Here is a 61,077-nt window from a genome sequence, read left to right on the forward strand (position 1 = left end):
TAAAAACCAAATTCTTACATTAGTCATTGAGATAATAAGGTTAAATATTTTAATACTTGAAATTTTAGTCTTTCAAGACACATGCCGTTAATACAAAGTAATAAAATACTGAAATGTATACTTGATTACATAGTAAAAATAATGTCATACATGGTATGATCTATGTTTTTATTTTATTTTTGTTCCTATAATTGTCACTCATTAGGCATTTTAATCACTAGTTCTAAAATACTTTTATCTAATTATTGTTCTTCTTCTTCTTCATTCTCCGTCGCAACAAATTACCATCATCAGCCATTATTTGTATACTTTGTCATCGTTATTTGGCATTTCTCCAACCTATCGCCCTCTCTCCATCCAATCATTTCATGCCTTCCCTTAATTTGTCCTCATTTTATTATTGCAATTTTATTTTATTGTTATTTTATTTTATTTTTTAAAATAAAAATTTGGTGCAGGAGACATCACTCAAGCAAGACTAGTTATTTTGAACCATGTATTTTAGGACATTCTCGCTCAAGTGAGATGAGTCTCGCTCAAGCAAGAATAAATAGAATTACCCCAACTATCATCTAGCCCATGTGAGATGTAACACCTTAAATTTAATTTCAATTTAATAATAATTTCACAAATTAGAATAACCAATTTTCATAAAATACTTCGAAATAAGGAAAGGGTTACAAATTAATATCAAATGACTGCTATAAGACTAGTTCAGTTACAACAATTTCAAAATAAAATCTAAGTCCTATAGCAGTCCATCCATCCCTTTACTGAGTCTGGTGCTGATCGTCTTGGTTACCTGAAAAATGAATGTAAGGGTGAGTACCCTACACTACCCAAAAACACACAATTAACGTAGAGTCTCACCTTCAGAACATTTCCAACATATTAAACAAACACAATCACAAACAACATTTCACATCCATAAGTACAATTCATAAACCTATGCATATGCACACCAGTCACACTCACTGTGGCACTGTGATCACAAATTTACACCATGAATGGTCGTCAATTACCTCTGCCCACAGATACCACGTGGGTAGTCACGGGTCACTCAACAAAGGTAATGGTTAGAGGTCTAGTCAGGAAGAGAATGTGTGGCCTGTGGTATACCCGTTTCATAGTCGGTGTCATCACCACTTCCTCTTCCCCAAGGTATTTCTACTGTCTTTATCTCCCACACCCCTAGTGTATCACTGAACCATTTATAGCACATTACAACGGCGCTACACGCCCCATTCACATACATTTTATTCACACATGCATATTCATGCTTGCACATGGCACACAACCTATATTCAATTCACATTACACGGCACATAGCCCACATTTTATCCATAATATAAGGCACATAGCCTTTATTTATTCACACTATCATTAATTCACCAATCAATGACATTTTATCACACACAAACACTCTCACGAGGCCTAACCATTTCAGTACACATCACATTGCATATCAATTTCTATCAAACACATAATTCTTACTCTCTATTTCAGCCACATTGTATTATTCATTGAAATACACAAGAATTACAATACATTGAGGTAGGGTAGAGTTCCCCGTTACCTCGGATTGACGTCCCACACGCTAAATTCACCAAGAAGTGTTCCCCTTCACAGATTTCGTCCTAAACACATGGAGAAATTCCATGAGAACCCAAGGAAACTCAGAAACAGAGAAAAGAGGATGAGAAACAAAATCTTAACCATTAAAACTCACCTCCAAGCGTTTTCCACATAGATTTAACCTTCAATCAAGCTCCCAAACGGCTTTGGAGGCAATTAATCGGTGGAATAGGGCTTTGGGTATGAGAGTATCCAAGGAATTTCGAAGGGAGAGGAAAAAATAACCCTCCCCAAACCCTAACTCCCTTTAAATCTTTTTCTGGTCGCGACACTCTCGCTACAGAACTTCGCTGCAGTGACACACCCTCACGCTGCAGCGAAAATCTCAGACGAAATTGTACTCTAATTTCTGCAGAATTTCACTACAGCGAGACCCTTTCGTTACAACGAGACTACACTAAAAAATGCACTCCAAACTGTCACTCTTTCGCTACAGCGAGACGTCTCTCGCTACAGCGAAAAGGTGACAGTTTCAGTCCTTCCTCTTAGGGCCCTCTCGCTACAGCGAGAATCCTCTCGCTGCAGTGAGAACAACCCTGTATCACGCTTGCACTTAGGCACTTAGCCTATTTCAGCCCAACCAATCATGCATACACACACATATATATATACACACATCCACAACATACATATATGTACATACATTCATACTCATTTCACACAAAACACCATCATCACGCATCTAATGCAAATTTTCAACATCTATTTACGCTTATACTCACATATATATGCCTTTAGATTTTATATAAATAACAATAATTAATATTATTAAATTCGGGGCATTACATGAGAGAGGGCACAGGAAAATGAGGAGCTCTCTTGATGTGTTCCTTAATGGCAAATTGGGAATAATTGAACCTTTAGGGTTTGGACCTTGGGAAAATTTAAAATTCTGGAAGAATTGGAGAAGAATTATTCATGGTAATTGAGTCTTTAATTGATTGGGATTAATTTGAAAAGAAAAAAAAAATGCAAAATTCAGTTATCAAAAGGAAAAATTTGAGTTTCCTTATTAGGGTGAACGAAAATGGAAAGAAAATGATGTGGTAATGATAATTAAGGAAATGAAATGCATAATTTGTAAAAATTAGAAAGTTTAGGTTTCCTTTCCAGTTGAAATTCAAATTTGGAAAAAAAAGGGAATTAGAGTTCAATCATGTGGTAATTGGGGAAATTGGGAATGGAATGAAAGAATCACTCTTTCACTAGGTTAGGCATGCACACAAAGGGGATGAATATCCTTTGATAAACCTAGGTTCTTGAATCACTCAAAAAATCTAGAAAATCACTCTTTAAGTTTGCAAAGGCTGAATTTTTATTCAAATTGATCATCCATACAACTTTGTGCCAACCACTCTTAAGCAATGAGTTAGTGGCTGAAATTATTACAACAATAATGTTCATTCAAAGTCCCATTAAGCTCCACTCATCAAGCTTCACTTAATGACCATTTTGTAACTAAACTAGGCAACTAAAAGCACCACTCTCTCTCTCAATAATTCAACCAATGAACGGATGGTCCACCTAGGCATTATTCAACTCATAATTAATTAAAATAATAACCCTCAATGGCTATTTTTGGCACTCCTAGTTGTTGGACATTTTCTAAACACTAGCAAGTGCACTAGGAATTGCAGCAAGTAATAAGTAAATTTTAGATCCAAGTATCGTCTCCATAGGGAATTTGATTCAATTACCACTTCACAATTAAATCACTCGTTGAGCCAAATCGAGATTCAAGTTTTGAGCATGAAAGATAAAAGTAAAGAATTAAGCAATTAACAATTCATAGAAAAACAGAGTAAAATTTGGAAAGTATATAGTGTAAAGTAGGAATGATTTCACTTCCTTGAATAGCAATCTGTTAGGTTCAAACTCAATTTCATTGAATAATTGAAGATCAATTTCACTAAGTTAGTCAAATCCCAATCCCTTGGTAATATGACCTTAATGTTCATTTAAATTCCCTAATTCCTTAGGTGAAGTTCAAATTCTCATTACATTAGGTTCAAGAAATTATCAGACCACAAGATTAATCATGCTTATCCCTAAGTCAATCACAATCTTGACATTCAACTCAGATAAGAGAAGTAACATAATTTCCATTAATGAATTTCCTCTAAGTTTAATTCAATGAGTGATCAATTCAAAGAAAACATTAAGAAAGGAGTTAAATGTTCAATTAATCCAACAAAATATAGAGTTTAAACCCTAACTAATTACAATCAATTCAGATCTATCACTCCTACAAGGAGATTTAGCAATGCATTACAGAAAACTGAGAAAAAGAAATAGCAGATGAAGAAAAAATTATCCAAGAATCCATACCAATTTCAATTCCCAAGCAAGATTCCTCTCTCCTTGAAGCTCGAAATTTGCCCCCAATCCTCTCTCTCTCTCTCTCTCTCTTTCTCTAAGCACTAAAAATAAAATGTAAAAATATGAGAAAAATGGTTTTTTATTCTGCGTCTTGGGATCTATTTATAGAAATTATGCAATTGCCATAGTGATCACTACGAAAAACTATAGTGATCACGCGCAGCATCATTAGCAACTTCCCTTCCTGTAGTGATCACTATGAATTACCATAGTGATCACACTCAACACCAATAACTCCTTTCTTTGAATTTTTCTACTGAAGTGATTACTATGAAGAATGATAATGTTTACGCGCATGCCTAACAACACCTGCACCAAAATTAATTTCTGAAGTGATTACTATGAGTTGGAATAGTGATCACTATGCCTCTGGGCATCTCCAAAGCTCCATGTAGTAATTACTATGAGTTGCAATAGTGATCACTATGCCTTATGCTCCAAATTTTTACTGAAAGAGTGTTCACTATGCTTTCCAAAAGTGATTACTATGATATCCAACTTCTCCAAAGAAGCTCTAATTGTGTCCAATGATTGGGACTTTCCTACAAAAGCCACAAATATGAATTATCAACTGAAATCAACTAAAATTCACAAAATTTATTGGCTTTTCCATTTAATTCAATATTAAACTATTTACAAATATTTTTGGACCTTTTTATCTATTTTTCCACTGATTCTTTATTTAATTATTAATTAAAATAAGGACAAAATTTGGATTCATCACCACCCCAAACTTAAAATCTTGATTGTCCTCAAGCAACCTAAATTTTGATCCATTAGTGGTTCACCCAGCCTAGAAAATTTCCTAATTCAGGTGAAAGCAACTTTCTTTCTTCTCTTCTTTCAACACAACTCTTATACATTAATCATAGTGGCAACTTGCATGATAAAAGAATAGTTTCAGACTCATACAACTCTGGACCTGCGCATGTAATGTTTCATATGAATAAAAATTGAAAGATGTTACCAAAGCTCTTATGGAAGTGTTTCTCTCTCTCTCTCTCTCAACAGTATATGGAGTTTGTGTTTACACTCAAAAATCAATAACTTGCACCACCCTACCATATGCTTGCCCATAATCTCAACCTCCTCTGCACTTGTACAGATAATCATATATCAAAAGGGCTTTCACAGGTTAAATTGAGGCTAAGGTTAGGTGTGGATCACAATCAATTGAAGAAACAAATAAGTTCATTCTAAGGGGACAAAATTAATTGAGTGGATGAGCTTTAAAACTTAGTTTCTTTTTTTATTTGATATCATTATTGCTTTCCCGCTTTTAGGACAAGTTTTCCCTTTGTACCCCAAACTTGAACTTTGATTCATTTCTTGCATGATTCTCTTTCATTTTTCCATTTCTTTATTTTTCTTACATGCAGCTTTTTGCTATTTTTCTTTTGAATCTTTGAATTATTTGCTGATTTTCTTTTTCACACAAAATTTTATTACAACATTTTGCATTCTCCATTTTTCTTTCTTTTTTTTGAAATTCAGCTTTGTTGTTCCCTACCCCCAAACTTTAAACTTTGCTTGTCCTCAAGCAATTTAATATTTGGAATCACCCTAAACTTAAGCTTTATACCTATCCTCAATGAAACTGAATTAATTTCTATAACCTTAGCTAGGTATTATGGTTTTTCACTGAGGCTTGTAATGTGGCTATCCCGAAAGAAAGGGTATTTAGGCTCAAAAGGGTTAACTAGGATAGTGTTCTGATAGGCTTTTTAAGGCTAGCTAGCCACAATTGCAACATTGCCTCCATCATGTATATAGCGCTAGACCTTAGCATATTCAAGCAAGATAAAAGGCAAGTTTTAGAGTGCGGAACAAGCTATGATTAAGCACACAAGAAAGAATTTATTTCATGTACGACTCAAATCTCGCTTTTGGGAATTCATGATAACGTTATCCAATCAATTCCACATTTCACAAAACAAACATGCAAGCACAAAATGAATGAGAGGTAAATTTTAATATGCAAGTTTGACCTGTGCCAAGTGCAATCAGCTATATTATTTATAGACTATATCCTGGATATTACAGAATTACATGAAACTCAATTTTTCTTTTGTCCTATACCCAATTTAGCAAATTCAATCTAGTCATATTAAGCAAAAGGGATATTAAAGAATTTCACTCCCCTGTTGTGGTGGTTGCTCATAGACCAAGATTCATGTGCCCCACTTTTTGAATTTAAAGGAGTGAATCTGCATCAAGATAAAAATTCCAAGATAATTCAGTTAAACATCGAATTCTTAAACCTTGCTTATAGCCCAAATACACAAATGTTTGCAAAATATAACCAAATATACTCCTAACTAGAAAGCAAGGAAACTATTCTAAAAAAAAAAAAAAAGTGGCTTGTAAGCAGTGAAGTCCAATCTACTCCTCTTCTTCATCGTTGCTCTCATCTCCTCCGCTGTTTTCTTGTGAAGTTGATTCAGAACTTTCTTCCTCAATAAGTGCTTTAAAAGTTGGGAGAGGGCGCCTAATTATAGTCTCTAGCTCAACAACCATTTTACCTAAAGTGCTTGAAAATAATTGCTGGACTGGAATGCCTTCCATTTGTCCAATGTTCATTAGACCATTCTTCACATAGTCAAAAATAGCAATATTGGTTGCCTGCATGGCATCTTGCCTCTCCACTACTAGTTTCAACTGATCTTTGACACTTGTAGGTGGTGGCCTCCTAGATGAGGATGGTCGAGCAGATGAAGAGGTAGCAGCGCTAGCAACAACTCTTTTTGCAGAATAAAAGTCCTTTACCATAGTAGTCGTGATGTTGGGTGCTGCTCCCTTGGGTTCACGGAATTGCTCCATTGAAACCCCATCTTCTTCACATAGCAAGGCAACCAATGAAGGGTATGCCAATGAATCTCTCTTCTTGTGGAGGATTTCTCTTATTGCATTGTTAATTACTGCCCCTACATTAATTTGCATATCTGTCATAATGGCAAAAATTAATTCAACCATTTTTTGTGGCAAGTGTTGAACTGTGCTTCACTGGCATGAAAGAGCTAAGTACAAAATGTGCCCAAACTTTTGCTTCCGATACCAAGTCCTTCCTTGAAGTGCTTTGGCTTCTGCAATGTAGATTCTCCCCATTCAGTTTCAAGTACGCATAGTTTATGAACAATTACCTTCTTATCCTTTTTAGCATACTCACAATAGGTGCTAAAGTCCAGCTTGTTTGGGTCCAGTTTATATGCTATTTTTAGCACCCTATTTATGGCCTCTGCAGAAAAATCTACCAACACTCCTCTTAACATGGAGTGGTTTGTGGGAAGAGTATCATTCTTCACTCTAATGCTATTTGCATAAAATTCCCTTGTGAGGTCTGTGAACCCATACCAAGCTGTCTTGCAGAATGTCTCCCAGTCTCTGCTTCGGATGACATCATGGAATTGTTGGTACATGTATTCTTGAATCTCAATCGCCCTATCAGCTATGACCTTCCTCTTCCATAGGTTGGCCCAGTAGTAGTTCTCATTGGCGATTGCTCTGACTCTTGCATCATTTGCAGGATGAGGTCTTGCAATAGAAGGAGATGCTCTAGCTGTCCTTCCTCTCTTTGACTTTGGTGTGGATCTAGATGTTCCTCACATGTTTGTGTTTCCTGCAGCAGAATGCCTACATTCATTATGTACAATTACATCAACATTCGGTATTTTGCAATGACAGCAGCACACATTTTCTATTTATGTTCAGAATGACAGCACTAGATATCCACTAAGGCGTTTAACATGTTAGTGAAGATTGGTCGTTCAAAATCAGGAATTTACTCCTTTTATGCATCAGCATGTATGTACAGAATAATCGCATTCAATCTAAGTTCAATGTAGACCATGACACAATTTAGACAGCAGTTTCAGTGCACCTATCAATAGAAAATGAATGCAAAATTAAATCATGTCCTACCAGCAATGCATTTTTGACAAAACAACGTATTTTATTCCAATGAAATTCACTTCATGTTTCAACAACCATGTGTCAAACTCAGTACCAAATTCATGCATATTTAACTCCAATCAAATTCCAACCAATTTCACTTTATTGGTATGTAAAATAGAGCAAATATTTAAGCATGTTGTTCAGATTCTAGTCACCCATTCTATGCAGTTTTCTGATTCACCATAACGATTATATCAAAATTCCAAGACAAAGTTCCCAATGTAATGTTCATTACTGCAAGATTTGCATAAAAATTTTGGAAGAAGTAATGTTGGGTGACTCAATTTCATGAAATTTTAGTTTTTCCACAGCAATTAAATCACGAACCCTAAATCCCCAAATTGGAAATGAGAGCAAATTGTACCTGAAGAGACTTTTGAAAGCAATTTGATTTACCCTAGGTTCTCCAAAGTTATTTCTGCAGTGCAGTGATTCCAAATGGTTATGTAGCAAAAGTGATCACTATTGACCGCAATAGTGCTCACTATGGGCGATTGGGGCTGTTTATAAAGGGCGTGAGCACTTTTGAAGTCGCAGAGTGCTCACTATGATGTGTGGGTGAGGGTTATGGTGTGCGTGTTTACTATGAAATGGTGAAAAGGGTTCACCTTTTACATTTTAATTGAGTGGGTGCTGATGTAGTCCACATTTACTCTAGGCGTGTTTACTATGGAAAGGAATAGTAATCACTTTAGGTGCCCCTAAAAGTTATTCACTATGCGCGTGATCACTATTGGAAGCAATAATGATTACTTCAGTGGGGTTTTATATATAATAGACCTGTGCGTAAACATTTTTGGAGCGTATCGTAATCCCTGCAGAACTTCGCAAAAGCTATTGACTCTGTGTGTGATCACTATGCTCAAGCATAGTGATCACTACAGAGTGCCAAATCAGAATATGCTTCTAAAGTGATTACTTTTAAAAACAAAGGTGATTACTATGTGCTGCCTTACAGTTTTTCTTCTCCAAAGTGATCACTATGCTCCTCAAGAGTGATTACTTCAGAATGTGAGGTTTGGAATAAGTACAAAAGTGATTGCTATTGTTATGTAAAAGTGATTACTGCAGAGTATAAGGCTCATAACTGGCAAAATAGTGATCACTATGATAAAATGAAGTGATCACTACAGTCACCCACTCTGTTATTTTCCCTTTATAGTAAACACTTTCCACTACAATAGTGTTCACTATACCATCAGGTTGCAGAAAACTTACCCTTGATTCATTTTTACATGTTGTACTTGGAATTCAACCTCTTTTTCTACAATTTCTTCTCCTTTTAACAGTACCAGCTGTTGAACTTTGCCTTGATCCGTCTAAACCATTGATTGATCTTTTATCCAGCTTGAAACATAATGAATTTCCCTTGTTAATTCCATTTGTGCAGAATAGAAAAGTCTTCCCAAAACTCAGAATTTATAGACATAACAGATATTGCAAAGATGAATTAAACTGTGCAATAATGCAAATTTCTATCTAAAACTCAAATTTAGTAAAACATTAACAAAATTTAAATCATGAACAGATTATGCAGAATTTAAAATACTCTATAAAAACTCATAATATTTAAGCTATCAACACAGAAAAACCTGCAATAACTTGTACAGAATTAAAATTGAATACTATTGACAAAATTCTTAAAGTGATGAGAGAGAATTAGACAGAAATTAGATCATTCCGTGAGTTGTCTCTCACGCAGCGCTCTTTTAACGTTACTAGCTTGACGTTTCATATTGCTCACTCAAGAGCAACTAACTTCACGCACACTTTGGCTTTCTCTACTTGACCTCCAAGATAGACCTTCAGTCTTTTTGCCCATTTACCTTAAATTATCTGCCATCTTTGGGATCTGGTATCAGTATAGCACCAAAGGGGGATACCTCCTTCACCACGAAAGGTCCAAACCACTTAGATTTTAATTTCCCTGAAAACATCCTCAATCTTGAATTGAAAAGTAAAACAGATTGTCCAGGTTCAAGATCCCTTTTCAAAATAAATCTGTCATGTAATTTCTTGGTCCTTTCCTTATATAATTTGGCATTTTCATAAGCATTGAGTCTGAACTCCTCCAACTCATGCAGCTACAGCAGTCGTTTTTCTCTTACACTAGTTTGGTCAAAGTTCAGCCATTTCACAGCCCAATAAGCTTTATGTTCAAGTTCCACCAGTAAGTGGCAAGTCTTTCCATACACCAACTGATAAGGAGACATGTTAATTGGTGTTTTGAATGCAGTCCCATATGCCCACAAAGCATCATTCACTTTCTTAAACTAGTCCTTCCTTGAAGTGCTTACCACATTCTCTAGAATCTTCTTTATTTCCCTGTTGGAAATCTCTACTTGGCCACTTGTTTGAAGGTGGTAAAGTGTTGCTATTCTGTGCTTGACTCCATACTTTTCTAGGACTGATTCAAGGTATTTGTTGCAGAAATGGCTTCCTCCATCACTTATCAAAATTCTGGGCACTCTAAACCTTGAAAAGATGTTCTTTTTGATAAAAGAAACAATAGTTCTTGCATCATTTGATCTGGTAGGCACTGCTTCCACCCATTTGGACACATAGTCCAATACTAATAACATATATTCATTCGAAAATGAGCTAGGGAAGGGACCCATGAAGTCTATTCCCCACATGTCAAATAGCTCTACCTCAAGTATGTTGTGTAGTGGCATCTCATGTTTCCTAGAAATATTGCCCACTCTCTGGCATCGATCACATCTCTCCACATAGTTCTTGGCATCCCTAAACAATGTTGGCCAGAAAAGGCCAGATTGCAGTACTTTGGCTGTTGTCCTTGAGCTTCTATGGTGTCCTCCATAATCTGAACTATGACAGTGCCACAAAACATCTTCTTGCTCTTCCTCTAGTATGCACCTTCTCAACAGCCCATCTACTCCAATTTTGAACAACAATGGATCTTCTCACACATAGTATTTGCTGTCATGAAATTTTTTTTTCTTTGTTGCCAACTCATCCAACTTGGAACATGATGTGTAGCCTTAAAGTTGGTCATGTCAGCGAACCATGGCTGTGACTCAATCTTGAATAAGTTCTCATCTGGGAACTCTTCTTTTATTTGCTCTACCTCAAATGGTATAGTCTCAAGTGGTAGTCTCGACAAGTGGTCAGCCACTCCATTCTCCTTCCCTTTCTTCTTGTCTTTGATCTCCAACTCTAATTCTTGAAGGAGTAAAATCCGCCTTAATAATTTGGGTTTAGCATCCTGTTTTGACAAAAGATACTTAAGAACAGCATGGTCAGTGTAACTATAACCTTGGATCCTATCAAATAAGACCGAAACTTGTCAAAAGCAAATATTATGGCTAGGAGTTCTTTTTCAGTAGTAGTGTAGTTAATTTATGCAGTGTTAAGAACTCTACTCGCATAATGAATAACATGCAGTTTCTTGTCTTTTCTTTGGCCTAAAACTACTCCTATAGCTACATCGCTAGAATCGTACATCAACTCAAAAGGCAATTCCTAATCAGGTTTGACAAATACAGGTGTAGAAATTAATTTCTTTTTTAAAGTGTTAAAAGATACTAAACACTTATCATTAAAAGAAAAATCTACATCCTTACTCAACAAATCACTCAACGGCTTTGCAATTTGGGAAAAATCTTTAATGAACCTGCGATAAAAACCAGCGTGTCCTAGGAAACTTCTTACTCCTCTTACATTCACAGGTGGTGGCAGCTTCTCTATCACTTTGACCTTTGCAGGGTCCACTTCTATTCCTCTTGCTGAAACTTATGTCCTAAGACAATTCCTTCTTGTACCATAAAATGACACTTTTCCCAGTTAAGAACAAGGTTTGAGTCTTGGCAACGCTGCAAAACAAGAGATAAATTAGTGAGACACTGATTAAAAGAATTACCAAATGCAGAAAAATCATCCATAAACACTTCTATAATTCTTTCAATCATATAAAAAAAATGGACAACATACACATTTAAAATGTAGCCGGAGTGTTGCACAGTCCGAATGGCATCCTACAGTATGCGAAAACTCCAAAGGGACAAGTGAATATTGTCTTTTCTTAGTCCTGTGAGTCGACTACAATCTAGTTGTAAGCAGAGTATCCATCTAGAAAATAGTAGTAGTCTTACCCAACTAATCTCTCCAACATTTGGTCAGCAAACAGAAGAGGAAAGTGATCCTTTCTTGATGCATCATTCAGTTTTCTATAATCGATGTACATTTGCCATCCAGTTACTGTCCTAGTAGGTATTAACTCATTTTTCTCATTCGGCACCACAATTATACCTATAGGCACTACATGAATCATATTGACCCATTGGCTATCCAAAATAGGATAAATAATCTTTGCATCTAGCAATTTCATATCTTTTTACCTCACTACCTCTTGCATAGTTGGATTAAGCCTTCTTTGAGGTTGGACAACCGATTTTCAATTCTCTTCAAACAAAATTCTATGCATGCAAAAGGATGGATCTATACCTTTCAAATTGGAAATATGTCATCCCAGTGCAAATTTGGTCTTTCTTCAAATTGCCATTTATTATTACCGGTTTGTTATACCCTTCATCAAGAAATGCATACCTTAAGTGAGAGGGTAATTGCTTGAGTTTCACTTTGGGCTCTTCTTTCTTCTCCTCTTCTTGATGTAATTCTTCTTTGAGTTGGTTCACTGCATTATTGACACATGGGAGAGTCTAGTTGCAATATGCATTCTTTCATTACTTTATCTTACTCCTCATTAATACAGCATTTTGCTGCAGCTATTGTGCCTTCCAAGACTGCACTTTCATCATGTTTCTCTAAGAATGATGGTATCACAGCATCTAATACATCAATCCTCATGCAGCTCATATCATCACTTGGGTGTTTAATGGCTTTAAATACATTGAAAATGACTTTTTCCTCTTGGACTCTTGGCATCAATTCGCCTTTCTACACATCAATCAAGACTCTCCCTGTGGCTAAAAATGGCCTCCCTAAAATAAGAGGATATCCGCATTTACCTCCATGTCAAGTATCACAAAATCTGCAAAGAAAATGAATTTGTCTACCTTGACTAACAAGTCTTCCACTACTCCATAGGGATATGTATATGATTTATCCGCTAGTTGTAATGTTATCCCCGTTGGCTTCACCTCTTCAATTTCCAACTTCTTCATGATAGCTAAGGGCATTAGATTTATGCTGGCCCCCAAATCACACAAGGCTCTTCCTACCGTGCAATTCTCAATAAAGCAAGGTATGCTGAATGATCCTGAATCCTTCAACTTTTGATGCAGTTTTCTCTATAAAATTGCACTGCACTCCTTAATGAGTGGTACTAATTTCTCCATATCCAGCTTCCTCTTCTTAAACAAGAGCTCTTTCATAAATTTTGCTTAAGAGAGCATTTGTTCTAATGCCTCTGCAAACGAAATATTGATTTGGAGCCTCTTGAACATATCTAGGAATCTTTCAAACTGCCTTTCTTGTCTAGGATCCTGCACTCTCTTTGAAAATGGTAACTTCTTGAATTGCTCTTCATTAATAGGCTTGCAGGCCTTTTCAAACTTCTGCTTCTTGCCCCTCTTTTCTTGTTTATTAGTGTAGTTTTCTCCCTCATCTCCCCTCTTCAACATGGTATATTTTCCACTTTCACAGTCTTCTTGTTTCAGCTCATTCCTCATTAGAATGGGTGACATCATCCTTCTTTCTTAGGCTAGAAACCACTACTACACTTCTTATGGTTATGTCTTGGCATTGCTTCTTTGGATTCACTATTGTATTGCTAGGAAACCTCCCTTCATCTCTATTAGCAAGTTGCCAACTGACCAATTTGAGTTTCTAACTTCTTCATAGAGCTTTCTTAATTTTTAAAGCTCGTTTGTGTCACCTTTATAGTCTGCAGTAATGTGTCTTCCATTTCATTCATTTTCTCACTCAAGGGTCTTGAATACCCTTGATTTTTCTGACGTTGTGCAGAAGAACTCCCTTGGAAATATTGTTGCTGAACTTGAGGAACTGCACTTGAAAAAAATGCAATACTTGCATTCCCTCTTACACTAGAATTTTGTGGATTCCACTTGTAGAACTGTTGTCCTCTATTATTAATAGGCTGAAAACAAGGCAGAAATAGTTGTTGTGGCCTTTGGTAATTTCCCATACAATTGACTTGATCGGATTGTTCTACAACTATGGGATCACAGGCCCCATTCACATGATTGCCACCACAAAAATCACAACTCAATTATGTGTTAGAGCAACACCAATCTGCAGGTTGCTTATTTGTTGAGTCAGGGCAGTAATCTGTTCAGAGAATTGTTGATTCTGCAATTGGTTTTGAGCAAGCAAGGATTCTATGGATTTGATCTCATACTCTCCTCTCCTTGAAGCCTGTCTTTCATTCAAATTTTGATACATTGATGAAGCCGTCATCTTTATAATTTACTGGGCTTCTTCCAAGGTTTTTGCACTCAATGAACCTCCCGTCGCTGCATCTATCATGGTTTTAGTTGCTGCAGTCATTCCATTATAAAACGTTTCAAGCTACATCTACTCCGGTATGCAGTGATAGGGACACTTCCTTAATAATTCCTTGTATCTTTCCTATGCTTCATATAATGACTCTTCATCTTGCTGAATAAAAGATGTAATTTTTTCTCTTATTTTCGCAGCTTTTGAAGGGGAAAATATTTTGTTAGGAACTTGTTCACCAAATCAGCCCATGTTGAAATGCTACCTTGTGGTTGAGCTTGGAGCCAGCACTTGGCTTTATCTCTCAATGAAAATGGAAATAATCTGAGTCTAACTGCATCCTCACTCACCCCATTAATTCTGATTGTGTCACAAAATTGCAAGAAATTTAAAATGTGCAGATTTGGATCATCTGCATGGCCTCCCGCAAATTGGTCCTGCTATACTAAATTTAAGAGTGCAAGTTTTATCTCAAAGTGATTAGCCTGGATTGTAGGTCTCAAAATAGAAGAGTTGAACTCTTGTAAATTGGGAAATGCATAGTCTCCTAGTGTTCTCAATCTTGGTTGCTCTGCCATCTTTGTTTGTCTTGGAATTTGACTAGTTTGAGGTGAAGGTGTAAAACTATCTTGCTCCTCTCTTTCAATTTGTTCAATTTTTGCTTCACTTCTCAACCTCCTTAGAGTTTGGTCAATGTCATGATCAAATACCAAAGTGGATTTGTTTTTGTTTTTTCCTCGCATATTCAAATCAAAATTAACGAAGTTAAACTAAAAATCAATATTAAGGGATGAAAAACAAAGATTATGTAGAAAAAATATCAGCAAAAACCTGTGAAATTCAAGTATAAACAATTGCAGAATTATGCAGAAATTTTCTCCACTATTATTCTAAACTTATCTATTTAAAGGCAAAATAGAGTAACTTGAATGTAATACTAAGTTGCAGAGAAAAATTTAGAAAACAAGAACTCAATCTAGCAATTTTCCTGCTACTAATGATATTGAAACACAATTCCTCGGCAATAGTGCCAAAAACTTGTTGGACATTTTCTAAACACTAGCAAGTGCACTAGGAATTGCAGCAAGTAATAAGTAAATTTTAGATCCAAGTATCGTCTCCACGGGGAATTTAATTCAATTACCACTTCACAATTAAATCACTCGTTGAGCCAAATCGAGATTCAAGTTTTGAGCATGCAAGATAAAAGCAAAGAATTAAGCAATTAATAATTCATAGAAAAATAGAGTAAAATTTGGAAAGTATATGGTGTAAAGTAGGAATGATTTCACTTCGTTGAATAGCAATCCGTTAGGTTCAAACTCAATTTCATTGAATAATTAAAGATCAATTTCGCTAAGTTAGTCAAATCCCAATCCCTTGGTATTATGACCTTAATCTTCATTTAAATTCCCTAATTCCTTAGGTGAAGTTCAAATTCCCATTACATTAGGTTCAAGAAATTATCAGACCACAAGATTAATCATGCTTATCCCTAATTCAATCACATAATTTCTAGTAATGAATTTCCTCTAAGTTCAATTCAATGAGTGATCAATTCAAAGAAAATATAAGAAAACGAGTTGAATGTTCAATTAATCCAACGAAATACAAAGTTTAAACCCTAACTAATTACAATCAATTCGAATCCATCACTCCTACAAGGGGATTTAGCAATGCATTACAGAAAATTGAGAAAAAGAAAGAGTAGATGAAGAAGAAATTATCCAAGAATCCATACCAATTTCAATTCCCAAGCAAGATTCCTCTCTCCTTGAAGCTCGAAATTTGCCCTCAATCTCCTCTCTCTCTTTCTCTTTCTCTTTCTCTAAGCACTAAAAATAAAAATGTAAAAATATGAGAAATTTTTTTTTATTCCGCATCTTGGGATCTATTTATAGAAATTATGCAATTGCCATAGTGATCACTATGAAAAATCATAGTGATCACGCGCAGTGTCAGTAGCAACTTCCCTTCCTGTAGTGATCACTATGAATTACCATAGTGATCACGCGCAACACCAACAATTTCTCTCTTTGAATTTTTCTACTGAAGTGATTACTATGAAGAATGATAGTGTTTACGTGCATGCCTAACAGCATCTGCACCAAAATTAACTTCTGAATTGATCACTATGAGTTGAAATAGTGATCACTATGCCCCTGGGCATCTCCAAAGCTCCCTTTAGTAATCACTATGAGTTGTAATAGTGATCATTATGCCTCATGCTCCAAATTTTTGCTGAAAGAGTGTTCACTATGCTTTCCAAAAGTGATTACTATGATATCCAACTTCTCCAAACAAGTTCCAATTGTGCCCAATGATTGGGACTTTCCTACAAAAGCCACAAATATGAATTATCAACTGAAATAAACTAAAATTCACAAAATTTATTGACTTTTCTATTTAATTCAATATTAAACTATTTACAAATATTTTTAGACGTTTTTATCTATTTTTTCACTGATTCTTTATTTAATTATTAACTAAAATAAGGACAAAATATGGATTCATCACTAGTTCAGCCACAAACTTAAAGGAATTGGACCACTTAACATATTAGCCCATTATTACGAAAAAAAATCAAGTTCCAAAACAAAAACATGTGCACGCCAAAAATAAGTATTGGGCCTTCGTTGCATACTTTAAGCCATCACTCTTCTAACCCTTGAATACAATTCACCATTTTGAGCCTCTCTTGATTCATGTTGGGCTCCTCTCCAAATAATGTGATCATGACTTGTTGAAGGGCCTCCTTAATCTTTTTGGTTTTTGCTCTTGTTATTAGGCTTCCAAGTCCTTGAAATGTATTGGGCTCACTGGACTCCTTGTCCTTTGACGCTTGTTCATGATCTCGCAAGGCTTGGTCTCCATCATCTCTAGACCAAAGCGAGAAGGCATCTCGCTCAAGTGAGATTATAAAAAATGATGAAGAAATTTTCTGTCTAACATTCTCGCTCAGGCGAGAATGGTCTCTCTTAAGTGAGAATGTATTCGTTCAAGCAAAAAGTTGAGAGTGAAAATAGTCTATAAATCGCTCCAGTGATTTAAAACTTAGAACATAAGGCTAGTAACCTTTCTAATATCACTCTCTATTCTTTCACTCCCTCCCCAACTAGAAAACCTCATTACTCTCTAAATCTCCCTCAAATCCAAGCTTGAACATCTTTCCTCACTTGATTCCAAGTAAGTTCTTATAGCTTAATCTTCCAATTTTACTTATTTTTCATCATTTTAGTCTTTCAGACAATATCTTTCGTAAAAAATGTTGTACCTTTTCGCTCTGGATCTCAAGAAGAAGAACTCGATTTTGTAGACCTTATCTCTCATCTCTTGTTTTGAGAGATCTATTTTCAAGTAAGAGGAGTTGATCCCAAACCCTAAATTCTAATCATGTGTTTTAGATTGAAAAACTCAAAATACCCTATTTTGAATAGTAAATTTTGTTAGAAATTTCCTTTTTAAATCATATGAAATTTTAAATAAAACTCAAGAACCATTACATCAGATTATCGAACAGAAATAGGGGAGTTTTAGGAATACGTGGATCCATTGACATTGATCAGAGGTTGCAGTAGAATACTTTTTTAGTTTTGGTGCAACCAAAATTAATGGATTCCTTAATAGGACTTGATATTTCTCTTGTAATGGGAAGACAGAGAAATGTTTCTTATTTTGGCTTATTGGGGACCATGACCAACCTTATAATTTAAAACCTATTAGGGTTTCCATTAACCCGTAACGAACTAAATTCAGTCTCCACTTATTGAGCCCATATTCCTTTAGTTATATTAATTATTATTTTTTTAATTAGTAGTCTAAAGGTTCACTAAAATTAACTCACTTTTATTGAGCCTAACAGAATGTAAATAGCTAATATAAATGCTATAAATAATAGGTATTACCCATATTAACTATTAGAAATAAATTTTTTAACAGATCTATAATATCTTCTTAAAATCATAATGTCAAGAATGGATTATTTGGATACGAAAACCTATGGTTTAGTTTAAGATTCACCTAAAACATAATTTTATAGTAAAGGTTGTGAGTAAAACAATGTTTTAAGGAGTTTTTTTTTTATGATTTTGTTATTAATTATCATATATGTGACCTATTAATTTTGAACAATGTATGTATTGGAAAATGAAAATAGGAAATGCTAAACTCTAGGATAGGTGATTTTTATAAAGATCGAGAGAGTATGATCTCTTGCAATATAACTGTAGTATGTAATTAATTTTAATGTATTTGTAAATTATACGATTAGATTGAGTCAGAAGGTATTTGACTTTCGATATATTGAATTGATTTGTATAATATGATATTTTAAATTACTGAGAAAGCATGAAATTGATTGCATGAGAAAGGAAATTATAAAAATAAAAAATTGTGTGCTTGGTTATGTATGTGGAATTATGATACATGTGTTAGAATACAGTGATTGTGTGAGTATAATATATGTATTATATCACATTGATTGGTGTGATTATTTTATATATATATATATATATATATATATATATATATATGTATATATATTGTAATACATTAACATGTGCAATTATAACACATATGTCATGACATATTGATTGGTGTGATTATAATACACATATTACGACATACTGATCAATATGAAAATGTATGCTATGAAAGAGTGACGAATATATGTGGAATAAAAGAATTCAGTACAAATTGCCATTATTAAGTTCCTATATAGATAGTTACAGAAATACATTGGAGATATAGAGTTCAGAAATAGTTTGAAACATCTGTGAAAAATTAGGGTGGTGAGTATTGTTCGCGTATGTGTACATGATATAAGCGAAAGCATCACAAGTTTCATGCTTATTTCCTGACTATACCTTTGCTATGGAGCCGTAAAACACACATATTGTATCCGTCTGTGGTGGTTGATCGACGACTATTCATACAAGTGCAAGTCTTTCATGACTAGGAAAAACATGTTGACAATGATGTAGGGGCCCATGAGTACCGTAAGTACCGATATATGATGGATCTATTGGATTTTACAATGATTAAAATGGCATAAATACAAAGATTGTATAATTAGATTTGATTAAGTGTGAAATGTTGTGCCTTAATGACTTTTGGATGAAATTTTATATAAATGAGTTACTATTATTTTAATGCATGCTTGTGTTTAATTAATGTTTTCTATATTATTAGGTTGTCACATAAAATAAGGGTTTAGTGGGGCAGATAATACTTACTCTTACAATTATTTTCAAGAAGTGAAAATGAAGAAATAAAAGAAATTGATCCGATCATATTCTCAATTATGTTGTAAGGAAGAGTTGCTCTGTTAGAATTTAAATTATTCTAAAGATTATAATAATTTTAATTAAGTTTTCATTTAATTTTGATAATGATATGTAAATATTTTAATGTTGATTTTAGAATGTATATATTTTGGTAAACTTTGTTGTAATTAGTTAATTATTTTAATTGTAATTTACATCTGACATTAGTTAAAAGTTTAAATTGTTGTAAAGAGATTTTTGTTTATATAAAAAAATTGTATTATATATATGTATGTAGTATGAAGTAAGTTAATTGTTTAAAAATGTAATTTCAATCTTTACTTTGATCAAACATTTGTATTGAAAAAATCAACATTTATATCTCATATGAATGAAACATATGCACAAAGTTTCAAAATTTTGCTAACTTTTATTAGTTCAAATTTATGTGTAAATTTTTCCAAATTTTTCATATCTTTTACCTAAAGGAAAAATATTTAAGTAAGAAAGAATGTCACACCTAATACCACCATCGCAAACCTAAGTTCCATAAAATGCATTACTTATGACTGTCATTGGAATTTCTGCTATTAGAAATCAAAAGAACCACTTATCTCTTCAATCATTTACTTCTATTAAATTGGTTTGAACTTAGATCCAAGTGAATCAAATTAAGTATGGAAAAAATAGAATTTGGAATAGTCCTTGAAAACGAATTTATAGTCAACGAGAATTTTTTGAGTGAAATTAAGCCCTTGATGTAAGAGGGTATGTCGCCTTTTAGTCTATGGAAAGAAAAGTTTAAGATTTTGAGGCTATCAAGCATGACAATGGAAGTGAGTATTATCCCTTGAGTTTGTAATTGAAAAAATCAATGTGAGTAATGTTCGGAGGGCAAGTGTATCTGTCAAGAAGTAATAAAGGGTTCTAAAATAAGTTTCTGAAATATTGTCTCACAAAGATTAATTTTAATTATTAAGAATTTCTTAATTCAATTATTTGAGCCTAAAAGATGTGAAATTAAGTAAGAACCATAATTTAATTATAAAATTAATTATGAATAAAAGCATATAACACAACACACGTCTTTGTTGAACTTATAAGAGAGGAACTTAGGGCATATGAGTTTTCTCATTCAATCCTTTATGTTATTTTTTCATTTAACTCTAAATTTAATTTTCTTGTTATTACCAATCATTCATACAAATACTATTTACACCCAATGATCATGCAATACTAATATTATTTTCTCTAAATTAATATCTCAAATGATCATGTAAGACATCAATTAAAAAAAGTATAAAGTACCTATGAACTTGTTAATGTAATAAGATTGGAAGATAAAGATTAATTTGGTCTACCTAATCCTTTGTCTCATTTTATCCTATAGATCTATTAATTAATCGAGGTACGGTCGCTTGACGATATAATTAATTATGATTATAATTATGTGCAATAGGATAAAAGCTAATTAAGAATAGAAACCAAATATAGATTTAAATTTTAAAATTTCATAAATTCATGAACAATAGTTCCTATAACCTTAGCTATGGACTTAGTTACTTATGTTAAAGATAAGAACTAGAACAATCATAAATAAAGCCATAGAGAAAAGTAAACTAGAAAGATATGATTGTTTGATCTTCAAGTACGGTCGCTCGAAGCTCCAAGTCTCACAAAAAATATGCCAACGATCCGTGCAAAAAAGACGAAATGAAAGGTGTATCGAAGAGTAAGAGACAAGATGTAGAATAAGATGTCCGAGATCTCTCTTTAATAGAGTTTGAAAACTCTAAAAGTTTTTCATTAATTGGGTTTCCCACAAATTAGCACAGTCGTGCAAGGCCGTAAGCATGGTTGTACATGGGCTCAAAGTACTCCTGTGTTTAATGATAGGGTTTGGGCTTGTTGACTGCTGCAAAGCTCTATTTTGCAACCAATTTGGGCCCAAAATAATTTTTAAACCTAGTTGTGACATCTTTATGTTAAACTACACAATATACAAATAAATCAGGATAAAACTCAAATAATATAAAGATTAAACATTAATATATGAGTTGTAAAAAAGAGCTTAATTATAAACTTATCAAATAAAGTTGAAATATATGTGTCTTGAAAGAGAAGTAATATGATTGATGTGAAAAATGGTCAAAATTGCGTGTTAGATAGCAACGGTGAAGTTATCAACAAAAAATGAAAATAATAGTTGATAATGGTAATTTACAACAAAAGAAAATAAAGAAGAAGTGAAATGAATAAATAAAAACTAAAATATTTAACAAATAACAATTTTAGAGAATAAAATAATATATATATATATATATATTATTATACCAGACATATTTTTATCGTATAATTAATTATACATGTTTCATAATAGGATAACTTTAGTTAATCACAAATATATGATAGTCGTAATGATAATTTTATACGTATCTTGTATGTATTTCACAATCGTTTTACATAATATGTTAACATTATGTTAGTTAGTATGTTTCAATAGCAGATAACTCAAAAGATTGAAATGATAGATGAAGAGAAGAAATATTTTTTAAACTTTAAGAGCGCTGGTATATCATATTTAATAATATCAATGAAAGCCAACCAATTTTTAAAGTACCTACTTTCGTGTCCAAATTGCAAGAAACATAGGGGGAAAACTACTCCATTATTTAATAAATAAATAAATAAATATCTAGTTACATATGAAAGAAATGGTAAAAACATTTATAGCTAACACGTGTTCAACTGCCCCACCGACTATAACGGTCACGGAAGATACCCTCACCGAACTTGGACAAGCACATTTCTTCCGTCAATGGGCGGTGATATTTTTGCCTTAAAAAATTAAACAATATTGTTATTTTTTATGACCCAATTTAAGTAATTAATAATAGTTAGCTTTTATTAAAACAATTATTTATTATATTTTTTTATTTTGAATATAATGAATGTTATTTTAATACAGATTTATTATTTTAAATTCTTAATCTTAATCCCAAAATTAGAATTAACAAAATTGTTAAAATTATTCAGATATCACCTATTTCTGGTGGTTAGATAGACTCTCTTCAGTTTTCATCCTTCACAAATATAAAGTGTAGGAAAATCAATATTCTTTTCAAGCAACCTTCCTAATAAAAATCTGTTTAGGTAATGAGAGTGTCTCCACGGCCACGAAATAGAATATAAGACCATTTAATTAGACTGTCGTTAGCTCATTTCTGAACGTTGATTGAGACATGGGGCATACATGGGACCAAGGAGCACATGGAGTGCAATGATACTGGGAAGGATGAATATAAAAATCTTGAAGGAAAGTAAAATTGATCAATCAATTTTTCATTAATAAATTACATTATTATTGTACCTTAAAAAAAACTGCGTTTAATAGTTATAATGCTCAATATCTCATAGTCATGAGACACCTAAGAAGCAAGAAATCTTATTTTGTTTATTTCAAATGCTGACCCTATTACTTTACAAAAATGGAATAGTAATATTCATTGAACTTGCTCCACAAATTCATTTCAAGCAGCATATACCACAACCAATAATCTAATACGAGGCAAATCCAAATGAATGCATTGGTACTCTTTCAATGAATTGGCCAACAAAAAAGATGGTAAGGACGCAAGACATCAATAGCATGACCCAACGGCATTAAAAGAATTACTATTGCTATCATAGTAAAAGTACTTGAATAGTAACAATAATATAATTAAAGGATAAACTACAACAAACCACAACACTTTAGCCTTGGATTTATGCAGAACGTTACTTGCTAGTTTGCTAGTGCATCCTCCGAACACAAGGGCAATTTGTAGGTGTGATGTGTTTGTCTACTGAGGAGGTTGTCCGTATTTTGTGTAAATAAATAAATTGTAACAAAACAAAATATGAATTTTTTACGAAAATAATATACAATAAAAATACTGAAATGGACTTCTGCTACAAATATTTACCAAATTAAACTTTTTTATTATATCATTGTTCACTCTGATGGTGCCATTAATTAATGTCTTAATAAATGAGTTACGTTTATCTCACCATCAGTTAAATTAGTACATCTAAAGAGAAAAGTGACTTTATAAAGATTGAAGAAAGTCATATACACTAAACGACGAAAATGAAAGAGTGAAAACGATATATTTTTGCTACCCAATTAGACTTGATCCGAGAATTAGTAACTACACATATGTTCAGTTAAACGATGATGAAAATGTCAAAGCACTCTTCAACATCCATGATTCTAATAAACTTTTATAAGGTATAGAACTATATGTTACATTTGCCATAAACATAAATCATGTTACATTTTTCAGGATACAAATTCTCTATCTCAATGCAGTAAAAAGGTTCAATTTGGTAAATATTTGTAGCAAAGTCCATTTCACTGTTTTTATTTTTTTTTTTTATATTATTTCCTTAAAAATTTCAACAAAACGCTCCTCGTACTCGTTTTCGTGATATTTAGCATTATTATTGTTACATGTGTTACAGATAGATTTGCTACATCAAAAAATGTTGCCGTTATAGGGGTTGGTCCAAGTTTTATATAAAAAGCCAACGGCTACAATACCTGAATGGTTGGGAAGTAACAACTTGATTGGATCAGAGAAGATCGGCGAAAACATCGCCACTTGCCGGAATTAGTTGAATGAATCCCTTCCATTTAAGCTTTCTCCCCTCTCACATTCCTCCTTGATTCTTTCCTTTGGTAAGAATCCACTCTCGTTCGCTACCATTCCTTTACGCTTCTTTCGAGAGATTCATTCATTCATCACCCATCACCTCAGTTTCTCACACATTTTGTCCTTTCGTTTTGCATGGCATACACCACCAAAAATTCATTTATGGGTAAATCAAATTTTCCGTAAAAATTTAATTTTTTTTCTCTTTTTCTTTTATATTTTTTGAACTTTGTAGTTGGGGCGCTTCGATCGCTTCGATCGAAAGGCCTTCTCCTTCGTTGATGGGTTCCTTCCGTTAATTACATTGTGATAACTCAAGTTTCTCTGCTAAGAGGACTAAAACATGAGTTTATAATAAAAAAGAAAGAAAGATTGTTGAATTTAGAAAGATGTCGGTTTGTGATGTTGCTCTGAGACCGATTTGCAAGGAATTGGTGCATTGGCAAGGAAGCTGCACTGGCGAATCCATCGTGATATATCTCACAGTGGAGGGTGCTGTGACACCAATGCGGGTTTTGGAGTCTGATTCCGTTGCTTCAGTGAAAATGAGGATTCAGACACGCAAAGGGGTTGCAGGGAAGAAGCACAAGCTGGTTTCTAATGGCAGAGAGCTTGCTCGCAACGATGCACTCATCAAGGAGTATGATGTCACTGCAGGGAATGTTCTTCACTTGGTTCTTCGTCTTTCTGACATGATCTTCATTGTTTTGAGAACCACCTGTGGCAAGGAGTTTGAGTTACAAATTGATAGGCATAGAAACGTGGGGTATCTTAAGCAACGCATTAAGAAGAAAGGGAAAGGTTTTATTGATCTCGAGGATCGAGAGCTATTCTGTGGTGGGGAAGAGCTTGATGATCATAGGCTCTTCCGTGATATATGCAAGAGTGATGATGATGTGATTCACTTGATAGTTCAAAAGTCAGCAAAAGTTAAGGCCAAACCAGTTCACCAAGGTTTGGAGCTTTTTGTTGTGGCAGATTCTCAAGGTGTGGGAGAGAATCAGATACCACCTGGAGTAGATTTCTGGTTGGAACCAGTTTTTGTGAATCCTACGATCAAGTTTTTTCCTTTCCTTTGGGACATGATCGACTCCACATTCGATGGCTTGAAAAATGGAAATCACCCTATCAGGTCTTCTGAGGGCACAGGTGGGACTTACTTCATGCAAGACTCAAAAGGTGTGGACTATGTTTCAGTGTTTAAACCCATTGATGAGGAACCTATGGCAGTGAACAACCCGCGAGGCCTAACGAGTTCATCTGATGGTGAAGGTTTGAAAAGAGGGACAAGGGTGGGAGAAGGAGCTTTGAGAGAAGTTGCAGCCTATATATTGGATCATCCAAGGGCTGGACCACGTTTGGTATCAGGTGAAGCAATAGGCTTTTCTGGTGTTCCCCCTACTGTTATGGTGCAGTGCTTACACCAAGCCTTTAATAACCCAATTGGGTTTGGTTGCTCTTCTAAGATGGGGTCATTGCAAATGTTCATGGACAATGATGGTAATTGTGAGGAAATTGGACCACGGGCTTTTTCAGTGGAAGAAGTACATAAGATAACCGTGCTTGATATAAGAATGGCCAATGCAGACAGGCATGCTGGGAATATTCTGTTCAGAAAAGAGGCAAATGGCCACACTATGCTCATTCCTATTGATCATGGCTACTGTCTACCAGAAAAAGTAAGCATTATTCTCCATTCTTGTCTCAACCTCATAATTTTCATTTCCCCTTGTGCTTCTTGTATATACATATGCGCTTTGTGTCAAGTATTTGTTTTATATATTTTTGAGATTCTTATAAATCATTTTGTTTTATATATTATTTGCATATCTGATTAGTTCATAAAAAAATTGGATCAACTTGTGTTGCAACACAATTTTTTCTATGCAAGTAATGTTTGTGGAATAATTGACATGCTGAATTCCTTAGGTCATAGGAACTTGGGTATCGCATTGATACATAGAATCCTTGGTTATGTTTCTTTTATAATTACTATTATTGTTGTTATTGTTGAATGCATGGCCTCAATCTTTACTCTTTCTACAGTTTGAGGATTGCACATTTGATTGGCTTTACTGGCCCCAAGCACGTGAACCATACTCTCCAGGTACAGTTGAATATATTAAATCTCTTGATGCTGAAAAAGATATAGAACTTTTAAAACATTATGGGTGGGATGTTCCACTTGAGTGTGGACGAACTCTCCGAATCTCCACAATGTTATTAAAGAAAGGGGTTGAGAGAGGTCTCACACCCTATGCCATTGGAAGCATTTTGTGTAGGGAAAAAGTGAACAAGGAATCAATGTTGGAGGAGATTGTTTATGAAGCGCAAGAATCAGGGTTAGCTGGTACAGGGGAATCTGTTTTTCTTGAATCTGTCTCCCAGATTATGGATTCCCGCCTTGATAAGCTTTCAAAATGATTCTTTCAGATACATAAGTATATAATAATATATATATATTTGCGTTTGTATTGAGTGAATACTGTGGTCCATGTTTTGGATGGGACTACACATGAGGATGGCTAAGGGTGTGGTGGACACATAGGTCTAAAGCTCTGGTTCATCTCTCTCAAAACACTTACGTGAACTGTTTTTCAGGATTGTATTGTCATGTTGAGAGAAGTTAAAGGGTCTGAATAAGATGTATTGTACTGAGATTTTGTGTATTCTAGGTTTGTGTGATGAGGGGGCTAACACAGGAGTTGAATGTCTGGTGTACATAATTGTAACATGTTTAGATGCTTCATGAATTCGACATGCATCCTATGTAAGCAGCTGTACACACAGTATATAATATGAATTTTCCTTGTAATTTTTTTTATTGAATTCCTGAGATTTACATGAAAGAACTAAATCTGAACCACTAATCCAGATTTCTGGAAGGGTAAAGATGAAAAATTGTCTATCCAGATCGAACTTCTCCTGCTCTTATGGTTTCATCATGATCCAAACATTCTGTCATTGCCTTTGTTGTGGGCATATATGTGTTTTCAGGTTCCCACCCAGTCTTTTTTTTAACCCGTTTTCTGAAATAAACTAGAAGAAATCCATACACCTTTTTTCAGCCACTCTAATTTTGAAAACTAATTTTTAGTTGCAATTATCAGAATTAATTTTCTAAATCAGAAAAACAAAAATACATAATTGTGACTTAAAATTAAACCAAATTTTATTAAAAACACTTGTCAATTTGACTCAAATCAAATATAAAAGTCAAATGGGCCAATCCAACAAACTAGATTTGTATCAAGTCAACAATGATCGATCATTCAGATCCATCCTTATAACTTACAAGAGAGCGAGGTTTTTACCCCAGTTCTTACAGCAATGATCTTTACAACAAGGGGTCAAATCAACCTCGCCTCACGCCAAAAAAGAAAATCATCATTGCTATCTTCGGAGAAGCAAACAAAAAAACAAGTGACAGGAGGGGACCCAACCCAAATTGAATCCCAAATTTGCGTGTGAAAATTATATCTACACAACCATCACGAACATTAGTTATATTAACCCTTATTTTTTTTCTTCTAAAACTACGTATTCACCATCAGTGTTTTAAACAAATTCAACTAAACATGTACAAAATAAAGTAACATTACATTGTATCGAATCATCATAAGATTAAATATTTCAGAAAGGAATTAAAATTTCACTGCGCAGTGGAAGACAAAAGATTGCAGACAAAAAGAATTATTTTGAAGGGAAGAAAACAAGAACCTATGGTCCTACTTCACACTCTGCAAATCTCATTATTTTCTTTCAACGTTAAACACACACTCACATGCCTCAACATAGCAAACATTGATTCCTCTGCAATCTTTGGATCCATGACGAAGACACAGAACCGCACCAACATAGCCTCATGTTTCGTTGCCACCATCTTTCTCATTTTCCTTCTCATTCTCCTCTTCCTCCTTTACTTCACGCTGTTCAAGCCCCACGACCCCAAAATCGCCGTCAGCGCCGTCCAAATCCCTTCCTTCTCAGTCACTAACGGCACCGTCAACTTCACTTTCTCCCAATACGCCTCCGTTCGGAACCCTAACCGCGGCACCTTCTCCCACTACGACAGTTCGCTCCAGCTTCTCTACTATGGCAGACAGGTCGGCTTCGTGTTCATTCCCGCCGGCAAGATCTTCGCCGGCAGAACTCAGTACATGGCCGCCACGTTCACCGTGCAGTCGTTCCCGTTGGCCTCTATTAATGGGCCCAGTAAGGTTGGGCACACGATGGAGATCGAGTCCAGAATAGCAATGGCGGGGCGCGTGAGGGTGTTGCACCTCTTCAGTCATCACGTGGAGGCCAAAGCTGAATGCAGGGTCGCCATCGCTGTCGCCGATGGATCCGTTTTGGGCTTTCATTGCTAATTCTTTAAACCCTTTCATTTAGTAGCAGTAACTATTATCTCTCTAAATTATGAAAATAGTAATTATTAATTTTGTCTTCGTTTCTTGTTATTTTATTCCACCTTGAAAAAAAAATGTCATGATTTTTAACTTTTTAAAAAGTTAATTTAACGACAAAATAATAGAAAAAACCTAATACAAGGACATTTAGCATCAATTTAAAAATTCTTTAATATTTACTTTTACTGTAATTTTTAGTTCACAGCTTCACGGGCAGTAGCCTATTTTTATTTGATCCATAAGTTTTTAAAGAACACATTTTTAATTATTGTCGCTAAATTGGTTTTTAGGTGATGATGTGACAGAGTTGAATCATTCACTTATTATGATAGTGACTAAAATATGTTTTTTTTAATAGAATCAATAATCAATTTTTTTTAATAAGAACCAAAATTATAAGTAATTAATTTTAAAAAAATTGTCAAATTTTTATGGATGAGTATATGGGGCAATAGGTACATGGTATTATTTTTCCTTTATATAACATGAGAAAAGGTTTTTAGTTCAACAAAAGTGGGACAATTTTTGTTTTCCATTATAGTTAATTCATTCATTCAATATAAAAAAAAATAGAGTAAGTGGGAGATGGACTTAATTATTAAAGGGAATAGCAATAAGAACTACGAGCTTGAAAGGAAAGAGGAGATGTTTTGAACCTTTTGTGAGTTTAATTATTTGAAGTTTAAGTGAGATGCACGTCGACAGTAACTATAAGACGATAAATTTTATGTAAACAATATTTATGTCAAAATTAGTACTAGAATAACGTAGTCGAGACATAAATTTTATGATTCAACATTTATAATTATGGTCAACAGTAAAGCAATATATTTTCTAAGAAAAGGACATGATTGATGGAATACAGAACTCACTGTTCTTTCTGACACTCCTTATATCCATAGTTCAAATAATAGAACCCAGAAAAGAGCTCTCTATATCTCATAAAACTGTAGGCCTGTTATATTGACTAGATTTGATTCTGGAAACTAACAGAAGTCCCCAAAATCAATCCAATATTATTATCCAAACTATCATTCTTAAGAGTTGCAACAGCTTATTTAAATTGACTTCACAAAGAAAACCAGAAACAACATAGCTCAATATACATCCAGCGACACATTACAACAACTACAAGAACTATTAGTATTTGTAGAGCTTGGATTCCAGGCGTAAGTCAGGTTTCCACCACTGGTGAATCCCATGAGCTGCTCTGAAATCCTCTGAAGGAGTAAAATTAACTGTGACAGAAGCTGAAGGAATGACGTGCAGGGGTTCAGATTCCATCCCTAACCCACCCATAAGTAGACAAGAAAGTGAGTGTTGAGATGCTAACTTTTGAATGCTTCCTGCACCAATCTCCTCCATTTTTTTTCTGTGTTCAAAGTATCCAATATACTCACAGCATATATGATCAGATGGATTCACAAACAAGCATGGAACCCAAGCAGACAAAGCAGCAAATGCATCAAAGGACAAATTCTTATTCTGCTTAGCCTTCATGGCAAAGGCAAGTCCAGCTGTCACTACACTGCTAGCAATTCGAAGCCCATGTTTTAATTTCTGATCCTTGATTCTCTCAATTGGAGCAGACACATATGGAGGGTTGAAAAGAAAAGACTCAATAAATATACCAGTCTTGGCCATGGCTTTGCCACTAAGCAATGCCAATGCTGATCCTAGGGAGTGTCCAGTTAACCAGATATTTGAACCACCCACAGTTGCCACCATGCTTTGAACAGCTTGGATAGCTCTCTCACAACGCGAAGTTTTATGCAGCAAATTTCGAACAAAGTGGATATCCAACTCGATATCGCGTGAAACTGAATCTCCCTTGGTTATAGTCCCTCGAAATGCAACTACATAACGTGGACTTCTATGTAAGGTGTCATTGTGCATAGATGATGGAGGCTTGAACTCGTAAATTGCACCAAAGATGGAAGAATCAACATCATCAACAAGTGTGCGAAGCAACTGAAAGTGGAAGAATGTCCACCAAGGCATTGCAAGAGCATTGGGACCTTCACGTTGTTCTTGCCTGTCCCTCTCTAGAATATATACACCTTGAACCAAACTAGCAGCAACAGACTTTCGGTGATATTCATTAGCCCTGGATAACAAGATGGACTCATTCAAAATATTCTTACTTAAGTCAACTAATACTGCAATATTGAAGCTTTAAGACCAAAAAAAGGACAAAATTTAGATACAATATCATAGGTACTATTAGTGTAGTTCTTCAACCAGAGTTAAATACTTTAATAATCTATATAATAAAGGTTCGCATTGAAGATCAACACACCAACATTAAAGGTGTAACATATTATCAAGGTAAAACTTCAATTTTGATTGGAGAATAACACTTATAGTGCCTTACCTATGATATTACACTTAATTTTGTTTAAAGAAGAATATTAGTAGTTCCTAGATAAATAGCCCCTCGATATCAGTATATATATAATCTCAATACAAACATGCAGTGAAGAAATGATATGTAAGCATAAAAAGAAAAAAGAAAAAATTTTGAAGTAGAAGATTTGTTTGATGGATCTTACCAGTTGACATAAGTTAGATGTAAGGGCCCTGAGAGGTCAAAATTTTCCCTCTCTGAGGCCATTACACCTTATACTTCCTCGCTTGCTTTCCTTCTTATTATCTTCACAAATTGTCAAAAAAGGGAAAGAAAATTGATCAATAGTCAGCCAATAATAGTCTATGAAATCTCCCAACCCCAAATGATGAACCATTTCATGTGGGGGAAAAATATACTTTCGATGATTTCAACTATCAACGAATAACACGTCAACAACTGAAAAACCATTGTCCTGCATAATTCACAACCCAATCTATGGCCTGTACTACATACATAAGCTTCACAGCAAACAAAGATTAAACAAAAAACAATCACACAGCCCCAAAAGTTTAATTTCTGACAAAAATTACTGCAAGCAAGATAATTCACAACCAATGTTGCCTAAATCCCCCAAGCAAATCAAATGTAAAATCTGAGATCTGGCCATAACAAAAATCCATAACAGAGAAAAGGTTTTGGCACTAAAGGTAAAATATCATCAACATCCTTTTATACTAAGAATTTTTCAGCATCCAGTGCAAAACAAATAAACATTTTTTTGTGAACATACAGCAAGGCGCATTCAGCATTAGATATTCTACAATTCGATTCGCCCCAAAAAAATTGAATTTGCTAAATTGAGATTCAAATCACACACGCAAAAGGGCAAGAAACATAAAATTAGAAGGGTGAAAGATAGAATGCAGGAATAAACGTGAGAGAAAAATGAGTGCACCTTGAAGAAGTGAAAATCAGATAAGAGATCTCAAAAAAGAGGAAGAGAATGCAAATGAAATTGAAAGGGAATTCAGACAAGTGGAAGTGGGTGATTAGTATTTGGTGGAAGTTGCAGAACAAGTACTGGGGTTGCTTTCTGAATCTGATGCCAAACATCAACCAATCAATGCTATCTATCATATTGCATAGTAACACACAAGAAAGTTTGAAATCTCTCCTTTTTCAGTCAGATCGTTTTTAATATTATGTTTATTATTTGATTAATTTTATATGTTTTTTGGTAACTAGAAAATGAATTAAAATTTTATTTATGATTCGTATAAACTTTAGTCAAGAATTAAAAATATATATATAAACAAAGCATATGTGCTATTATTTTTCTATTTGTTCATTGTGCTTCGTGCTTGTGGCGTGTATTGCCCGCAAATGCATTTTACTTTCATAATCAAATGTTTAAAGCTGAAAGAGACACAAAAATGAAACTTCGCGCCTCTCACTGATAAGATAGTTTACCAAATACCAAAATATGAGATTTTGACAAAAATTGCCAATTGCATTTTTTTTGGTACTTTAAAAAAATATTATTTTTTAAAAATGCCCCCAGCAAAGTTTGAATTTTTTCACAATTTTTTAATACTTTTTAAAACAAAACTTTATAAATTTTATGTGTTCTACACTTACATAAAAAATTATTATTAATGATTTTTTAATATTATATTTCTGTAATTTTTTGAAAAACACATCTTAATATATATAATTTTTAAATCCAATATATAAATAAATAATCGTGACACGCTACTATTAAAAAAAGTACTCACATCTTTATTTTTATTTAAGATTTATATAGGTCGAGCCAACGTTTATAAAGGTTTGAAGTAAAATTTGAGATGAAATTTTTTAATTAAGAATGATTTATTAAAATTATTATAGTTTGTGTCTTTTTTAAATATAAAATTTCTGAAATAAAAAACTTGTAGATAACATTTATTTTTTTTTAAATTTTAAAACTACTATAAATTTAAAATTTAAAATAAGAAAGTTTAATTTAAAGTTAAAGTTAGCTGTTTGGAAATTTTATAATTTTGTAGCTTAAAAGTCATTTTTAAGTTGAAAATTATTGAGCAATGTATTCTTAGCTCTTAAAAAAGTTGCAACAAATAAAGAGGACAAAGAAAAAATTATAAAAATTAGCTTTTATTTATGTTTGATTCATTAAAAAAAGTTCATTTTACTTTTTCGAGTTTTTATAGAATTATATTTGACACAATCTATTTTTCTTAGTAAAAAAATGTTCTAAAATAAGACACTATATCAGAATAAGATGAAGGAGTTTTTTTAGAAAAATATTAGCAAGCCAAAATTATTTGTCAAGTAATTATGAACTTTAAAAAAAAATAAGAGGCAAAAAAAAAAAATTACCCACGTTAAAGTTGAGCCAGTACTAAATTTATATTTTTTATTTATGAAATATAATAATTTTATATTTATCAAGTTGACTCTTTTTCCTTTCTTCTGATATTTTATAAAAAATACATTTTTGGACTTGTAAATATTTTAACCTTTAAATTTAGTCCTTACTTTTTCAAAAAATAACTTTAAATCCTTAGAGTTATGGCCCAATCAATAAGTAATTTTTATTAAATTGATTAATGATGACTCAATTTAATACAACAAGTCAACTCAATCATGTTTTATATATCCTAATCAATGAATGGTATAGTTTCTTAAGCTCAAGAAAATAATGGATGTGAGAGTCTAATTAGAGACTGTCATGGTTAAGTTATAGCTAGTTTTTACATGAAAGTTGATTTTTTTTCTCCCTTAGCTGCTGAGTTGTGAAAAATGTTTTTTGAATTGCAATTAGTGATTTAAAATAATATTCATTTAATTTAGATAGAAAAGACTTTAAAAATACTTTATACTTAGTGTTATGTATTTAAAGTTGTAACCAACCGCTGAAAATAAATATGCTTACCAAAATGGACTTAGAATCTTGTATGGCTCTTGCTTTGATAAGATCTTTTTTCATTATTATCCTTGTTAACACAAGTCTGAACACTTTTAAGTATGTATACTACTACTAGAATTGTATCATTATTTTCTTTAATAAATAAATGATTAATTAAAAAATATCTAGAAAAATTAAATTTTTCTTTAATTAATAAATGATTAATTACACGTCATAAGAAGATTGTATCATTATTTTCTTTAACTTGCTTCATGTACGGGATTAATATTTTTAATTGTTCATGTTCGTTTGATCATCGACTGCATCTGAATTTTAATAATTTATTAATATTCTCGGCTATCACGGGAATAATCTTAATACAAGACGACACTCTGCAGCAGTTTCGCAAGAAATATTTTTGAAACGAGTGAAAAAGTAAGGAAGAAATTACAGAAATGAAATATCTACAAAAGGCAAAGTGAAAGGCACACTCGCTCATTCATTATCTTCACTCCTATCTTTCCTCGTTTTGTTGGGACGTTGCATTGTAGCCTATTGTCGACTTTACTACAAGTAACAAGTCTGCTGCTTATATATATATTACAAGCGGGCTTCTAATAAAATTGACACTGTTGCAATGCAAAACCCCCCTAAAAGGGAGAGGTAAAGAATGAAGAATACACGTGAAATTTTAAAATTAACAGTAACATACAGATCTACTTAGACCAAGCAACTGCATCTATCTCAGTTTGTGCACTCCGGTATAGTTCAAGTCTCTTAGCAAGGGCACTTCTTCTTTCCATGATCGCAGGATCCTCATTCAGTAATGAAGACAGACGCTTGGGCTGCAAAGAGGATTCATACAGGCTATCAGAGTTCAATTTATTAAGAAAATACAAAAATTAAATGAAAATCAGCCAAAACATAACATAAATGTTTTAATATTAAATAACCAAAAGCATAGAGCATAGTACATCATAAAACTAGGGAAGACACATTTACTCTCACCTCAATTTTGCCTAGCTCAGTGAAGAAATGATCAAGTAGGCTCCGTTTGGCTTCCCGCACTTGACAATAGACAATTGACTTGGGAATTGAATGCCGCAGACTAGCACAGACCATACCAACATAAGACAGGACATTGGTTCCTGTTTATAGAAACACAGTGGAGTGTGTTAGCAGTTCAGTTCATTCCAACACGTTGATAATGGACAAGCTTATTATAAACTGTAAGAGAGCATGATTTTAAGTCCACGTAAGAATCTGCAATTTGTAAAACTTACCAATTCGCCTTAGATATGAATCATTATATCTATCAAAAACTGAATGTGTAGGATTTCCACCCTTATCCACATCTTGAGGAAGCTTCCGAAAGAAATCAACAGTCAAATAGCCACACTCCATATCAACCAGCTGTAGCGTTGATTTTTTGCTTTCCTCCCTCATTCTTTCAAGGGAATCAATAGCAGCATTCCCAACCTCTGCACGCAGACCAGGATATTGCTTCAAGTCCTGTGAGTCAATCAGACCAACAGAGTATGAGATAACTTTGTATTAAAAGGATAGAAGAAAGAGATTACTGCTACTCTAAGTATGTAAAAATTAAAATTCCATAAATTCCAAAGTGTCAAAGCTTAATCATAAATAACTACAGAATCAGCAAGCAATGGAAGCACTTGGCATAATTGTTTTGTTTTACTTTAAAATATTCAAGACCTTGCCAGTCACAATACCCATTTAAAATCTTTCTAACAAAAGAAGGCAGGTTTCTCCTTGTCACAGGAAAACAAGATTTTAAGCAATGTATTTAGAAGCATTTTCCTATTGCATAACAGGTTGAGTTAATAATAATTAGTTTTTGATTAAAATATTAGCCTTTGGCATCTCTCTAATTTTAGCAGCTTTACACAGCTGACAACATAGAGATTAGAGTCATTAGACACTAATTTATGACAGCATATAGGCGTACAATCATGCATATTTCATTTCCTTGAGTGTCATATAGCAAAATGGACTGTCTTAGTAGAATACCAATGACATAAACCGTTGCACCACAAACCTAATAAGCTTAAACATAATAGCACAACAAAAACACTAAATTTTAAGGTATTGTCGGGAACATACCAGAGTCTCACTCATAGCTTTGTGAACCAGGTCCTTTAATTGGGAATGAACCTAGAAGCACACAATTCAAAATGACATTAATAAATATGAAAAATGAGATCAGTAAAGATGAAAAGTTGCACAAGTAATTAAATTAACTATGACAAAAATACATTATGAATAAAAATATGAAATTTGTAGAGTTCCCCATTTAAAAAGCTTTTAACAAGATGAAACTAAAAGAAAAAAGGGTTTCACTCGAATCAAGTAATTTATTTCATCATGTACCACACAAGATATCACAAATTGCTTTTTGGAACAAATAAATTTCCAATGACAGGAGTGACAATCAATGGCAAACTTTCAATTCATACTATTATTATTTATGGAAACCATTTATTGATAGTGATAGAAAATGATGACCCAATCTACGTGTCAAAAATATTTTTGACTGGAGACCAAAAACTGAAAGAGGTACACATAATTGTGAATATTGAATAACAGTATACAGTAGAACTAAAGTCACTTTTTGTCAGTGCCAATTGCATTAGGAAAATGACTCACTGCAACAGGGCCATTGTAAAAATATGCTTAATAACAATAATTTTCATATCACTATTCTCCAATTTATACATACCGCATCAACAGCTGCCTCAGCTGGACCCCTGATTGTAGTTAGAGAAGATTCAATGAGGCGACGGTATCCTTGTTCTGGAGCTATAAGATGAGGCTGATACCCATCAGCTTCTGTAATAAGTTTCTTTATATTTTCCATGGAAAGCTGCTTATCAAACTGCAGCCTTTTTAAAGCAGCAGGGAGCTGATTGTCAAAAACATTATAAATTTTATCGCCTCCAGGTCGCCTGTCCAGGATAGACAAATTATTGAAGTTAGTTTGAGAAAATGAATAAAGCACAAGAGGGATAGGGCACTAAATTATTTAAAATAAAATAAATGCACAAAAATGTAGCACATACACTCCATCAAGATGTTCTTTAAATATTTGATCAAAAGAGCGGCATATTTCCATGATCGCATACAACTTTCCCTGCATGTGATTTGCAATCAGTCATCAGAAAATTCAAATATATAATCCTAGGATCCCTAAAATTGGAGGGCTATAAGTATAATATCTTTCTATAACCACAGCTACTATCTAAACTGGTTCATCAGAATCAATGGATGAATTGTTGGAAACTTGGAATGGACTTCATTCATCAAAGACACAAGGACAGATGATAGAAACTACAAGGCCTTTTTCAACAGGGGACCAGTTAATGCAGTCAAATATTTTGAAATTTTATAGTTGAAATTGGTTGAGCTTTGAAGAGCAAAATTACCCCATCATCAGCAGCAATAGGCTTTCCCAAACGACTCAGTTCAGCTTCAAGTTCAGCAATTGTTTTACTAATAAGAGATTGAATGCCTGGAATTTTGGACTTGATAACTGCCTCCAAATGCTGAGATAGAAAGCATTATGATTTAGTCATAGAAACAAACCATGATGTCGTTGGTGGTGGTGATAAATTGTTATTTCTGTACCTTTGAAAGCATCTTTGCTAGATGCTCAGAACCCATCCTGTGAGCAAGGTGTTTATATTCAGGGGTACTAGAAAAATATTCACGTTCTCTATGCCTAGCAGCAATCATGTCAACATTCTTGTTTATATCTGCTTGTGATCTATTGACAACACCAACCCAGGGATACTTTAATCTAAAAGCTCTCCCCTCCAACATCTGAAGTAAGAAAAAATATACGTAATAGAGATCAGTAATGAATCAAGTAGCCAGGTTTTGCACTTGTAAAAAAGAAATGGGTGTCTGTTCTTCAGGTTTATGTCAGAAATGGGAAGGGAGGCAATGGAAGCGAACTTAATTCTGCAGCAGATAGAATGCCTTAAAACACAAGAAATCTTTAGCAGTATAAACTTCATCCACTTTTATCAATAATTCAATATGATACATTGACTTTTTATAACTGAAAAATGATTGACTTACTTCAACAGCATCAGTGCCCTTGTCCATAAGATCAATCTTTGTCAAGACTCCCATTGTCCTTTCCCCTAAAAATTGAAATCAGGAAAGATAAAATTAGAACCGCAACAGACTATTTGCTTCAAGCCATTGAAATCGATCAAACTGTTCATCTGTTAGAATCTTGGTGAACTATACATTAACTCATGAACTTCATTAAATGGCAGAATAAAGAGTAATTAGAACTACAGGAAATAGAATAATGAAAATACCGGTGGGATCCACTTCACGGGATATTTTAATTGCATCAGATGTTGCAAGATCTTGATTGGCTGGTGTAATAGCTAAAATTATACAGTTTGGCTGCAGATCAACATCAAATTCAGTATAACACATTTTACCAAGAGAAAAATTCAATATAAGCATGGAAAATAGTCCTTTCAGAAATATTCTATAAGCGTAGCCCTCAGTTGTTGAAAAACCTACGGAGTTGAGAAAAATTAAACATGGATGGATTTTGGCACAATCAGCCAAATCAGCAAGATCAATTCTTCACAACGTAAACTCAAATTTTCAAGAAAAACTACATCATACAAGTTGTGACAGGGAAGCAAATGGAATTTGTTGTCATGCAAAATTTGTTCCTTAAGTTTCCTATTAGAGAAAGTACCTTCTCAATGTAGGAGCGAACCATATTCTCAATGTCTAGGACAATACTATCGGGTTGACCCTCTGTATTTTGCAAAAACATCTGTTAGCAAGTCACTCTCGAGACAATAAAAATTTAGCTATTCCCATACTGTCACAAAACCAAGGACCAGAAAGACAGACAAATTTATAGCTTACCTACAGCTACCTTCGTAAGACCCGGAAGATCAATGAGTGTCAAGTTAACAACTGCAAAGGTCCAAAGGGGTCATAGTAAGTTGAAATTACATAGCATTCTTTGTCGGCGAGAGATTCATATAATGGTGTGAGATAATAAGGAACACTGAAATCCAAACATACCATTGGGAGAATATATACTAAGATGAATTGGGACGCTTGAAATCTGTTTCGTTCGTCCAGTTTCTCTATCCGTTTCATCTTGAATCTCCTTCCTCACAGCAGCTGCAAAATTACTTCAAGCTTAACAGTAATAATAATAATAATAATAATAATAATAATAATTAGCAAAGAGAAAAAAAAAAGTTGGGAAAGTGTCAAGTACCGAAATCGGTGAACCTTTTTCTGGGAAGGTGAAGAAATTCTGCATACTCTCTGGAACCCTCGTCAGTCTTGTGAAGCTGCAAAACAAGGGGTCGCCGGGTAACAATCCCTGCACGTGCGTTGCACGCAGCACGTGTAAGTAACAAACAGTTAACGAGTATGTGTATGAAGTTGTTAATGGGAGAACAGAATTACCAGAGCCGCGGGGTAAGAAATCCTTCCCAACAATGCTCTCCAATACAGAGGACTTTCCAGAGCTCTGAAAGGGAATGAAATGACGGCGTTAGTTGAGAAATAACGGCGTGAAATTAGAGACGACGGAAACAAACCTGGCCACCGACGACGGCGATAGCGGGGAGGGAGTCCCAGAGAGTGGGTAAGGCGGTGGCTTCGCCGTGGTCGCCTAGAGCCGTGCAAGCCCTCTGGATTTTGTTCACCAAAGAGATTAGGTTCTCCATTTACAGATTCAATTCAATTCAATTTCTGCGTGCTCTGTTTTCTGTGTGTGCTTTCTTTCAATTTTGAACTTGAGAAGAGAGAGAGAGAGAGAGAGAGAGAGCACTGCCAGGAATATGGGTAGTAATGACGAGTCACCAATCATGTCTGAGTGATATAGGTCGACTCGTCTTCAACTCGCGATAATTTCGTTTGCTTTCTCCTTTCTCACGAGTCATCGACTTGGCAATCCGTGACGATTAGACGAATGATATATCTATTGACCGTTGGACATTGTTACATTCCCTGGTAAATTGCTATGGAACGTTAATTGAAAATTTTGCTACATTTAGTATTTTTATTTTATTTTTTTAATGTATATCAATTTTAGTACATTAATAATATTATATATTATAAATTTATTTATTTTTTTGTATATTCTTTTAACAAAATTTTTATTGTGTATTTTGGATATACATTAATTTTTATTCTTCGGGTCATTTGAACCTTTTCATTTTCAAATTTAAATGTGGCATGCATGAGATGATTGCGAATTTGAATTCCCACTCCGAATGGTGCTGTTGTGCGGTGGGTTCATTTGCTCCTGTTTGTTTGTAGCCCTTGTGGCGCTTTCTTTACTGTAATTGTACCGTTGGAGTGCAAAAAGAAAAGGTCAATTGCAACTTCGCTTCCCATGCGTTAATTTTTCTTTCCCTTTGGCCTTTTGTTAGGGGGAAAATGTTGTTACATTTTGCAATAAAAAACACAGTGGAATCTTGTTAACTGAGGTAAATTTAAAGGATTTTAATAAATAATTTTTAAAATATATTAAAAAATATTTAAGTGTCTTTTAATGTTTTTTTAATGAAAAAATTATTTTTTTAATTTTCAAATCAGTACATTTAAGACATTAGCTAGCAATTTAGCATCTTCTAAAATAACTTATAGCTTTTTTAATTTATTTTTATGATTAATATTTTCCTTTTTGAAAATAAAAGAAAATTTTTTATTAAAAAAATAAAATAAGCAATATATATTTAAAATTTTGATTTTAATTAAAGCAAAAGAAAGAGAACAAAACTTTATTAACTTTTGAGCTTATCCTAATTTTAACAACGTAAAGCATAGAGAAAACTTAAAATGTTTAAAAGATAACTTTAAAATAATCCATAAATACAATACTTGTTAAAATACTTTATCCACACACAAACATAGAGAATAAAATAAGACTTTATTAAAATTGTTTAGAAGGTGTTTTTCAATTATAAAAACATGAGTAATAAACTATACTTTTGTTAAAATTCATCACTTTAATTTTCTAAACATTAATTGCTACTTGAAATTGATTTATGAGAAAGTAATTTTACTGGTAAGTAAAATTAATATTACATTTTCTGTCAAAGCTTCAATTCTACTATCCTCCCATTTGTTGCAAGAAGTAAAATACTTTTTAGTAAGTAAAATATAAATTATTTCATATTGTTGATTTTTTATATAGTAAATGGATGGCTAGAATTTGAATGGATTTCAATATTAAAAAAAAAATCAGATGATTAACATGGATTAATGTTACTATTAAAGGGTAGGAAAGTAAAATACTTCATTTTTATATCTACATTGATTGTGAGTATTATGACTTATTGTTACATGATTAGTGATTCTTTTGACGCATAGGAGTTACATTATTAATTAATCAATTAAATTGTGGTAAGCATTATGTTAACCTTTTAGTGATTCTGCAATGTTTAATTTATAATAGTGAGAATTTGTACATCAGTTATGATAGATAACCGATTTAAAATAATATATTTTATTAAAAATCTATTATTATAGAACTGCAATAAAAAGTAAATATAATCATGGTAGTAAGTATCACGCGATACGCGATACAAATCAGTAGATTCGATACGGATTTTAGGGGCAGCGATACAAATCATGTGCAGTATCATTTTTGATCCAAAATCGTTTGCGAATTGCACAAATCAACAGAACTGGTGCTGAAATGCGATTTAGTGGGCGGCACACGATTCAGGTACAAACCGGGTCATGCAAAAAACGGGTCGGGTCGGCATGACCCGGTACAGTAAAACCCTAAAAAAACTTTTTAAAAAAAAAAATTACAGAAAGGCCGTTATTTACCTTAGATGGCTTCTATTGAAAGACCCACTGCAAAATATTAAAAGAAAACCCTATTTTCTCATTCTCCTTTCATTCTCGCTCTTCCCTTTTCTCTTTTCTCCATGTACATAGTTCAGTATTAATGCTATTTCCTATTACATTGCTGTCATTATTGTGAGACTTCTCACAACTTCCTACTTCCTATTCAATATTTCTGGTGGTCTCCCCTTCCTCTGCCACGGTTCCTTGTTTTTTTATTTGGTTTCTCTTCTCTTTTCTACTTGTTGTTTGCTATTTGGGGAGACAAATTGGTCCTACCAAAAAAACAAAAGAAAGTGATATCACATGGAAATACTGTGAAAGTGTCCCTTCGCACAGGCTATTAGTGAAATGCAAATATTGTTTTCATTCTTGTTGGAGTGGAATTGCAAGGATGAAACATCATCTAGCTGGAACAAGAGCAAATGTAAGTGCCTGTACAAGTGTTCCAGATGAGGTAAAAGAGATATTCATCAAACTTTTAGAAGAGAAAGAAAAGAAAAAAAAGTAAAAATAGCTTGAAATTTTTTGAAGAAGCTGAGACTCAGGATGTAAGTGGTCATCAAAAGAAAAATATGGATTCTTTTGTAAACAAAGAAAATGGAGGGACATCTAAAAATTTGAAGCAAACAACAATGAATACAATGCTCAAAGATAGAGATGTTGTCATTCAAGAAATTTGCAAATGTATTTATGTTAATGCCTTACCATTTAATTTGGTTAGAAGCCTCCTATTTTATTCAAATGGTAAAAGTTGTTGGAGAATTTGGCAGGGGTTTAAAACCTCCAAGTGAGTCTCTTTTTTGAAGAAAGCAGTTGATAACATCCATCAAAATTTGGAGAAATACAAAAGTGAATGGGAGAAATGGGGCTGCACTTTGATGTGTGATGGTTGGACAAATGGGAAAGGAAGGTCACTTACTAATTTTCTTGTTAACAATCCTAATGGGATTGTCTTTCTAAAATCTATTGATACTAGTGATGTAATTAAGGATGCTAAGCAAATGTTTGAATTATTGGACAGCATGGTAGATGAAATTGGGGAAAAAATATAGTGCAAGTTGTAACAGATGGTGTTTCTAATCTTGCTAATTGTTTATACATATTTTGTTTTGAATTTTTATAGCTCTTTGGTGGAAGAGTTATGGTGGAGATGGTAAAGAGTTGCAAAATGTAACCATGAGAATTTTGAGTCTTACATGTAGTGCAATAGAATGTGAAAGGAATTTGAGTACATTTGATCAAGTGCATACTAAAAGAAGAAATCGCTTGAAACAACAAAAACTAAATGCACTTGTGTTTGTTAAATATAACTTACAATTAGAGATGAGACAAAAGTGTAGAAAAGAGAGGAGAGAGACTTATGATCCCATATGCTTATCCGACATTGAATCAGATGATGAATGGATTATTGAAAAAGAGGATCCATGCTTACCAAATTATGCTTCATGGATGGATATACATGAGTGCTTTATTTTTGAAGAGGGAGCTTCAAGAAAGAAAAGAAAAACAGGTATTTGTGCTGATTTAGAATTAGAACTTGAACAAAAAATACTAAAAATTTAATTACCCCAATACATATTGTCATGCTTGTTCCATTATTTTGGTTTTATAGGTCCAAGAAACTTAAATGTCAAAGCTGATAAGAAGGAAAAATCTATAATAGAAGATGATGATGAAATTGAAGGCATTATTAGAGAGAGTGTGGAAGAGGAAGAACTTTTGATTTTGGAAGATGAAGATGATAAACTAAGTGACATAAATCTTGGGGATGGTGAATGATCATTCATTAACTTTTGAATTTTTACTATAGTAACTTGCTATTATTTTTTGTTTATCTTTTTGAAAGACTATATATTGATTTTGAGCAGTCACTTTTTTTATAATGTAACTGAGTGTTATGATTTAAATTTTAATTTGCTTATAAGTGTATGTCACATTATTAGTTATATATTATTTACTTCAAAATATTAATATATAGATATTTCTTTATGTTACAATGTTATTATATTTATGTATTTTATTTTTTAAATTATCGATGATTCAAAATACAATTTGATTTACGATTCAAAAAATAGATCATTCGATCTACAATTTGAATCCTGATTTAACTACCTTGAATATAATATAAAACAAACAAAAAATTTCCAAAAAAAAAAACACTAAATCAACATTTATTCGATCATATAACCGATGATGTCTTATAATTAAACAAACAAATTATATATATTAGTCATGTCACCTAACTAATGTAGAAAGCTTAAATTTTAAAAAAATGTTGCAGCTACATCAGTTGTATCATATTACCAACGTAGAAATATTGACAAATTGCAACGAAGATATCGTAAATCTAAATGCACGTAACTTTGACCGTAGAAAATCGAATGAGAAATGTAATTGTGGTATTTTGACCTTGATCTCTTGCCTAAGAGAAGATGCTAAAAATTGGTTGAAGCGCCAAGGTGGGTACAAATTATCGACGTTGGAAACATTGAGCAAATAGTAATGAATGTAGTCGTTGATTCCAATAGAAACATAAAAGACAGAATTAGAAACGAGAGTGGTGGCAACATCCTCTCCAACACTCAATATAATCTGCTGAAGGGTGTCAGTAAATTGCTGAATTTGCTGAGTGAAAGAGATATGCTGACCCAATTCAGAGCCACTGGAGAGAATAATGCCAGCGCCAGCAGAAGCGTAATTAACCCCATGCATCATATCCTCCACAGCCCCTTTCTGCCCAAGATAACTTGGCACAAAAGGAAGCCCAAGACGCAGAGCTTATGCAAATAATAATTAAATCAATTATTAATCGAGTTGAAGAAAAATCAAGAATTGAAGATGAACAAGTGTACCAAGATAATCGACGGGGATTCTTCCGTTGGAGAACCTTCCGGTGGGTTGGTGGGTGTCGAAGTCTCTTCCGTAAGGAAGGTGGTCGGCACGTGCGAAGGTGCCGAGGTAATTGTTGGTTCCAGAATCCACGGAGGAGTCTCCGATGACGAACAACGCCGGCACTACAGAAGATGACGAAGAAGGTGCAGTTGAGGGACTGTCACTGTAGAGTTTTGCATCTTTAGGAGGTTCTTGGAATTCTGAAACTGTGGTAGACAGTAGTAGAAGACTTGTTATTAGGTACACAATAATGCTCCCATTCACTCCCATTATCTTTCTCTCGTGTTCTTCCGCATTCACATTGTCCCATTCAGAGATTCAAAGAACTCAACTAACCCTCCCCTTCTTTTGGCGGGTAACATCTCTCAAATGCCTTTTTATCCAATAATCATTTTGGGCCCAAAAACTTCTTCGGCCCGTCTGCATTATGCTTTTTCTTTCTTTCTTTTTACCCAATAATCTAGCTGCTTTCTGTTCTTTCTTCTAATCCTCTTTTTTGTCTCAATTTCTAACACAGTCTTCCAACTCAACCCTCCTGTTGCTTTAAGACTGTATTTTAGTTTATGCAATTTTAATTATTTTGCTGACACAAAAATGTTGCCTCTTAAATAAAAAGCGGTAAAAATAAATTAGTGATAAGAAATAAACGAATATTAAAAATATTTTTATAAAAAAATAAAAATCATTCAATATTTTAAAGATTTATTTCTGATACACTATTGAAGTAAACATTTTTATGCTGTAATCTAATTAAACATATTTTTAAAAGTAATTGTTATAAAAATAACTATTTTTTAACTATGTATCTATTATTAAATCACAATGTAAAAAGTTACATTTTAATTAAATTTACATTTTTATTTTAAATTAATTGAAAGTATTTAACTACTAAACCTTTCCTTTAGCCATTGACATATTAAGATAAAATATTTTAATTTTTGAAAATATTTTATCTTAATATTTTCAAAATATTAAGATTTACAAGAAAAATGAAGAAAAATCACCCACTACTAGTATAACTATTAAAGATTTACAAGAAGAAATAAAAATTCTAAAAAAAGAAATATATGAATTAAGACAAAATCAAGTATCAAATAATATACTTAATATAAAATTACTATCATTAATTACAACACATAAATGGTGGTGTGAAATCACTTTAATAATAGAAGAACAAAAATTTGACATGATAGCTTTAATAGATTCAGGAGAAGATATAAATTGTATACAAGAATGATTAATCCTTACAAAATATTAAAAACTACAGAAAAATTATCCTCAGCAAATGGATCTAAAATGAACATACAATATAAATTATCAAAAACAAGAATTTGTAAAAACAAAATCTGTTTTACAACTTCGTTTGTATTAGTTAAAAATATGACAAGTCCAATAATATTAAGAACTCCTTTTTTAACATTATTATATCCATGTAAAATAAATAATGAAGGAATTATTAGTAATGTTATAGAAGGAAAAGAAATAGAATTCAAATTTCTACAAGCCCCAAAAATTAGAGAGTTAAACCTTTTACAAGAGATACTAATAGAAAACAAAAACAAAAACAAATCAAATTAATCAATGAAGAAATATGATATAAAAAAATAAAACAACAATTGAAAAGTTCTAGAATACAAGAGATAATTAAAACTTTAGAAAAAAGAATATAAAAAGAAATTTGTGATATAAACCCAATAGCTTTTAATTGTAGAAAACAATATGAGATAAGTCTACCTTATAAAGATAATTTTGATGAAAGAAATATTCCAACAAAGGCTAAACCTATACAAATGAATAAAGAACAATTACAATATTGTAAACAAGAGTTAGATGATCATTTAAAAAAAGGATTAATAAGACCATCAAAATCTCCTTAGAGCTGTATATGATTTTATGTAAATAAAGCCTTTAAACAAGAAAGAGGAGCACTCAGATTAATAATAAACTATAAACTATTAAAATAGATTCAATATCCAATATCAAGCAAACAAGACTTAATAAAAAGATTAGTATATGCAACACTATTCTCAAACTTTGATATGAAATCAGGATATTATCAAATATCAGTAAAAGATGAAGATAGATATAAAACTACTTTTGTAGTACCCTTTCGACATTATGAATGGAACATAATGTCACAAAGTTTGAAAAATGCTCCTAGCGAATTTCAAGAAATTATGAATATCCTTATATGAAATTTTTCATAGTATATTTAGACGATGTGTTAATATATTCAAAAGACATTCAATAACATATAGAACATATAAATAAATTTATAAAACTAATAAAAACAAATGGATTAGTAGTATCAGCCAAAAATATGAAAATATTCTAAAAGAAAATTAGATTTCTTGGATATGAAATATTTCAAGGTACAATTAATCTTGTAATGTGTTAAGATATATTTACAATTAATCGTGTAATGTGTTAATATAGATTCGCTCAGCCTATTATTGTCTCACCTTATACTTTGTTTGGTAGTTTATTTTATTTTATTTTTTGTGGGAGGAAATGCAAGGAAAGGTAAGGTTTATTTAGGGACAACTCTTGTTTAAGAGTTTTTAAAATGCGAGGAAGAGGTTTATAAACCCTCCAAAATTCTCCTAAACTCATGCTATTTAGTTTCTCCTATTTGGGAGATTTTTTGTTAAAGGTTTTATTAACTTTAGCTTTTAGGGCTGAGTTTAAGCATCCACAAATAAAAAATTTTATTAAAAAAAATACACAATTACTGTATTAAAATTATAAAAATACAATAGATACTTCTCTCTATAATAAAATTTTACTATTATTAGCTGCTTATCTTTACCTTAAAACTATTTTATTAACTCTACTTTATCCTTTCTTATCTACTTTTATGCCTTCAAACTCTTTCCTTTCTTTTCCCTTTAAACTTATTTTGTTTTCATTACATTTGTTTAATATAATTGTCATTACTTATTAGAATTGTATGAAATTATCAAAAATTGATAGTGGACACCTATATGTGATTTTCTCAACTTTTTTTTGACTTAAAACTCAAATATATAGTTCTTAAAGTATATATTGAAAAAAAATATAAATGTATTGATATGTTACATCTAAATGTTGTACCTTTACTTATGTTTATAAGAATGTTATTATTATAATATACTAATATATTTTCACTCTTTTTTAAAAAGCAACCAAAGAACAATTACAATTTAATATAAATTAGAATGAGTGAAAAGTCATTTTATATGCTAAGGAATAAAAGTGATCATTAAAGTTTTTTACCTGTAAAAAAAATGTCATAGATGATTTTTGTTAGTAAAAGAAGTCATAACAATTTTTACTTGGTTAAGAAAAATAAAATAAAAGTGAATAAGGAGGATAAAATATTTTTTATCCCGTAAAATTCATTAATATTAATTTTTCATTGACAAAATCAATTTTATAAACCTAAAAATGTCAATGATAATTTTAAAATTTAATAAATTTATTGAAAATTGCCAATAGTAATTTTTTAAAATTATATATTCTTATAATTCACAAAAATAAAAATTTAGTAATTATACAAAATTTTATTATATAAAATAATTTATCATTTCTATCTCTGTCTGCTACACACGTTTGTTTGTAATACAAAATTAAAAAAATATTAAGAAAAATGTTTCAAAATTATTTTGATCTTAATAATAATTTTTTTTTACTATTAAAATTTGTCGTATAATAGATAAATACCTATAAATTTTGCATTCTATAATATATATATATATATATATATATATATATATATATATATATATATAAAATATGGTAAACCAAAATTCCAAAAAATTGCCAACGGATGGAATGGTATTGAATAAATTTTACATTTTAAACCAAACAAATCACACTATAATTTATAGAATTGATTAAAATGTTTGTTTAATAATTAATTAAATGTATATTTAAAACAGTTTATATTTTAATAATTTTCTATATAATTTATTAAAATAAATTCTTTATAATTTATTTTAATAAATTTATGATCAAATTCATATTTCAAACTCTAATAACACAAAATTATTAAAAAAAATTAATTAAACTATTTATTGTGACAAAATTAATCAATGTATTAATTAATACCGACGAGGTTGGGTCGAACAGGATAAATTAATATCCCAAACCTTTGAGCGAAAAATTAAATGTCTGTTTGTGCTTCAGGCAGGATTATCTTAAAAAACTTGTCAAATTTTGAAAAAAGAAAAAATTATTATTCATGATTTTGGTTATTTTTAGGTACTCTTGAATCAAATGCTCTCCTGCAATCACAAATTGATTTTTCTTTATCGCGATCAATCAACGCAACACGAGCACAGCGTAGTATAGCCTCGTTCCTCCGCTATTCTTTCATATTCAGCCAATGTCCCATGTCCCAAATAATGAACCCCATAACGTACTTCTTCTGTTCTCCCCTTATACACTCATACACCATCATCCTGTTGAAAAGATGATTCAAAATGCCATTATCCGTTATCATTAGTCAAGTGCACGTTTTTTATCATTATCATTTAGTGGGTCTTAGGATAATCTTGTTTGTCATTCAATTATTTAGTGGTCAGTTATATCTGGCCAAGTCTATTCTGTTCGTGTTTATATTCCTAATTTTTAGTATTTTCCGTTATTCCTAGCATTATTTAAGACATGTACTCAGTATTCATCCCATGGGTAAGAAAGACATAAATGAGAAAATGATACTAAGTTCACGTCATTTACCTGTCATTCACTTGTCTCTTGGCTGTTTTACCAACATTTGTGGTATCAAAGCTCAAAGATAAACCAAGTTTCGGTCCTTCAAGAGAAGATTGAGTGTAGCGAGTGAACCACTAACGAAAATTATCCAAATTGAAAGAGTCATGGCCAGTAACGGAACCAACCCAGTAGCACAGCCCCTAATTCCAATTTTCAAAGGTGAAAAATATCATCTTTGGAGTCTCAAAATGAAGACGATGTTCAAGTCTCAAGAACTATGGGAGTTGGTGGAAAACGGATATGAAGAGCCAGATCCGACAGCAGCAGAACCTGATCAGCGATTAAAAGAAAATCGTAAGAAGGATGCAAAAGCACTAATGCTAATTCAGTCAGCCCTTGAGGATGACATATTCATCCGAATTTCAGCAACTAACACCTCCAAACAAGCATGGGAGATTTTGAAGCAGGAATATTTGGGCGACAAGAAGTTAATTACTATAAAATTACAAACTCTTCGTCGTGATTTTGAAACTTTAGCTATGAAAGACAAAGAATCAGTGCAAGAATTCTTGTCTAGGGTGTCTGGGATAGTTAATCAAATGAGGTCTTATGGTGAAATTTTAAGTAATGAAATTGTTGTGAGCAAGGTATTAAGAAGCTTGAAGTCAAAATTTGATCATGTTGTTGCTGCAATTGAAGAAACTAAGGACCTGTCCACTTATACTTTTGATGAATTGATGAGCTCTTTGATAGCCCATGAAGCCAGAATTGGTAGGTCTCATGAAAAATCTGAGGAAAAGGCTTTTTAAGTGAAGGAAGAATCCTCCAAAGGCAGGGGTCAATTTCATGGAAGCAGTCGCAAAGACCAATATGGCAGAGGGAGAGGGCAATATGGTGAATCTCGCCTATACAAAAGCTCAATCCAATGCAGGTATTGTAGCAAAATGGGACACAAAGAAGCTGATTGTTGGGCCAAACAGAGAGAAGAGCAGAAACAGGCAAATTTTACAGAGAATGTAGAAGAGGAAAACAAGTTGTTCATGGCCCATTATCCAATTCAGTATGACAGCAACAACGAAGATGTATGGTTTTTAGATAGTGGATGCTCCAACCACATGTCTGGAAATAAATCACTATTCAAAGAGCTTGACGAATCACAGAAAAGTAAAGTTCGACTTGGAGACAACAAGCAAATGAAGGTTGAAGGAAAAGGTACAATTGCCATTAAAACTATGCAAGGGAGTGTCAAACTTCTTTTTAATGTACAATTTGTGCCTAATTTAGCTCATAACTTACTGAGTATTGGACAATTAATGACTAGTGGATATTCTGTTGTGTTTGATGGTGATTCATGTGTTATTCGTGTTAAAAAAAAATGTAGTCAAATCATAGAGACTGTTCATATGACTCAAAACAAGATGTTTCCTCTTGATGTTTCAAATATAATGAATAAGGCCTTAATTGTTAGGAGGGATAATGAGGCTAATTTGTGGCATTTACGTTATGGGCATTTGCATTTGAATGACTTGAAGCTTCTGAGTAAAAAAGAAATTAGTTTTGGCTTGCTAAGAATTGGTGAACTTGATTTTTGTGAAGGGTGTGTTTATGGGAAGTAGAACAGGAAGTCATTTCCTGTTGGAAAATCATTGAGGGCATCTCATTGTCTTGAACTTGTGCATACTGATTTATGTGGGCCTATGAAAACAGAGTCACTCGGTGGAAGTCGTTATCTTTTGCTATTTACAGATGACCATAGCTGCATGAGTTGGGTTTATTTCTTGAAATTCAAATCTGAAGCTTTTGAGAATTTTAAGAAATTTAAGGCGTTGGTGGAGAGGCAAAGTAAAAGGCTGAAAGCACTTCGAAGTGATCGTGGTGTTGAATTTTTGTCTAATGATTTCAATGTTTTTTGTGATGAGAATGGCATTCGCAGGGAACTTACTGCATCATACACACCAAAACAAAATGGAGTTGCGGAACAAAAAAATCGCACTGTTGTAGAAATGGCTAGAAGCTTGTTGAAAGCAAAAGGACTCACGGATCAGTTTTGGGGAGAAGCAGTTGCAACAACAATGTACCTCTCGAATATCTCACCTACAAAGGTTGTTCTTAATCAGACACCTTATGAAGCTTGGATGGGTAAGAAGCCTCGGGTAAGCCACTTAAAAGTCTTTGGTTGCACAACATATGCTTTGACTACTTCTCGATCTAAGCTTGATGAAAAATCTGAAAAATGCATTTTCATTGGCTATAGTCCTCAATCTAAAGCATATCGTTTATATAATCCTATAAGTAGCAAAGTGATAATTAGTAGGGATGTTGTATTCAATGAAGAAGCAGAATTCAAAGTAGATTGTGACAAGGGAGACATGGAGAATGAAGTTCCAACAGATTTTGAAGATGAACAGCCTTCATCAAATGCAGTTCCTTCCTCTCCTAATAATACTGCAAACTCTAGTTATGATTCTCAAGCAATCAGCCCCTCCAACAGCAGTAGCGAAACACCACCAAGAAAATTCAGATCTCTTAGAGAAATTTATGAGTCCTGTGATTTTGCCTTATTGGTCACTGACCCAACTTCTTTTGAAGAAGCTGCACAACAACCTGAATGGCAGATTGCTATGAAGGAGGAGATGTATGCCATTGAAAGAAATTCAACATAGGAGTTGGTTGATGTTCCAAAAGGCAAGAATGTTGTAGGATTGAAGTGGATATTCCGAACAAAGTATAATGCTGATGGAAGTGTCCAGAAACATAAAGCTTGACTTGTGGCAAAGGGATACTCACAACAAGGTATTGATTTCGAAGAAACATATTCTCCCGTTGCTCGATTTGAAACCGTGAGAATCGTTTTGGCTTTACCTGCTCAATTGCAATTACCTGTGTATCAATTTGATGTGAAATCTGCTTTTCTGAATGGTGATCTAGTGGAGGAGGTCTATGTCTCACAACCACAAGGCTTTGCTGTGTGTGGTAATGAAACTAAAGTTTACAGGTTAAGAAAAGCTCTTTACGGGCTGAAGCAAGCCCCACGTGCCTGGTATAGTAAGATTCATTCATTCTTCCTGGACAATGGGTTCACTAGAAGTGAAAATGAGCCAACTCTTTATTTGAAGAAGAAAGATAATGAGATCTTTTGGTGGTTTGTCTCTATGTGGATGATATGATCTATATGGGCTCCTCAAAGTTATTAATTAATGATTTTAAGTCATGTATGGTGAGAACTTTTGAGATGACAGACTTAGGCATGTTGCAGTATTTTTTGGGAATCCAAATTACGCAGGCTGACGATGAAATTTTTGTATGCCAAAAGAAATATGCTGCAGATCTTTTAAAGAAGTTTAACATGGCAAACTGTGAGGAGGCAACCACACCAATGAACCTCAATAAGAAGCTACAGCATGAAGATTGGACTGATAAAGTTAACTCAAAATTGTTTAGAAGTCTAATTGGTGGTTTGAATTATCTAACGCACACTAGACCCGATATAACTTTCTGTGTTAGTGTTGTGCTAGATTTATGCAGGGTCCTACAAAACAACATTTTGGAGCAGCAAAAAGATTCGCTATATTGCAAGAACTGTGAATTTTGGTATTTGATATTGCAAAGTATCAAATTTCAGATTAGTTGGTTTCACTGACAGTGATTGGGTAAGTTGTTTAGATGATTGAAAAAGCACTTCTGGTAATGTTTTTAGCTTCGGTTCCGGAGCAGTAACATGGAGTTCAAAGAAGCAAGAAATGGTAGCTTTATCATCATCTGAAGCTGAATATGTAGCAGCAACAACAACGGCACGACAAGCCTTGTGGATCAGAAAAATTCTTAGTGATTTCAATCTTGAGCAGAAGGAAGCAATTGAGATATTTTGTGACAATCGATCTACAATTGCTACAACAAAGAATCCCGCATTTCATGGCAGAACTAAGCACATTGATGTGCATCATCATTTTATTCGGAAGCTTGTAATTGATGAAAAGATAATCTTAAAATTTTGCGGCACAAATGAGTAGATAGCTGATGTATTTACAAAGTCTCTTTCTCAAGTCAAGCATCAAATTTTCAGGTCACAGTTAAGAGTGTGTGATTTTGACTCAAGGGGGAAGTGTTGAAAAGATGATTCAAAATGCTATTATCCGTTATCATTAGTCAAGTGCACGTTTTTTATCGTTATCATTTAGTGGGTCTTAGGATAATCTTGTTTGTCATTCAATTATTTAGTGGTCAGTTATATCTAGCCAAGTCTGTTCTGTTCGTGTGTTTATGTTCCTAGTTTCTAGTATTTTCAGTTATTCCTAGCATTATTTAAGACATGTACTCAGTATTCATCCCATGGGTGAGAAAGACACAAATGAGAAAAGGATACTAAGTTCACGTCATTTACCTGTCATTTACTTATCTCTTGGCTGTTTTACCAACACATCCTCTTCTCTCTGCATTTTATTTTCTGGTCAAGGTCATTGTCTATAATGTAAAGACAGTTTTGAAATAACTAACAAACTCTTATTTACTTAACAGAAAATGTTTCATTTTCCTAACTACATTTTTAACAGACTCCTTATTACTAACAGACTCAGAAATTAGCAAACGAGATTGGAGAGAAAACAAAGAGACAACTAAGAAGAAAATAAAGAAGAAGAAAAAAGTCGCGAAGAGTGGCTTCACCGGACATCTACTTTCTCCACCAGGTAGAATGCTCAAAATGAAGAGAAGTTATCGATGAATTCAAGCTCAGCATCATCATAGATGAGAAGGGACGTCGATGATGATGATATGCTGGTCTTTGAAAGAAAGGTAGCTTACAGCTATAGCAGCGTTATATGGCCAAAGGAAGGAGGTTTTGGTAATGAGAAAATTGATAATGTTGTTCAGCCAACTATCAATTCATGGAAACCACTTGCAATGAAATTAAAGATACTTGCTGCTACTTTGAGGCCATATCGGTACAAGCCTTTTAGTCTTAAAAAAATTTTATGAGCCTTTTCATTTATTAGACTTCAAACTATTGTTTATTTAGTTTTTTTTTTTTGTCAAATTTATTTATTTAGTTTGTTAAGTGCCTACATGGATGATGGCATGTATTTTCTCTTTAGACCCCAAAATTCTATGTGAGATTGATAGAGATATTAAAAATTGACATAAAATCTAGATTTGACCATCATCTATTTTCTACTAGCATGGTCGACCACTATCTATACCATGAATCAACACATCATACTAACTCCTCTTTGTTGCAACCTTAAATTAAATTAGAGTCATCAATACCATTTTCACTGTGTCTATCTTGATTACCTTGCCCAATAACCCAAACTTTCATTGGAGTTTGTTAGGTATTTGATATTAAATATATTCTCAATTCATTTCTGATTGGATAGCTCACGTACTTAACAATGGACTATTCTTTTTTGAATGAAAATAATATCTAAAGTATTGTTTCGTTGTGATAAAAGTTAACTTGTATAATTGGAGAATCTATAGAATAATTAATGTTCTGCAGCTTCTTTTGATTATAATCCTAGCATGCTTTTTGTCTCGACGGGTAAATATTTTATTGTTCTTGTGGTTAATAGTGAATTTAGGAGATTCTTTCTGAGAATCATTTGTCTGTCTTTTCTATTATTTTCCTTGACAAGGTGGGGGAGCAAAACTAGTAGTTGTTAAGTGCCTACATGAATGATGGAATGAATTTTCTATTTAGACCCCAAAATGCTACGTGAGATTGATAGCGATATTAAAAATTGACATGAAATCTAGATTTGACCATCATCTATTTTCTACTAGCATGGTCGACCACTATCTATACCATGAATCAACACATCATACTAACTCCTCTTTGTTGCAACCTTAAATTAAATTAGAGTCATCAATACCATTTTCACTGTGTCTATCTTGATTACCTTGCCCAATAACCCAAACTTTCATTGGAGTTTGTTAGGTATTTGATATTAAATATATTCTCCATTCATTTCTGATTGGATAGCTCACGTACTTAACAATGGACTATTCTTTTTGGAATGAAAATAATATCTAAAGTATTGTTTCTTTGTGTTAAAACTAACTTGTATAATTGGAGAATCTATAGAATAATTAATGTTCTGCAGCTTCTGTTGCTTATAATCATAGCATATTTTTTGTCTCGACGGATAAATATTTTGTTATTCTTGTGGTCAACAGTGAATTTAGAATATTCTTTCCATGAATCATTTATCTGTCTTTTCTATTATTTTCCTTGACAAGGTGGGGGAGCAAATCTAGTAGTTGTTAAGTGCCTACATGGATGATGGCATAGATTTTCTATTTAGACCCCAAAATGCTATGTGAGATTGATAGCCGATATAAAAAAAAATACATGAAATCTAGATTTGACCACCCTCCATTGTTAACTTTCTATTTTCAAACTAGCATGGTCGACCATTATCTATACCATGAATCAATACATCACACTAACTCCTCTTTGTTACAACCTCAAATTAAATTATAATCATTAATACCATTTTGACTGTGTCTATCTTGCTTGCCTTGCCCAATAACCCAAACTTTCATTGGAGTTTGTTAGGTGTTTAATATTAAATATATTCTCAATTCATTTCTGATTGGATAGCTCACGTACTTAACAATGGACTATTCTTTTTGGAATGAAAATAATATCTAAAGTATTGTTTCTTTGTGATAGAAGTTAACTTGTAGAATTGGAGAATCTATAGAATAATTAATGTTCTGCAGCTTCTGTTGCTTATAATCTTCTCATGCTTTTTGTCTCGACGGATAAATAGTTTGTTATTCTTGTGCTCAACAGTCAATTTAGGACATTCTTTCTCTGAATCATTTGTCTGTCTTTTCTATTATTTTCCTTGACAAGGTGGGGGAGCAAATCTAGTAGTTGTTAAGTGCCTACATGGATGATGGCATAGATTTTCTATTTAGACCCCAAAATGCTAGGTGTCTAAGGGTGACCATGCCAGTATGATTCAGGTACTAAATTGCTCCCTTATAAAGTTTGTTCCAAGTGTTAGATTAATCTTAGAGAGATGAGTGGTGATGAATAATTGGTTTTTCATGAATAATGCAGGTGATGTTGAAACCTCCCAGTGATGAGCTTTTTTTTTTAGGTGCTGATGATACAAAGCTCATTGACCTGGCTGATGTTGATATCCGTCTTCCACTTCTTGTCTATGTTTCTCGAGAGAAGCGTCCTACCTATGATCACAACAAAAGGGCAGGGGCCATGAATGCCTTGGTTCGAGCATCAGCTATAATGTCGAATGGTCCTTTAATACTCAATCTTGACTGTGACCACTATACCTACAACTCAAAAGCAATGAGAGAAGGCATGTGCTTCATGATGGATCGTGGAGGTGACCGGATTTGCTATGTTCACTTCCCACAAAGGTTTGAGTCATTTGTCTGTCTTTTCTATTATTTTCCTTCACAAGGTGGGGGAGCAAAACAGGTAGTTGTTAAGTGCCTACATGGATGATTCCATCGATTTTCTGTTTAGACTCCAAAATATTACGTGAGATTGATAGCGATATTAAAAAATGACACCAAATCTAGATTTGACCACCATCTATTTTCAACTAGCATGGTCGACCACTATCTATATCATGAATCAACACATCACACTAACTCCTCTGCAACTTCAGATTACATTAGAGTTATCACTACCATCTTCACTGTGTCTATCTTGCTTGCCTTGCCCAGTAACCCAAACTTTCATTGGAGTTTGTTAGGTGTTTAATATTAAATATATTCTCAATTCATTTCTGATTGGATAGCTCAAGTACTTAACAATGGACTATTCTTTTTGGAATGAAAATAATATCTAAAGTATTATTTCTTTGTGATAGAAGTTAACTTGTATAATTGGAGAATCTATAGAATAATTAATGTTCTGCAGCTTCTGTTGCTTATAATCTTAGCATGCTTTTTGTCTTGACGGATAAATAGTCTGTTGTTCTTGTGGTCAACAGTGAATTTAGGAGATTCTTTCTGTGAATCATTTGTCGTTCTTTTCTATTATTTTCCTTCACAAGTTGGGGAAGCAAAACTGCTAGTTATTGACTAGGCTCAGCTCATCTTTTTAGTTTGTGTTTTATATATGTGTGTGAGAGAGAGTCTATGGTTGTTTTTTACCATGTATAGTTGTTCTGAACTTGAAAATCAAGCATTACATCATTCATGCACATTATTTGACAATTTCCTTCCCTTTTGCATATGTTTTTGCAGACTTATCATTTTTATTCGTGTAGTTGTCTTGGGACTGTTCCTGGCAGCATGGAGGATCAAACATAAAAATATTGATGCGGTCTGACTTTGGGGTATGTCTGTTATTTGTGAATTATGGTTTGCTTTTTCGTGGCTGATGGAACAACTGTCCAAACTATACCTGGTAAATCGTTCCACGGATCTTAATGTTCTAAAGGTGAAATTTGAAACACCAACTCTTAACAATCCAATCGGAAAGTCTGATCTTCCAGGCATAGATGCGTTTGTTTCTAGGCTGATCCTAAAAAAGAACCGCCTATTGTCACTGTAAACACCATCCTGTCTATTTTAGTTGCTGATTACTCTCTTGAGAAGCTTTCTTGCTATGTTTCTGATGATGGGTGAAATTTGAAACACCAACTCTTAACAATCCATTCGGAAAGTCTGATCTTCCAGGCATAGATGCCTTTGTTTCTACGGTTGATCCTAAAAAAGAGCCGCCTATTGTCACTGTAAACACCATCATGTCTATTTTAGTTGCTGATTACCCTGTTGAGAAGCTTTCTTGCTATGTTTCTGATGATGGAGGCACACTTCTAACTTTTGAGGCAATGGCTGAAGCTGCTAGCTTTGCTAGTGTATGGGTTCCTTTCTGCCGTAAACATGATATACAGCTTCTGTTGCTTATAATCTTCTTATGTTTTTTTGTCTCGACGGATAAATAGTTTGTTATTCTTGTGGTCAACACTCAATTTAGGACATTCTTTCTGTGAATCGTTTGTCTGTCTTTTCTATTATTTTCCTTGACAAGGTGGGGGAGCAAATCTGGTAGTTGTTAAGTGCTTACATGGATGATGGCATAGATTTTCTATTTAGACCCCAAAATGCTATGTGAGATTGATAGCGATATTAAAAAATGACATGAAATCTAGATTTGACCACCATCTATTTTCGACTAGCATGATCGACCACTATTTATATCATGAATCAACACATCACACTGACTCCTCTGTAACCTCAGATTACATTAGAGTGATCACTACCATCTTCACTGTGTCTATCTTGCTTGCCTTGTCAGTAACTCAAACTTTCATTGGAGTTTGTTAGGTGTTTGATATTAAATATATTCTCAATTCATTTCTGATTGGATAGCTCAGGTACTTGACAATGGACTATTCTTTTTGGAATGAAAATAATATCTAAAGTATTCTTTCTTTGTGATAGAAGTTAACTTGTAGAATTAGAGAATCTATAGAATAATTAATGTTCTACAGCTTCTATTGCTTATAATCTTAGCATATTTTTTGTCTCAACGGATAAATTGTTTGTTATTCTTTTGGTCAACAGTGAATTTAGGATATTCTTTCTGTAAATCATTTGTCTGTCTTTTCTATTATTTTCCTTGACAAGGTGGGGGAGCAAAACTTATAGTTGTTAAGTGCCTACATGGATGATGACACATATTTTCTGTTTAGACCCCAAAATGCTATATGAGATTGATAGCGATATTAAAAAATGACATGAAATCTAGATTTAACCACCATCTATTTTACACTAGCATGGTCGACTATTATTTATATCATGAATTAACACATCACACTAACTCGTCTGCAACCTTAGATTACATTAGAGTCATCACTACCATCTTCACTGTGTCTATCTTGCAGCTCTCGAATGGGAAAATCCTCAAGTGGCTGTTGAATTATGCTAAAATGGTCTGCCACTAAGTTCTTGCACCATTTCTATCTCTGATCCCAATGTCAAACTCTTGCAAAAGAGGCATCTAATGAATCAATCTCGGTTTAGAATCTGACTTCTTAAGCAAGTACCTCAAAGCTGCATGATAAGAGAAAACAAATACTTTAGATCCAAGTAAATATGAACAAAATTTGTCTAGAGCATAAATAATGGCTAAATTTGAGGCATCACATATAAGGTCGAATGGAATCTCCCAATTCAGAGACTGAATGATAGGAGTAGAGGTGAAACGCCTCTTTAGCTCATCAAAAGTATCCTTATAGGTCTGATCAAGGATGAAATCAACATCTTTCTGTAAAAGGCTAGACAATGGAGATATAATTCTGCTGAAATCCTTGATGAAGCACCTATAGAAACCTGCATGGTCAAGAAAAAAGCACACTTCCTTCACAGAAGTGGGGTAAGTTAAAGAAACAATTACATCAATCTTTGCTCTTTCAGTCTCAATATCCCTACTTGACACTACATGCCTAAATGCAGTTCCCTCAGTCACTATAAAATGACATTTCTCATAATTCAGAACCAAATTGAATTGCACTTATCCAATACTCTAGACAAGCTATCTAAACATACATCAAATGAAGACCCATAAATAGTAAAGTCATTCATGAATACTTCAAGTGAGGTCTCTAGGAAGTCTGTAAAGATGCTCTTTATACACTTCGAAAAAGTGCCAGACGCATTACACAGTTTGAATGCCATCCATCTGTAGGCAAAGGTATCAAAGGGGCAAGTGAAGGTGGTTTTATATTTATTCTCTGAGGCAATGTGTATTTGAAAGTAACCAGAAAATCTGTCTAGAAAACAGTAATGAAATTTTCTTACTATCTGCTCCATGATCTAATCAATAAAAGGCAGGGAAAACTGATCCTTGTGAGTGACCTATTCAGTTTTCTATAATCAATATAGACTCGCCACCCATTCTGAATTATATTCAAAATCAACTCATCAAACTAGTTCTTTATTACTATTATGCAGATTTTCTTGGGTACAACATATATTGGACTCAAAACACTCACTATCCAAGATCGAGTATCTCATACCAGCAGCTAACAATTGCTCACTTCTTTCTTTACCACCTTCAAGAGGGTGAGATTTAACCTTCTCTGGGGCTATCTCACAAGCTTTACATCTTCATCTAGCAGAATTCTGTGCATATAGATGGAGGGACTAATCCCTGGAATGTCTACCAAGGTCTACCTAATTACTTTCTTATGGGCTGCTAAGGTTTGCAGTAACTTCTCCTCTTGTTTAGCATCCAGATCTGCTGAAATGATCACTGGTAGCTTGCTATCAGCCTCTGAAAATGCATACTTCAAGTGCTTGGACAGATGTTTCAGTTCAAGTATAGATGGCTGCACAATAGATGGAAGTGTTGTTATAGAGAAGTCCAATTTTGTAGCATGTATCTAGGCAGGTTCAGAAGTATGTGTACTTTATGTAATCAAGTTAAAGCTGCCTAAACCTGTTGTTGCATTACATGAAACATCAACTTTTAAATACGCAACTATTTCAGCACAAACTTTATATGAATCTGCTACAGTGCATGTACAACTAGAAATATCAAGAAGATCATTACAAAATTCTTCAATTAGAACATCAATAATATCTATCTAAAATGCAC

General features: G+C 33.4%; 4 protein-coding genes and 1 non-coding gene across 10 annotated transcripts; 2 read left to right on the top strand and 3 right to left on the bottom strand.

Moving 5' to 3' along the window:
* The first annotated feature begins 14,491 nt into the window (after window positions 1-14,491).
* On the top strand, window positions 14,492-14,598 carry LOC113870602. Its single transcript, XR_003505623.1, has one exon. It is a non-coding gene; the product is annotated as a small nucleolar RNA R71 (small nucleolar RNA).
* Window positions 14,599-24,750: 10,152 nt separating this feature from the next.
* Window positions 24,751-26,916, top strand: LOC113869753 (phosphatidylinositol 4-kinase gamma 2-like). Its single transcript, XM_027506215.1, has 2 exons — window positions 24,751-26,040; window positions 26,408-26,916. Exons 1-2 carry the CDS (start codon window positions 24,751-24,753, stop codon window positions 26,783-26,785), a joined length of 1,668 nt encoding a protein of 555 aa, XP_027362016.1. The 3' UTR covers window positions 26,786-26,916.
* Window positions 26,917-29,736: 2,820 nt separating this feature from the next.
* On the bottom strand, window positions 29,737-32,375 carry LOC113869755 (GDSL esterase/lipase At4g10955-like). Of its 2 annotated transcripts, none has more exons than XM_027506217.1 (3): window positions 32,076-32,375; window positions 31,323-31,423; window positions 29,737-30,877 (listed from the first exon to the last, which is right to left on the bottom strand). In XM_027506217.1, exons 2-3 carry the CDS (start codon window positions 31,382-31,384, stop codon window positions 29,911-29,913), a joined length of 1,029 nt encoding a protein of 342 aa, XP_027362018.1. In that variant the 5' UTR covers window positions 31,385-31,423; window positions 32,076-32,375; the 3' UTR covers window positions 29,737-29,910. The 2 variants fall into 2 exon arrangements, with proteins under 2 accessions (XP_027362018.1, XP_027362019.1); XM_027506218.1 differs by lacking the exon at window positions 32,076-32,375 and adding an exon at window positions 31,942-32,025.
* A 2,057-nt stretch (window positions 32,376-34,432) lies between these two features.
* Window positions 34,433-39,895, bottom strand: LOC113869752 (dynamin-related protein 12A-like). Of its 5 annotated transcripts, none has more exons than XM_027506209.1 (16): window positions 39,641-39,895; window positions 39,507-39,570; window positions 39,313-39,420; window positions 39,111-39,212; window positions 38,949-38,999; window positions 38,773-38,834; window positions 38,375-38,465; window positions 38,127-38,191; window positions 37,671-37,865; window positions 37,469-37,588; window positions 37,106-37,176; window positions 36,766-36,991; window positions 36,150-36,200; window positions 35,309-35,537; window positions 35,034-35,173; window positions 34,433-34,870 (listed from the first exon to the last, which is right to left on the bottom strand). In XM_027506209.1, exons 1-16 carry the CDS (start codon window positions 39,767-39,769, stop codon window positions 34,742-34,744), a joined length of 1,833 nt encoding a protein of 610 aa, XP_027362010.1. In that variant the 5' UTR covers window positions 39,770-39,895; the 3' UTR covers window positions 34,433-34,741. The 5 variants fall into 5 exon arrangements, with proteins under 5 accessions (XP_027362010.1, XP_027362014.1, XP_027362013.1 ...); XM_027506212.1 differs by having other exon boundaries at window positions 34,734-34,870; window positions 36,150-36,182; window positions 39,641-39,889; XM_027506210.1 differs by having other exon boundaries at window positions 34,740-34,864; window positions 35,028-35,173; window positions 39,641-39,889.
* A 4,306-nt stretch (window positions 39,896-44,201) lies between these two features.
* On the bottom strand, window positions 44,202-45,068 carry LOC113870167 (GDSL esterase/lipase At5g08460-like). The gene is made up of 2 exons (XM_027506764.1): window positions 44,759-45,068; window positions 44,202-44,683 (listed from the first exon to the last, which is right to left on the bottom strand). The coding sequence occupies exons 1-2, from the start codon at window positions 45,066-45,068 to the stop codon at window positions 44,202-44,204; spliced, it is 792 nt and encodes a 263-aa protein (XP_027362565.1).
* Window positions 45,069-61,077: the final 16,009 nt, after the last annotated feature.

The sequence above is a fragment of the Abrus precatorius genome, unplaced genomic scaffold, assembly GCF_003935025.1.
Source record: "Abrus precatorius isolate BTA unplaced genomic scaffold, Abrus_2018 Scaffold6, whole genome shotgun sequence".
Classification (NCBI taxonomy): Eukaryota; Viridiplantae; Streptophyta; class Magnoliopsida; order Fabales; family Fabaceae; genus Abrus; species Abrus precatorius.

Coding starts and splice junctions, on each gene's coding strand:
- LOC113869753 (XM_027506215.1), top strand. CDS start 24,751: ATGTCGGTTTGTGATGTTGCTCTGAGACCGATTTGCAAGGAATTGGTG. Junction 26,041..26,407: donor GCTACTGTCTACCAGAAAAA/GTAAGCATTATT, acceptor CTCTTTCTACAG/TTTGAGGATTGCACATTTGA.
- LOC113869755 (XM_027506217.1), bottom strand. CDS start 31,384: ATGGCCTCAGAGAGGGAAAATTTTGACCTCTCAGGGCCCTTACATCTA. Junction 30,878..31,322: donor CATCTAACTTATGTCAACTG/GTAAGATCCATC, acceptor CTTGTTATCCAG/GGCTAATGAATATCACCGAA.
- LOC113869752 (XM_027506209.1), bottom strand. CDS start 39,769: ATGGAGAACCTAATCTCTTTGGTGAACAAAATCCAGAGGGCTTGCACG. Junction 38,466..38,772: donor TTCGCTCCTACATTGAGAAG/GTACTTTCTCTA, acceptor GTTGATCTGCAG/CCAAACTGTATAATTTTAGC. Junction 37,589..37,670: donor TAGCAAAGATGCTTTCAAAG/GTACAGAAATAA, acceptor TTTCTATCTCAG/CATTTGGAGGCAGTTATCAA.
- LOC113870167 (XM_027506764.1), bottom strand. CDS start 45,068: ATGGGAGTGAATGGGAGCATTATTGTGTACCTAATAACAAGTCTTCTA. Junction 44,684..44,758: donor AATCCCCGTCGATTATCTTG/GTACACTTGTTC, acceptor TATTTGCATAAG/CTCTGCGTCTTGGGCTTCCT.